Source organism: Grus americana, chromosome 1 (genome assembly GCF_028858705.1).
Source record: "Grus americana isolate bGruAme1 chromosome 1, bGruAme1.mat, whole genome shotgun sequence".
In the NCBI taxonomy this organism is placed as follows: Eukaryota; Metazoa; Chordata; class Aves; order Gruiformes; family Gruidae; genus Grus; species Grus americana.
The window spans coordinates 35,252,271-35,324,359 of record NC_072852.1 but is presented as its reverse complement, the minus strand read 5'-3'; the positions used below and the strand labels follow the sequence as shown (position 1 = coordinate 35,324,359).

Below are 72,089 nucleotides of genomic sequence, written 5' to 3'. Positions count from 1 at the left end.
TGATCATGCTGCATCAAATACTGATTTATCTGTGGGCTCAGAGAAGGACTACAGTCTCCTTAAGAGCTATAGGCTGCTTCCCAGAAGTGAAAACAGCTAAAATGCCACTCCAATGGTTACATCTCACCATTCCTTCTCCTGAGCTTTATCTTTTGTGTCATATTTCCAGAGCTCTCCATGACAGAGAAGAACATGGACATGCCACGCTGTTGAAAATTGAGTTTTGAAAAGAAAAAAATAAAAAGCCTACCAAACCAATAATGAAATTGGGCTATTATCTTATATTCCTTACGGATTGCAGTTCAGGCAGAACTGGCCAGTCCCAGCCCCCACTGACATCAGGCTGTCCAGTACTTCCCACTATTGACCTGTGATGTAAGTGCCTTAGAACCTCGTCCACTTTTATTTGGGCTGGATTTTTCCATGATGGATAGATAACAAGCTACGGCAAACACTTTATATGCCTTTACATAATTCTCATGCTTCAACTGCTAACAAGTGATCAATATTAAGAGAAAATATGACTTCTGGTAAATCTCTTCAGGTTTTGAAGTAAAATCTTGAGCTTTGGTCATGGGCTTCTTGAGGTGGAGGAACTACCTTCCAGAGCTGTCCAAACAAAAACCTCTGAAAAAATCTTAGTGGGCACAGCAACAGAGAAGAGGGAAAGATCATTAAAGATTATGTATACTTGTAAAAAGGACATGACCTGAGAATTCATTGGCAGTCTTGATTCTTGCTTTTCTATATCCTTTGAGTGCTTGAACTCACAGTCTTAAAGTTCTGTTAAGGGAGGCCTGTATGTGTAGGTTGGCATGTGTATTTCAGTATTAACTAGAAAATCATCTTTAAAGAGAAATAAAGAATATAAGGCTGCAACATCAACTCAGGAAATACCACCAGAAACTGGATTATATAAAAGTGATATAAGCAAAACAAGCAAAATGGTTCTGCTCATTTAATCACCTTAGTTTCAGAGAGGCTTAACTGTGAAACAAGTTGTGTAACACAAGATTCTCTCTTCGTCTTGCAACTTTTTCATGAGAAATTACTATTAAACATTTACAAAATAATATAGCTTATGTAAAATATGGTGCATCGAGTCCTTTCCTGAAAAAAATCAACTTATGCTGAATACAGCCATTAATTAGCCCAATTATATATAAAGCATGACAAATAATTTCATTTTTAATCATGAAGTCCTGCTGACACTCTATTTTACTTTGTGAAGAAACACTTTTAACCTGAAGTGTTTTGTACTGCATTTACCCTAAGTATAAGTCAACTTAAACTTAGTTCTTGCTTAGACTTTGTAGTACTCTTTGACTTAGAGTTAACTTATTAACAGTTAAAACATGAACTAAAGCAATATTACTACTGGCATTTGAAATTTTAGAATAACATAGGTTTTAGGTTAGTAGGTAGGTAGGTAAGTAGGTAGATAGACAGGTGATAGATGATAGATGAAGAAGGATAATGCTGTGATAATGCTCTGAACATCCTGCAGCTCATTCTGATTCTTCTCTATTCAGTGCCAGTGTGCTGGTGTTGCAGTGAATCTTCATTTAACCTGAAACAGGAATGTTACAGTCTTGATCTTACTTCAGGATTTCTTTCTGGGTTTTTACTTTTTTTCAAAGTCTAATTAAAAATATATATATATTACATATATATATGTAATAAGGCACTGTAGATAGCAAGGTAAGTAGCTGAGGCAGATGAGAAAAGTAAACATACCCTGTTATGTCTTCAGTACTCAATTCTTGACAGAGCATTTGCTATTTATTTGAAATTTCTGCATAATTTTTAGGGGTCTGGGCTGGGGTGGAGGCTAGGTGGTTGAGTTTGGGTTTTTGATCATTATGAAATGTTTGCCACCAGAATTTGATTTTTTTTTTTTACATAACATTCCCTAATTTTCCTCTAACTTATTTCCCATATTCATAAAGTCAGTCAGAATTATTCACTCTCTTTAGATTGATATTTTCTAGAAGGTCACTATAATGGCCCTCCCTTGACTTATAACACCAATAACTTTGTCATTTGTCTTATGATTTTTCCACCTTCTATTTCAAGCAAGTATTAGTGATAGAGTTAACAGAGGCGGAGTAAACCTGCCTCCCCACACCACGGTCCCCCCACGAGCAGCTCGCTCACTGGCTAGCACCTCTCCCGTGAACACACTGGTGAATTGCAAAAACCACAAAACTTGTCTTTAAATGGTAAAAAAATCCTTGTCAGACCTCCAACTCAGACAACTTTAGGTTCTTGTCCCAGTCTTCTGGTAATATATGAAGGGGAGTTTGGTGGCTATGGACCCTTGGCGAGGGCTGCCTGAGACATTCAGGAGTCTGAGTGTTGACATAGGATGGTTTTTTGCTATCCTATTAGTATTTTATTTATTAGCATAACATTTTATATTACTTCTCAAATGAGTCTCAAGTTCAGGACAGGTCACATCTTGTTTAATACACACTGAAACTAGAATAATACAAATGCTTCTTACTCTCTTCTAGACTAAGATTAAGATCTCTTGCTTTTAAAATACAGTCGTCAGTCTTTTGATATGATATTGTTCCAGACCATTTAATCTGTATAGTTCCTTCAGAAAACAATATTTCTGAATGCTTAACAAAACATTCCTGGAACAAGAAGTCATTCCGCATTTCACCCTTCCAGCCTCAGAAATCAACTGTGCTTGTTGCGTGTGTGTTTTATTTTGTTTGGCTCATTATATCCCTCAGTTTAGAGATCAAAAAGTGAATCTGTACTGTAAAAATAAGCCCTTTGTGTTGAAAGGAAGAAAAGGGGAGACGATGGGGAACATTTAATCATATATGGGTTGTATCTAACAGCTTTATTAACAGTGTGCTTCAGATGCTTTGCATTAAAACTTAACATAAAGAATGCTGAATGAGTGCCAAAATCAACTGCATTGTTGGATAAATGGTATCACTGCACCCAAGTTGTGATTTATTCTGACATAAAATTGCTTGCCTGCAATTAAATGTTCATTATTCTACCCTAAGACATAAGTAAACACTGATCATAAGGATTTAAATTATCATAATGGTTTGTATAAATTCTATGATCAATTTTTATTCTTCTAGTTTTATGCTTCTAACAGCCATTACATAGTCATATTAATATTGGTAATTGCCACAGGCATACATTAAATAGTCTATTTTTGTCTCATCCCAATATCAGCCTGAATTTACTTACATACAGCCTGACTGTCTTCCACAATCTGCCCCACCATTTTCTTATTGCATGTTTTTTTCTTGTTGTATCTACCCATCTCTCTCCCTTTGTCCACTAAGTCATGCTACCCTCTCACTTGTCCCATAGCTAACATATATTTTTACAGAGCAAAACACAAGTGGGTTGGAAGGATGGGCTGAGGAAGGAAAGAAGAGGGAGCTAAGAGGCTCCTGAAAAAAAGGCATGATGATTTTCCAAGTGCAGGGGTGATGACGTAGGTGCTGGAACACATTGGCTCAGAACACTGCAACAATTTCTTATCTACTTCTGCTGTATTACCACACATCAGTAACCTCCAAAATTTTCCTCTTTCTAAAAATTTCCATTTGGGCTCTGACTGAAGGTGAAATGTACTGGAAAGTTTGAGCAAAAGTAGTAGCTGTTTATGTGGACTGAGCGTAAAGAAGCCATGCTGTCCCATAAAGAAATTAATTTTAAAGAGCCAGAAGACTGAAACTCATCCTGTTGACTTATTTTTCTGTGATTTTGCATTTTAAAGATAGAAATAAACAGAAAAGCAAACCTGGAAATACTACTTAATCAACTGAGCAAAGTGTAATAGATATTTACCCAATTAAGAAATCAAGCGACAGAAAATGCCAAAGGTTGCAAGCATAACCTTAATTCAATGAATCTTTATTCCAGTCATAGCTATTGGTTATTTGGTCAAAATAAACGATGCTGTTCCCTACCCCATGTTTACTGAGCTAACTGCGCAGCTCAAGCAGAAGCCACATGGGACAACTCTTCAGAGATGGTCCCCTCCCATTGCTCTGCCTGGAGCAACAGCCCAGCTTGATCCATGGGACAGGTTAACATTTTATGCACTAACATGCCAGTCTCTTACTGAAGCAACAGAACACAGGACTTTATGGAATTTTATATATATATATATACACACACACACATATATAAAATAGAATTGAATATAGAACTTTACCTACTCTTTGTTAGCCGTTAACCATCACAATTGGATTGTTAGTAGGGATTGTCACAACGTTCACACATGCATGTGCAATCCTTGCTAAAATTATTCTTCAGCGTGGAGAGATCACTCCACAAATCTCAGCATTTGTTCGATGCAGTTTTCTGTATGCAATATGTATTCATACTGGTTAAAAACACTTATCTCCTCTAGATTATTTATCCATGAAATAAAGAGCAATAATTGAGTGTATATTGCCTGTCTTCCCAAGGTACATTTCACCTGTGTGACGGACATAGTGTTTTAATTGCCGACTCAAGATCTAAGAAGTGCCATAATCGGTTTGTCCATGTGTCCTTTAATCTCTTGTTCTGCTTATTCTCAGGTATGTAATAGTATGATTATTTAATTAAATGAGCACATACTCATTTATCCTCAAGGAAAGTGTACATTTGCTAGTAATGCATGCAAAACATTTAATTCTTATGCAGAATCAAATTAATTTCTGAGTGCAACTTGTCTGCGTAGTTGTTTTTTTAAAGTTGGCCTAGTTAATTATGGTAATCCAGTAGTATTACTCTGTCTTCACTCTGCTAATAAAAGCAACGAAATCCTCATGTTAAAAGAAACTTCTTATTTTTATTTTGCTCCTCAGGAATGTATGTGGTTTGTGGTAGATCATAACTGGATATTTGTGAGTCTCAGTTAATTTGTCTTGTTGGTGGCCTTGAGGGGAAAAAAAGGGATTTAATCAAATGACTTAATGTTATCTAAGCAAGAACTAAGAAACCGTGTTCATATTATTCTTGTGAGCACTTCAGTGAACCCCAGTGAGATTACTCATCTGAATCAAATGAACAGGATTAAGCTTTCTGATCGCTAGCTTGTGTGATGTCAAAATGGATATCCGTGTAGTCTGAATATTAAAAACTGAGCTAAGGATGGACTTTTGATTCTGAGGATCACTCTTCTAATTTAAATGACTGACAACTCATAAAATGCAAAGGTCGCTTCTGATAATGTAATCTAGCAGTTCATCCAATTCAAAAAGACATTTGTCTGTTAACTAGTATGTGAATTTTGGCACTTTGACCCAAGATATGTCCTTTGATTACACTTGTACAGCACCTAACACAAGGGTCACTCAGTGGCAGTAGTTTTGCCATTAATCATAGAAAGAGATCATTTGCAGTTGTATCAACTAGAGCAGTAAAACCTGGGACTGAGACTCACAAATATCCAGTTATGATCTACTACAAACCACATATATTCCCGAGGAGAAAAATTTAAAAAAAAAACAAACAAAACCAAAAAACAAAACCTGGGACAGAAGAATTCACTAAACCATGAAAATTCAAAACTAAACTGAGACTTTGGCCTTTATTCATCAGATATCACAAGTTCTTGCAACAGATCTTACATAAGCTGCAGCAGATGCTGTAATACATAAACAAATTGTATTGAGCTAAGAGGAAAAAAGGGTTGATGTCTTAACTGTGAATTCCTTTACTTCTGTACATTTCGGTTTACTCCTAAAAAAGAATTACCTTTTTGGTTGTGTCTGGTGGGAAAGCAGAGTTTTACCAGAGTTCAGTGTCACAGATACATTTTCTACCACGTGCAGATGTTTACTCCTCAGGCAGAAACAAGTGTATGTTCAAATTGTTGTGATTATTAAAATGAAGTCTCAACCACATATTGGCAGAAGTACTCTACAAAATTGCATTTAAAAAAAAAAAAAACAGAACAAAAACAAAAAAACGAGAAACAAAAAAAGTGCATCATACCAGCCAAAGCAAGCACAAGACTTTCTTCTTCTAGAAGAAATTCTGCATAAATCTTTGGTTTGTTTGGAAGCTATTTTAATCTGCTTTTGTAATTATCTTCCTTTTCTCTTAGTCTACATGTCAGTGCATATCCAGTAGGCCAAATTACATATAAGATTAAAAATCAGGTTCCACTAAATTTCTGTTTCCTTAAACCCAAGGAGACAGTGCGGAGAATCACGTTTCACAGGGGATGCGTCAGCAGAAGGAGCTGTAAATGCCAGCACACATTGCCTGTGGCTCAGTGTTTCTTCTCCTGTTAAGTCTGGCCCGTTAGAAAGTGCAAATAATTGTTCATCTTTGTTTCTCAATGCTCATCAGGCTCTCCAGAAGGATTGCTGTGGCACCAGATGACGAGCTCAGTGTTCTCAGAGGGGCTGGTGGTACGTGGGCTCGCAGGGGACAGCCACCGGTATAGAGGAGGGCAGTGCTGGGCAGCTGACAATCCAGGCATGAGCAGCTCACCATCGGCTTTACGTGGTCCCTTTCCTGCCTTCTACACATTTCCCTAAGAACCAACAGAACCTTAGCCAAACATTTCCTAGAGTTTGAATTTGAGATTTTGTGGACCACAGCCTGAAAGAGCTCCAGGGGCAGCAGTCTTTGTTATGCATCATTACCTTTACTCCATCCTCTTTAATAAATGAGAAATAAAATATAGTGAATTACAGGATTAAGCAGCTGAAAGTGGGTTCTGCCAAGAGTGCTGAGACCCACTGCAGCCCGGGAAGGAGGTTTCACGTGTGCCTTTGGATACAATCCTGTCTTTGCCTGGCCTCACCTGTTACCCTTTTTCCTAAGAGAATAGCTCTCACCTGTCAAGTGCCCCAGTCCTCCTCGTTGGCAGCAGGAATAATTGCAGCTTCCAAACCCCCCCAAACAGTCCCTGTTTGCATCTTTTTTGACTGCTGTCAGGAACTGAGCCCTCTCTGCTCTGCCCCAGGTAAACTCGTGTCTTTGGCAAGGAGGGAGGCCTTCTCCCATGATGGGCTCCATGACAGGAGAGCGCTAGATCCCTACGTTTGTATGCATCTGGATGCCTGAGCCCCACAAGGATGCTTAGCATCCCAGAATTAAGTCTTCATGCTTTGTACCAAAGAATTGTATATCCATCAGAATCTCACTGCAAAGATATATTTGTCAACCATGATATGGAAGAGTGACTTCCAAAACCACAAATTTTGGAAGGTTTTATAGCTAAATGCAAAGAACTGGATAAATGTTCATCTTTGACCAGGATTGGGGAAAAATAACTAGGAAACTGCCTTCCCTAGATTTGATTTGATGTCCCACAAATACAGAAGCAGAAGGGTGAGCATATAGCTCAACTGTTTGCAGAGCTGTGTTGGGACCTGGCTCCAAAGAGGTGAGCCTGGGGACTTCCACAAAAAACCACTCCATCTGATGCACAGAGCAGCCTCAGTACCAACATAAGCATAGGGGTGCAAACAATTACAAGAAGGCAGAAAGACCGGAGTCCAGCACTGCCACCAGGAAAAAAGTCTGTGTGACCATCACAAGCACCTCAGCTTGACTGATCTACAAGCTGAGCTGGAAAGACCAAAGGGGAGAAGTGAAGGCAAGTTGCAGAGGAACATCAAGCAATGAGACATCCCACCCCAGCTCTGCTACAAGCATTTGTTTCAAACAACAGCTGTTTTCTATAAAGCTGACTTGAAAATTGGTATCTTCCTACTTCTGAGTTAATTTGTTCACTTCATCTTTTTACTGGCAAAAGTACTGTTATTGCTTTTCATTCCTGCCAGCCCTGCAGAGCCACCTCAGCACTGAGGAGGTGAACCGGAGTCTATTTTGGCATAAAGCAGAAAGAACACAGCTTGATCTCAGATCCCAGGATGAATTTTCAGTGCTGGTAGTCCAGAAAGTCATGGTTTTATTTGTAAATTAAAAGAGAGGTCAACAGAAAAGTCATTGGGGGGGGGGGAAGAAAAAAGCAAATATGGAACCCTACCATGCCATTTATAGTCTCTTTATAGATGAGAGCACAGTTTATGTAATGTAATTTCAGTTATAAAGAATGTTATTGTTTGTTTCAGCCAGAAAGCTGTAGCTCATTTAATTAAGAGAATGGATGTGTTTGTGTTGTGTTACTCATTACTTTATTGTAAAATATGTCTGTAATGATAATTATGGAAAAGTTACTGCAGTGGCACGGAAAAGGATAGGAAAAGAACTCTACACAAAGTATTTCCATTAAAAAAAAAAAAAATCCCCTGAGGATTATTTGATCTCTTTGTTCCTTTAAATCAATTAGCTGAAAAAGCCCAAATTTTAAAGAAAAAGAAGGGAAAAGATGTGAATTGGCAGATTTGACTTTGGAGTGCAATGTTAAAAAGGGACCATTTGTACCAATAAGTCTGGGAGAGGCTTACTCATTTGCTAAATCTGTTCAACACTCAGGGTGTCCCATTCCCTTGGATAGTGTGTGGTGCATACTCAGCAGTAAGCCATAAAATATTTTATCAATCTTTAATGCTCACTTATTTCAAGCACCATTGATCAGGAATTACTATGTGATGTCAAACAGAAATGTTCACTGCAAAAGAGAAAGAAGCATTCCTTTTCAAATATTGTAAATGAAAACACCACACCAAAACACAGATATAGCAAAAAATATTTCACGCTGTCCAGAAATTTGAGATGGCAACAGTGGAAGATTTGTGGTACTTCTCTGAGCCACGTAAATGCTGACATTTAATTTTTACAAAGCTGATGTGAGCTCTTCTTTTTTTCCAGAAAGAAAATAATAAATGAGGTTTTAAGAAAAATAAAACATTAAGCACTATAAAACAATAATTATAACATCAGGTTGCAATATGTGGAAAAGATCATTTTCATCAGGAGTAAGGCAAGTGGAGGAAAAATAAAGAATGCATTTTTGTGAAGCAAGGTTAATGAGGCAAGGGGATGTGATTTGATTTTTAATGAATGGATCCACCCAGTGAATATCTACAGCAACACGTATAGCAGGATGTCATGAGCGATTTCCATGGCTCCCTAGCGTGGCTGCTGTTTTGTGTGGGGAAGAGGCAGAGGTGGGAGACTGACAGGGCTCTCCCCCTCAGATCCAGAGACCAGCGTCCAAGCTCTGGTCTGCACTGGTGCCAAAGGCCATTTTCAATAAATCCAGTTATAAATAGAAACTCATCTGTTGAAGCCAGGGACTCAAAGGCAGCTGAATGTGATGCTGGCCACATCACACCCCTGGCAGTCACTAGTTACAAAAAATGGTATACTTCAGTCATGCTTGTTTGGAGAGCCACATATGCAGACCTTTGACTCATTTTGATGCAGGTTGTGGAGGGTTTAGTGGCCTGGATTTACATTAGCAGGGATGACTGATGTTACAGATATATCCCTGTGATAGTTAATCACAAGGGTCTGAAGCTAATATAAGAAAATCAAAGCCAAGGTGACTAGGTTACTTCCATCACTTAAACCAAAGTAAATGTGTAAACCTATGTCTAAATCTTGAAAGTAATCAAGATTGTTATTATTTTATAATAAGTTTTGGCCACATTATTATTTCAGTCATCTGAAAACCACAACCAGCAATTCCTAGTTTTGGGAGCTGGCAAACTTGTGGTGGATGTACGTTGGATCAATCAGCCAGGCTAAAACCAAGTCCAACTAGTACCAAAAATAAGAAGAAAACAAAGGGCACCCTCTCCACAAAAAACAGAACTACAGAGATATTGCTTGGGAAGGAGGGCTAGAGATGTCAAGAAGCCACAGCACAGCTCACATACCCTATGACAAACTGTGCCACCACAGGGTCACAATTTACATTATCCCTACGCTGAGCAAAGGGGCAGTCAAAACTGAGCCCAGTGAGTAGCTTACAGAAACTTTTGAATGGTAATGAAGGTGTAAATTGTCACACAACTTCTGAGGTAGGCACTCTTCAGCACGGTTTCACCAGTACCAGCTGAACCATCCCTTCTCACCTGAGCAGCAGCACGTTTTGTACTGATGGACAGTCATGGCAAGGGAGTAAAAATCAGAGATTAAATACAGCTCCTAGCGCAGCATGTCTGGGATGGATGCCACCCATCCTGGTGGGGGTCTGGGTTGGAGCCCGCTGGCGCCTGCAGCATTTGGCCTCAGCCCCTGTCAGGGAGAGGGCACCCATCCTGGGGGGCATGGAGCCAAGGTGGGGGCTTCACCCAGCAGCACCACGGCAGAGGAAAGGTGTGCCCATGAGCCCCACCGCAGCCGGGCTTACCTGGAAGCAGGGCATGTCACCAATGCACGGCAACGCTGAGGACCAAATCTTAACTCGCTGTGCCTCATCCCTTACCCCAAATGTAAATAACCCTCCATGAAAGCAAGGAAATAGAAAACCAGTGGGGAAATAGTGCTGTAATAAAAATAAATTACAGCTTAGGTGGATGTGCTTCATGAGTAGATTTCTACATCAGATTTTTAAACATCTTCAGTGAAGAAACGTACGTAAGAAAAAACCCACTTCCTTCTGATGGAATGGGATGTGCTGATTGACAATGAGGCCTTTGGGCTTATTAAAATACTTCGAGGCTTTAACTGAATCTCTTTCTCCGCTACCATAAATATTCACAATATACTTGAGGTTTTTGCATTTCTGTACCACAGAGAGAAGACCTTCTTGAACCATCTAATTTTGGAATAGCATGAATTCTCAGGACCAATGAAGGGAGCATGCCAAGGTAATAAATCATTCACTGCTTAGCAAAGAGGAAGAATTTCGGGCCTCCAGCATGGCAGCAGAGACTTCATAGAATACAGCAGGAGTTTTAACCTTTTAATTTGACTGGAGTTGGCAATTTCTGAGAGCCTGTGAGAGGTGCCTAAGAAAAATAAGGCTTTTGTCAGTAGGATCAAACTCACTGCAGAGAATCCTTACTTATTCAGAATTCATCAGAAGTCTGTAAATTTAAATAGTTGAAAGTTGGTTTTATAATAAGACAGTAATTAGGTAAAGCAGAAGAAATAAAACTCATACCTAATCAGGTAAAGCAGAAGAAAAAAACCCATTAATGTAACTTCCAGAAGAAATAATGCAGTTTAAAATAAGTAAAATTAAAGCATAACAGAAAGATTGCAACAGTAATAGCGATGGTCAACACATATGTATTTTTATTCTAAACGTTGCTGATTATTTCTACTACAGCTGCATGCTAAACCTCACTTGTCCTGAATGATGGCTGTAAAAATGGTGCATATGATATTGCTGTGGTCTGTGCTAACTGATCTTTTGTACTCAGCATCCCACTAGCTTAGATTTCCACAGTCATTCTAAACATAAACTTCTATATTTTTGACAGTCTACAGGGTCTATATACACATTTTTAAAACAGCTAGTTCAGCGAAATTGCTATGAAAACAAATTAGAACAGTAAAATATACCCACAGATTGATCTGTTTAAGGCTGAAGAAGACCTGTAAGGTATATCATTAATCAAACAAGTTTAGATCTTTAGTGAATGAATGTGCTGAACAACACTGAATACATTCAAGTGATCATATGTTTGGAGAGGTGTCATGGTTTAGGCTCAGACAGCAGCTGAGCCCCACGCAGCCACTCGCTCACTCCCCGCCCCGGCGGGACGGGGGAGAGAATCAGAAGAGTGAAAGTGAGAAAACTCATGGGTTGAGATAAAGACAGTTTAATAAGCAAAGCAAAAGCCACACGCACAAGCAAGGCAAAACAAGGAATTCATTCACCACTTCCCATGGGCAGGCAGGTGTTCAGCCATCCCCAGGAAAGCAGGGCTCCATCACATGTAATGGTGACTTGGGAAGACAAACGCCATCACTCCAAACGCCACCGCCCCCCCTTCCTCTTCCCCCAAGCTCCATATATGCTGAGCATGACATCATATGGTATGGGATATCCCTTTGGTCAGTTGGGGTCAGCTGTCCCGGCTGTGTCCCCTCCCAACTCCTTGTGCACCCCCAGCCATCCCACCGGCAGGGTGGTGTGAGGAGCAGAAAAGGCCTTGGCTCTGTGTCAGCACCGCTCAACAACGACAGGTCTGTATAACAAAAACATCTCTAGGTTATCAACACTGTTTCCAGCACAAATCCAAAACATAGCCCCATACTAGCTACTATGAAGAAAATTAACTCTCTCTCACCTGAAACCGGGACAAGAGGTATATTGTGTTTATAGTGTAAGAATACCCTTTGAAAAATGTACACCCAAATCCTGTTGGTTGAGTGGAGCTGCTCTAACATTTCAAGGCAGGGAAGGCAGCAGATGGCCTGAAACAGTGCAGCAGAATGGGGTTCACTCTTTGCAGGTCAAAAAACAACAAACTTTTGGTACTAACTGCAGACTATACAACACGTATTTATCAAAAGATGAGTGATAACAGTTTGGGTCCTGTTAAAGCCACAAAGTGAATGGGATTGCTACCCCAACAGCAGGTGAGACAAGTTTGGAGAAAGAGGGAAAAGGGAAAGGAAGTGATGGAATCTGCTCAGGGCTTTGGTACGTTGGCATTCCCCATCAGCAAGGTGAAAATAAGTTTTAGGCGTGCAGAAGTTATCGAAACTATATTTCTTGACATTACGCTTTTTTGTTCTCCAAATTCAGCCATGTACATCTGAAAATTCACACAAGTCTGTGAGTTTTCGGAGTTGAAAGAACATCACTTTTTGTGTATCAAAGGAGAAAATGCATTATTTGAGCATGAAAAACAATGTACATTCAAAGATAGAATTTTCAGCAATTTGATGACAGTACCATTTTAATCCTCATCTGTGTCTGTTGGCATGTATTTCTCAGTAAAAGTGAGGACAGTGTAACCAGGGACATATTGCTAGTCTTACTCCTGCTAATTCGCTCCAACTCACCTTTGACAAACCAGAAGCCCTACAGGATAATTCGAGCCTGTTCCAAATAAATCTTTTCATGTCTTCTCTATTTATGAAGACCCTGATTTCTTTAAAGCACATCCATATATTTTGAAGATATTACAAAAAAATAGGTTATACTCATTACTAGGACTCATTTTAATAATTATTATAGAACATAGAATTTTTGCATTTTAATAACTGTATTAATTCTTCTGAAATTTCTTTAGATGTATGGCACTGGAGCAGGTTTTGAGCACTACAACAGTTGCTTGATTTCACACTCTTTTTCTGGCAAAAACACAGGCATTTTCGTAGTTCTCAGTTGACATTTTAGCATATTAATTTGTTTTCATATAGCTCAAGATTTTTCACTCTTCATACCTGAGACATGGATAATATTTCTAACTCATAATTCAGAATACTGAATGGAAGGATACCAATCTAGAATATATCTGAACAATAACTGTCAGATCTTATAATTTCTCCTGCTCAGCTGGATTTCAGCATTACAAAGAAATTTCATGTATTGAAGATACATTAATATTTTACAGTAACATCTTTTCTGTCCTTATTAATCCCAAGAACATGTATTTCATTCTACCAAGTGCTGCTCATGTTTTCTGAAAAGTGCAAGCTTTATGCTGAGAAGTGTAGAAAGTAATTGCTGTTGATGATTACACTGGATAACACTTCAGAGGTTTAGCAGGCAGCTGATTCTGTGGTGATCACATAAAGATATGAAGTTTTGTTATTTTTGTGATATTCTGTATAAGAAATCTGTAGGTGTAAAGCCTCACTGTTTCCATAGACAGTGGGCATCCAAGTGCATTACGGTTCATCTCAGTGTACTGGCTCTAGACAATCACAAACGTATATATCAGTTTGCATCCAGGTGAACTGCTATTTTGAACAACACCCAGTGTAATCTCTTCCTTTCTTCAGAAAATAGTAGAGATCTTAAAACATCCAGTTCACTGACAAATCAGGTAGTTGCTCAATCCAAGTAGGCTAAAGTAGACTTAGGAGAAGGAGCAAGACAAGACAACCATATTGCATACTAGTAATTTAGTAGAACTAGCAGCCTTCTCTCCATCTCTTCCTCCTCCAGGTGGTCCCAATGGACTAGATATGGAGAGGAGGGAAACTTGTAGCCCTGGAGCTGTGCACAGTTCCTGAATTGCTCACATGATGCTCCTGTGTTTGAGCTACAGCACATAACCAACAGATTAAAAACTTTGGCACGTGTCACCCAAGAAAGTTGGCCAGCAGTGATGAAAGAACCCACAGAGACTATGTGGCAAAACAGAAAACTTGTTGTTTTCTTTATCAGTGTTCTCAGGTAACATGATAAAATGGGTGCTTCCCCCCTCTACAAGTGAGATCTGAGAAGAGATCTTCTTGCTTAATATCAAGAAAAGACCAATGCAGATGTGATCACTTAGTTCTGCTTCCAGGAGTAAATTCTGCCAAGAACTGTTGGGTAAAACATAAGAAAGATCCAGCACCAAAAGCTGGATTGCAGAAGACACAGTAACCCACTGGATATTATCAGGAACTTGCTTTAGGCACTACATAAGTGATTTAAAGTTGATGCATATGAAGCCTGCCAAGGATTTTGGTCAAGTTGGAGTCAATGGTACATCAACTCAAAAGGTTTTTATTAAGATATAAGTAATAGTGGATATGTTAAGGATCAGGTCTCCAAAGGAAAAATGCTAAAATTAAATTCAACACAGAAAATGTTTATATGAATCATCAGAGATGGACTGAAAGGACGAAAACACTTAAGCAAAAAAAAAGTGGTAACATTGTAAATATAACATTTTGTTCATGCAAAAGAAGGAAAGCCAACCTGAATAAAGATAAATTGAAGGGACATATATTAGCTGATAATATTCAAGATGAAAACTAAGAGCAGAGGGATAATGGAAATAGTCATATGCCTAAGAGTGAGCTACAAGACTGTTCAGAAGAAAATCTACTTCCAACCTTAACTGTATTCACATAATTCTACTGAATACCTTATGGTGAACAGTATTACTTTTGCAAGATCTCAGGCCATCAGTAGGAGGCGGCCAAAAAAAGACAGGTGAGCATCCTGGAGTAGTAGGGAGTGTAAGGATTCACAGTGATATTTTGGAGGAGCTCAATAATGTGTTTGTCACTATTTTTGCCATAGCGAGTTGGGGAGTTATCTGAACTTACATTTTGAGGCAATAATTATGAGACGATGAAAATAACATCCAGTAATAAATTAATAATTTACATAGCATCAAGTTATGCTGCTTTTTGTTATACTGAATGGCAAAGTATTTTTGAAACACAATTTGGAATTGATAGATGTTTACCTAATATTCATGTCTATTCCTTCAGAAACGTTTGCCGTATCTTAGAAGCAGCATATCTGCAATGTGATGCAGGGGTTGCTATGGTGAGTTCACATCTCTCATTTAATGCTGTACCTGAGTAAATACACATTGTAACAATCTCTGTTAGAGGTGCTATTAGTAAAGTTATGTCAGCATTTCTATAATAAATACTTGGTTTTGTGTTGCAACTTAGCCAAAAGACAAAGGAAACTATTCCTAGACCAAATCCACAGAAGCCTTTGCACTCTTCTATTGTATTTTTTTCACAGCTTCAATCACTTGCTGAAATTCTCTGTCACAAAAATCAAATAAAAAATCAGTGAGTTTGTTTCTATTCTTTGGTAGCTAGTGATTTTGATGACAGTTATGGGACTTTTCATTTAAAAAAATCTTTAGAAAAATCTGAGGGTTAGTTTTCATTTCATTGTTCCAGTCTGTGCCAGTGGGCATTCGGTCAGGCATTAATTGCATTACTTGTTTTACAGCCTTTCTGTACTGCCAGAGTGGCATAAAGACGCTTTTGTGCAAAGGAGAACCACGTCTTTAGTTCTTGTATTTAATGATTCAGTTTAACTAAATGGCATCAGAAATTTAACTTTTAGACTCCGGCACATTCTTTTTGAGCAATTATTTGAGTCACTCCCCAGGATAACACATAAGAAAGCAGTGCATTGCTGGAAGTAATCAAATATGTTTATCTTCCTGGCACCTATTTATTTTTCTAATCACTTACTTTGAAAAAGAGTAGGTAACTTTCTGAGAATATTTTTCTCTATGAGCCCCCTTGTCTATGTCAGGATAACTCTTGTATTACGCATTTGTATAAATTTGTAGGTTGGCCTGATGAAATGTTTTCTTTTTGTGAGTTGGTGGTTTGGGTTTTTTTTAATTAAAACAACTTATGTAGAAAATGTCTATATTAGACAAAATCCCTTATACTAAATAATAATATTTTTGAAACAAAACTGCTACAAAAGTATTCCTAAATACACATATTTTTGCTCAAAATTGTGGGTTTTAAGGACCTAGGTGGAAAAGTCAAAATGTACATCAAAAAAACAACCAACCTTTTTTAACTTGCCCATAAGGTCTGATTATTATACTGGAACGTGCATATGTGCTTTTGTGTTGACCTTATGAAGACTATACATTTAAGTGGAACAGTTTCTTCTCTGCTTCATGTCAGCCAGTAAGAGTGGATACTCATTACTGAATTGGCTGAACAGTGAGGCTGAACAAACACATCTTTCCCGTAAGTCAGGAAGAACATGCTTGGATGGAGAAACTCAAACAGAACATAAATGTACATCATTAGCTGGTAATGAGAAGGGAAGGCTATTTTTTGAGAATTTACTCCCATAGTCAGAAAGAGAGAGATGCGATGTGTTTCAGATGTTGCCCTGACATAAACTATAGAAGCTGGGTTTTTACACAGCATACATCAAAGCCCTTCATGTTAAATCAAGTCATAGAGATCCTTGAAATAATTTTGATAGTGGTTTTGGGGGTGACTTTTTTGAAGTGCTACAGTATTTGGATGTTACTGCCTAACTTGTTGCTCAGTTTCTGCAGCACCATATAGTAGGATAGATCTTAAGCTCCACAAAATCAAGTATTACAGCACTAGAAGAGAAGAAATAGATCATGCACTCTCAACCTTCTATGTAAGGCCTTCTTTCCAAATATAAGCCAGTATCTAACATTGCAGTATTCAGGACCAAAAGCTGCAACAACTAAAAAATTTATAAAATACTGTCCACTAATATAAATAGAATCATAGAATCACAGAATCTTAAGGTTGGAAAAGACCTCTAAGATCATCATGTCCAACCGCCAACCCAACACTACCATGTCTACTAAACCATGTCCCGAAGTGCCATGTCTACATGTTTTTTGAACACCTCCAGGGATGGTGACTCCACCACCTCTCTGGGCAGCCTGTTCCAATGCTTGACCACTCTTTCGGTGAAGAATTTTTTCTTAATATCTAATCTAATAAAGAAATAATAGAACATAATGAATTCTACGGGGCTTATGGCACCTACCTATGAGCAGAATATGACTAAAACAACAGCCTATCCACTTTTCAAAAGAATTATCACCATGAAGCACTAGCAATTCATCTTTTTTTGCCATGAAGATCCTGTATTCATATTTTGCATAGCAGTTATCTTCAGTCTTATTCATCAAAGTGCAAAGAAATCCTTCTAAGACAGCAAATCAGCATATCCTTTCTTTGTCTTTCTATCTCTTTCCTTCATTTGTGCATATAAAACTGGGGCAAGGAGGATTGGAAGAAGGGAGTTAAGTTCTACATTTAAGGGTCTTCATCGGAAAATAGTTTTCAGACCTCAAGGGTGATTACCCATATAATATCAGCAGGGTAAACCATGGCAGCTCTGTCGATCTTAGGCGTGATAAGACACAAGGGAGCTTTTCAAATAAGTGGATCCCAGAAAGTAGCATTTGAGCTATCTTGAAAAAAAAAGCAGAAAACAGTGTGATGCATCAGGGCAATGTGCTAAGAGCAACCTCCAACCATCCCTCAGGAGCTCAGTGCCTACATGTTGAAACAGTTGACACTTCTCTGGTTTCCTTATGGAGAGTATCAAGCAGAATGCATTCAAAGGATAACCTTGAGATGACAAAGGTATGGATTAAAAGACCTACAAAAGATGGAAAAAATCTTGGTCCGTGTTTAAAAAGTTGTACCAGTGTTATGGTATGTACCATTTTTCTGAGGCACTATGGATTGTTTTGAAGTTAACTATACAGTTTCATTGCTTTCATTTTGTGATAAACCTTACTTCTTAGCGAAACCCATTGATTGCTAAGACTTCTTGTTGTAACTTTCTCTGTTCTTATGTGTGTTGGGTTTGCGTGGCAAGGTCTTGGTAGCGGGGGGGCTACAGGGGTGGCTTCTGTAAGAAGCTGCTAGAAGCTTCCCCTGTGTCTGATAGAGCCAATGCCAGCCGGCTCCAAGATGGACCCGCCGCTGGCCAAGGCCAAGCCAATCAGCACCTCTGTGATAACATATTTAAGAAGGGAAAAAAACCCAAGCTAGATAGAGCTTTTGCAGCCGGAGAGAGGAGTGAGAAGATGTAAGAAACTCTGCAGACACCCATGTCAGTGCAGAAGGAGGGGGAGGAGGAGCTCCAGGCGCCGGAGCAGAGATCCCCCTGCAGCCCATGGTGAAGACCATGGTGAAGCAGGCTGTCCCCCTGCAGCCCATGGAGGAAGGATAAGGGGGTGTAGAGATTCCACCTGCAGCCCATGGAGGACCCCACGCCGGAGCAGGTGGAGGCACCTGAAGGAGGCTGTGGCCCGTGGGAAGCCCATGCTGGAGCAAGTTCCTGGCCAGACCGGTGGACCCGTGCAGAGGGGAGCCCACGCCAGGGCAGGTTTGCTGGCAGGACTTGTGACCCTGTGGGGGATCCCATGCTGGAGCAGTTTGCTCCTGAAAGTCTGTACCCCATGAGAGGGACTCCATGCTGGAGCAGGGGAACGATGAGAGGAGTCCTCCCCCTGAGGATGAAGAAGCGGCAGAAACAACGTGTGATGAACTGACCGTAACCCCCATTCCCCGTCCCCCTGTGCCGCTGAGGGGGGGAAGGTTGAAGCCGGGAGTGAAGTTGAGCCCGGGAAGATGGGAGGGGTGGGGGGAGGTGTTTTAAGATTTGATTTTATTTCTCATTCCTCTACTCTGTTTTGCCTAGTAATGAATTAGATGAATTCCCTCTCTAAGTTCAGTCTGTTTTGCTCATGACGATAATTAGTGAGCGATCTCTCCCTGTCCTTATCTCGACCTACAAGTTTTTCGTTATGCCTTTTCTCCCCGGTCTAGTGAATGAGGGGAGTGAGAGAGCGGCTCTGGTGGGCACCTGGCCTCCAGCCTGGGTCAACCCACCACATTATGATAGAAAATTTATCAGGTTAATCTGGAAATACAACCTCATGTGTTACATCTCACCAAAAGCCTAAGGACCACCAATGAGCCACAGACTCTAAATCTTGAAAGTCATGTGACAGACACCCTTGATACATAATTTGACATGATTTTAGTCTTTTGCTGTAATCTGTTAGCACCAGAAAGCAAAAATTCAGAATCACAATGTGATAATTTTCATCACTAAAAAAATTCAATAATATTATCCAAGTGCGTAAAGTTCAGAGAAGGGGAAGATTCATCATCTTGCCAATATTTTGAATTTCACTTTCAAATCATACAAGGCACAGCCTTGTGTAAGATATGAACTCCTAGACCATATCAAAGATAAAGAGTTCAGAGTTTGAAGGAAGGAATAAAAAAAAATTATGTTATTAAGAAATACCTTACAAATGTTTAAGAATATTACATTAAGGTCAGATGTCCAATTAAAAGATGAGTTTCGTGCACCATTTTAGGCAATCAAAAAATTCTACGAGCACTAATTGGTTTAACAAAATCATTGTGAAATAGGAAGGAAATTATTATCACATCTTCCCTCTCATTAGAACTGAATATTAGGATTTGAAAAATGTGTCATATGTCACTACCACTGATGAGTTTTGCAAGTTGTAGTAAACAAGATTACCATCTAGTCGTGATGATTCATTTCATGATTTGGATTTCATAACAACCATGGACAGTTTCTCTATAGACTATTAAAAATGGTAGTTAGCCCATTTTGCTTCAAAGTAAGGTCAAGTTTGCTTCAAAGTAAAAAGAAAATTTGATAACATTGCAACAAAAATATAACATCTTCCTGTTTTTCTAGCAGTTTATGGCCTTAATTTACAAAACACTTTTGATTCCTAATATAGCTCATTTTCTCCTTTTTTTTTTTAATTTATTCAGCAATTAAATTTAAAGGTCATATTTCAGAAATTAATGTTAAAGACATTGCAGAAGAAACAAGGTAAGTTAACAAGAATCAGAAAATTCCACTATGAAACCAAAGTCTGAAATTTAAGGAACACACCTTTGCTTCTCAAGCCTACCACAAGTCCTGTTAGAAGACATGGTTTTACCCTTCTTGTTTTTAAACCAGATTAGTTGGTGATGTTCTGATGATTAAAACAGAGGAGTGAAACTGCTGTATGCTGCAGGAATATGATTTTTTTTTTTTAGTATTTTTCCTTTTTACAGTGAAAAAATTAGGGGATGATAAGGTTACTCAGATCTTCCTTTGCCAGTAATAAGAGTTTAGCCTGAATGAGTATTTCAGGATTCAGTCCATGTTTCCACTTTATGGTTTATTACCTACAGACACCAATGCAGGTGAAGGCATAAAGCAAATGAAAGAGTAAGTGGCTGATGGACACTTCTAGTTCTGTTTGAAATAGGTATCACAGAACTCTCACACATGTTAAAAGCATGACTCATCTTGTACTTTTTATTTCTATTTTACCATGGAAAACATCACTCCTGCTCTGAGAAAGTTTGCTTTTGTGGTACTTAGTGTACTGTTAAATTAGCTCAGATCTATCTTCATGCGAGAGTGAAGTTGGTCACATGCATAAATGCTGCCCACAGGAGTAGAAGGGACATTATATCAAGCCCTTTCTGACAATTTACATCGTTGGCCAACAGTGGAGAAGAGAAGTGACATCACCTCAGCCATGGTCCACCGATGACTTGCCTTTTGTGTCTCTTGATTCCTTTTTTTTTTTTTTTTTTTGGAAGCTAGAATGGTTCCAGAAAGCAGCAGCTCCAAGAGAGAAGGAGCACTTTAAGAAATTTCTTCGGCTAATTAAAGTAAGGTGTTGACAGGCTGAAGGGATTCCCATCCAGACATTGGCAGAAGAAAGGCTAAAACAGAGCCCAGAAAGGAAGTGTAAAATGTGACTGATGTGACTGGCTCAGGAAACACAAACTGTCCCTTCTAGGTCAAAGCATTGAACTTAGCCCGGAACAGGGGCGATATTGAAAAATCTGTTATCGCTGTTGCTGTTCAGGATGCTGTGTGAAATTTACTGATAGCTAATCCAGCTGCACACATCATAAAACCCTTGTTATCATTGTCAGTTGTTTACAGTTTAACATAAATCAGAAGCAGATCTGAAACAAGTCATATATCTTGAATTAGACTGATATTCTCTGTGCAGTAATGCTTGTTTCCCTCTTGCCAAAGTGGTGAAGTTAGAGTAGCCAGATATTTAATATCAAGCCAAATATGGACAAGAAGGAGCTCTACACACAAACACTTCTAGAAATAGAAGTATATTCATTTTCAAATAGAAATGTCACTGAGCAGTACACACAGACATTGCATCTGTACAGGAACATGGAAGTTTCCCACCTTCATATTTAAATAGGACTATAGAAAGTAAATTTCTCACTTACCACATAGCACTACTTGCACTAACAAAACAAATTTTATCTTCTGAGTCTCCTTATTTTGCTGGAATGGAGGTGGGGAGAAATCCAGCTCAGTTCATTAACATGTTTAAATAGTGCCTTTGAGAAAGGATTCAGAAGCAAATATGTACCATTGCACTGGGCAGCTGCTCTTGTGGATTTCCAGTTAAACAAACATCTATTGCAAGGTATGTCGCGTAATGAGGTTGTTTTCTCTAGACTTTTTCTAGGGTCATGGTCATCACCTGGGAATTGTGGTTTTCAGATTTACGAAATTACTAATCGATATTTGTGCAAAATTACACAACAGTATAATAAGCAATAGTGGTGTATGAATGTGCAGCACGTAAAAATAAAAATTTAATTTCCTGTGAGAATTGTTGATTTCCAGATTTTACTTCAAACTGTATTTAACTGACTCAAGTAGATTAAGCGATAAAACTTATGTTAAATAATTTTTAGAGTTTTGAGAAAAAGACATGAAAGGTAATGGTGACTAAATATAAATATACATATAAATACAGCTCTGTTTTAGCAATACTTGTATTTGTAATTTTCAATTACTTTCCACAGGCAAGAATGAAGTAAAGAAGCGTGAGTCTTTACAGGAATGGTGACTGCTTACTGCAGTGTGCTCACAGTCTTCCCTGGCATGTTCATTCAGTTTGCTGAGCCAGAAGAAAGCTTTTACTAATAGGATTTGATTAAAAGAAATACTAATTGCCTATTGGAAGTCAAGAACCACTTTTTCCTTTAATACTTAAAAAAAAAAAAAAATTAAAAGCCAATATACTAACAGATTTTGCTCATTAAGTACCATTTTAACCAGCATGGTAAATACATTTGTTTTTAGCTTCAGAAAGACAAAACTCTCCAATTTGGACTTCTTTTCTGAGTGCTTTTACAACTGTATGGAGTTACAACAGAGTCTCAGTTACTGCCAAGACTCTGCACTCACATCTAAGTTAGGTGCTCAAACTGCGGTGAAGTGCCTGGCTTCATTTGTCTGATTTTTAGCAGCTGTGTTTGAATTGAGAGCTTGATTGACAATTACCTCACCTTGACAGAAGCTTGATTACTTGGGCTATGAAAAGATTCTTTACGCTATTTTGTGATAAACAGTTACCTTTTTATCACACTTTTTGATATTAACTCTTGCTTGTCCCTGAACAGCCACAGCTACAATTTTTAAAATCAAGCCAAAACCATTAGGTGCTTGTGGCTGGCATGAAGCTTCAGTGTCTAGTAATGTTACTTCTTGGATTTGCCTATGTCGATGAAGTTTTAGCACTGATAAAATTGGAAATCAATTTTTCTCCAAGAGTTCTACTGAGCAAGGATTGTGATAAACTCTGTTAATTTAGGTTTAAAGACAGAATGAAAAGCCAGCAATAAAGGCCCTTTGGTAGCAGTGGGGGATGAGTAATGGAAAATGTTCTTGCTGAGGACTAATCAGAGTGTAATTGCTAAAGGAGCCAATCTTTCATTAATTGGGAACGCAGTAAACTCAATCAGTCACAGTGCCAAAATATTGCAGTTCAGTTGGAGAATTTTATTGAACTAATTGATTTAATTGTTTTAAGTAATGCTGTTATAAGAGTCATTATTAAGAAACATTATTCTCAGTATAATTTTCTGAAACATAAAAACTTTTTATGAGGCAAGTGATTTTCATTTCAAAAAAAAGATGAGACAATGGGTTTGATTTAAAAAAGCTTCTTGACTAGGTTATGTTTCATTAGAAATTATCAGTACTTGATTTTGGATGTCATCATGGATAATGTGAAGCACTTTGTTAATGAAGGGTACTTTAGCTATGTTTAGACTAGCTTAAACATTTCTGACGGCATTTTCTCAGAGTCAGAAAATTGGTTTCATCTTATCTGCCTAATCTGGATATAATGGACCAGGGAAGTCTGCTTCCTGCTTTTGCACACCCACCCTCCACTCTTTGCTAGCCCTCAGGGCATGTTGTACAAGTGCTCTAGGTTACTCACCAGCTCCACAATCAGTTTAAACTGGAATAAGCAATCCTGGCTTACCTTCCAGTCCTCTGCCTGCTTATTGCCATTTGCATTTCTCTCTTCCTTCTGCCAGATGTTCGTGCAGCCACGTGGTGAGTGGGAACAGGACAACGCTCTGGCTTAAAACTAGCTTCCTCTTTTTCTTTTTTTTTTTTTTTTTGCTCCCATATGTATTTATGACTATTTGCAGTCACTGGGGAAGCAAGGAGAGTAAAAACAGTGATTGGGTCAGTGGGAAGTTGGCACTGCCTCTTTTAACATCAGCATTTGCTTATGTTGACTTAAGGGAGTTGCGGGACTATAGTGTTAGCATCGCTCCTCTGGGGTTCAAACCCAGCCGGGCTCTGTGGAGCAAGAAGCAGGAACCCAGATACGTCAGTCACTGGTTCCCTTCCTTTCCCAACAGTGTTTGGAATGATTGAAAAACCCGTCTCATTGGCACCAGTTCTGATGCAATATCGCTTACATTCAAAAGCAGAGGGAAAGTGCTGTATGTAACCCTATATGAACTGCAAGCGCAGCGTCCTGGCCATGTCTGTGTAATCTTTCTGGGTCTGTGACAGTGACAATAAATATTGACATCACTGCAAAGCCGAGCAAACTCTTTCAGAGGTTTTCATGCCACAATGAACCTTTAGTGCATTTCTAGCGACATCCTATTGGTTATGGAATGACTGACAATCCTGACAGCACAAGATTTGTAGGGGAAGGTAATGTAATACATTAGATCCAATGGCAGAATTCAGGAGGGAGCATTCACATTTCCAGACGCCGGGTCCAAAAGGCAGAGCTTGTTAGTCTTTCAGATAAGGTCCACAGTCAAGGAGATATCAATGGTGACTGAGTTCCCATAAAGCGATTTTCTTTGATTGCTATTTGTGTTCAGAAGGTCGTTGGCAGACTTCTTTCCATCAAGCTGTGGAGTCGGTGTGGCTCAGGGGTCCAAAACACTCGGTTAAGTGCCTGGAAAGCCTCTCGCTAAAGGTTCTGCACAAATTCATTGCAGCTGCAATATGTAAATAGGGTTGTCATTACTGTTGCTTTATCACTGTTATTTTTAGCTATTACATATGTCTCCTGCGGCTTCTTCTCTTGATCAAGTGCCATTATACTAACAACTATACAGACAGGCAGTACATGACTGTTTCTAACTCACATTTTTTTAGGAAAGAATAGAGCTTAAAACTCAGGAAATCTCAAGAATTAGGACTAGAATTCATGAAGGCATCTTCCCCATGGAGTGCTTCCCAGGACTGGGTGTGGTATTGAGAGGTGGAAGACAATCTGCTGGGTCAGATACTGGCTACCATCACGTGAGGCTGTTGAACTCGGTGGATCAATGGCTTGATCAGAGAGGGCAAAACCTTGCAGAATTTTCAGTTTGGTCAGAGCTAAAGCATGTTTTGCACAAGGTAGCAGGAGGGATATAAAAACATGACAGTGTAATAAACATGTTTCAGCTAGTATAATAAACAGAATTTGGAGCCTTCAGAGCTGAGCCAGATTTCTCTTTTAAAAGAGAAAAAATGCACAGCCAGGCATTGTTTCATATGACAAATGATAATAATGAGCAATAACAATAACATGAATCATTGTTATAAGTCATCTGGTTATTTTTTATTTTTTTTTTAGAAACTAATAAAGCATTACAAAAAGTCACTACCACAGGGTGAGGAACACTATCAAGAGAAGTATGTGGAACTGACAGAGACAAAGCTTTTCTAGATAGGAAGTTTCAACAGAGAAAAAAAGTAAGAACAAGAATGTTTCATGTAAAGCATGTTTTTGATCTTTTTTTAACCCTTTTTGCATCTTATCCTTTTTTATGTGGCTTTACTATACCATTAATTCATTAACTAGCTGATAAATGGCAGACAATTTTCCTTGAGGGTCTGGATGCTCCTTTGCTGCTTAGCCTTGAATATACTTATCATTGTAATGTCCAAGTGAAATGGGGATGTACTACATTCCCAGTTTTGCAGATGGGGAGCAGAGAGTGGATTAGATCCATTAAGGACATTGAGACATCATATTCTGAGCTGCTGTGAGTTTGTCTACAAGGTGTAATTTGGGCAGACATGCACTGACACTGCCCATGCTCAAAGTCAGTCCAATCCCTGGAACCCTCAGGGGTGCAGCAGAGGAGAACTGAAGCTTTGTTAGGCTGCCACGTCTCATACCAGTAGGTGTGTTTGGTGTATTTCAAACAGATCAGGCAGATTGAGCAGTGAAGAAACTTCGACTTTTTAGAGGCCAAGTTGCCCAGGTCCTGAGCCGCTCAGCCCTGCCCAGGTGGTGGCTGCACCAGACAGGGCTCTGTGACCTTGAGAACCTTCCCAGGGAAAGCGTCAGTGCCTAACACATTGGTGTGAGCTCTGACTGCCACTCTGATGCTTAAGTTCTTCATGAATGTTGCCTTAGAGGTCTGTTCAAGATGGCAGAAAAAGTCTGCAGCAGAACCAGGAATTCAGTTTTATGCCCTGGACTAAGTGCAGGGCACCTGGGGAGGTCAGGACTAGGTGTACAGCATCTCCCTCTCAGTGCCAGAAGAGAGTAAGGAGCTAACACTCTACTGGACCAGGAATGTATTGGTTTCACCTCTCATTCATTCATTTTAATAAATGGGAAATCCTTATAAACTGTCAACACCCACAGGTCTCTGAAGGCATGCTTTTCCACTCATGTAAATATAAACCTTTTTAAGAGTGGTACCTCATCCTGATTCCTTCTAAAGAGCTGACTGCTCTCAGGGTCTAAGTAATGTTGTTAAGTGCTGCTCAGACTGCACAAATAACAGTATTGCTCTCCCGCAGAGTCTGCTAATGAAAGGGAAATCTGATTGTTTTCATGGGCTGATTTTAATCGCATCTAGTTTATATGAACACATTGTTATTTTTATAAACAGAAATGTAGTCACGGAACTCTGAAGATTACTGGTGAAACTAAGCTATCAGTGGCTTTTTTCACGTTTTATAAAAACTTGTTGACTCCTATGTAACTACCGAAATACAAATGGCCAAATTCTGGTTAACACAAATATGGTCAAAGACAGACTAGACAAATGGCTGTTAGGAAGAGCTTTCCCACTTTTTCCAGCTAGGTCAGTCACCCAGTAAAAGTGGTTCCCTATCCCCTTGCCCACCTCTTTTGCTTAGCTCACCATGGGAGCTACAACTATGCCTGTGGTCTCAGTCAGGAAGGACGCACGTGTTGCTAACCCTGCTGTGGGTCAACTGTGTTCAGTGCCTCTCTGCCTAAAGGAGACCCTGGCTCTCTCTTCTCCATATCCCCATTAGAATCTTAGAATCATAGAATGGTTTGGGTTAGAAGGGACCTTAAAGATCATTTAGTTCCAACCCCCCTGCCATGCGTGGGGACACCCTCCACTACACCAGGTTGTTCAAAGCCCCATCCAACCTGGCCTTGAAGACAGCAATAATATCTCTCCTTAGCCGCCTTTTCTGTGGGCTGACCAAGCCCAGCTCCCTAAACCTCTCCTTGTATGCCTTGCACTCCACCACCATCTTGCTGCAACTCCTTCTTGAGGGTGGGGGGACAGACACAAGAGAGAGGAATTCAAAAGTGCCTGATGGAGGGGAATAATTTCTTCCCTGCCCTTCACCTGCTGGCTGCACTCTAGCTAGAATAATCTAGATGGTTTCATAAGAGCTCTGTGACCCTGAGGTGAGGAATAGTGGTGGCCAGCTCTTCCATCCCAGCACATCATGCCAGCACACATGGAGGCATTTGAGAGCTGTGCCCTACTAAACAAATACAGGCTTCTCTGGCTGACTAGACGTGAACAAAAATGTATATACATATTCCCTATTAAATGATAAATGGTGAGCTCTCCCCAACCTGTGTGACTGGAAGTGTATTATCTCATGGTAGATAACTGTGGACACATGTCATGGTGGACACACATCTGGTCCCCAGGGGAGCCCCCAGGCATTGGGCCCCAGGGGAGAGGAAGCCACAAGCAGGCTAGCCTAGTGAGTAAACCTGCTGGAAACCTTTCCTTATTCACATCTGAAAGGCCACCATGAGAGGTGGCAGAAGAGATGGAGACCACCTGGATGAAATCTTCTGGCAGGTTGGATCCGAGCTGAGCTGCTTCTGATGAATTGCTCAGGATGCAGGGGTCACTGCAGCTGCTGCAAAAATTGGCCACCTCAAATGAGCATGGAGAGTAAAATATCAAATGAGGTTTAACTCCTTTTCACCCAGCCTGCAAGTTTTCCAGCTCTTAAAAGAAGCAGAAGTCCCAAAGACATGCCCAATGTGCAGTTCTGGATGCTCCCAGGGCCCCTGAGTCTCTGCACGACTCACTGCCCAGGTCACAGTTGTCAAACTAGTGGTATGTTCAAGAGCCTGAAATCACTCGCTCACATTTGGGCAGAACATGGAAGCAGCTATGAGAAAGCACAGGCACTCTGTCAGTCACCTGAAAGGGCAGTTCTCTACACTTAGCGAAGGCCACAGTGGAAAGAGATTGGATAAATTGCAATACATAGCTCCAGGCAATCAGGGATGTTAAGACTTCTTATATATGTCAGTATAGAAAGGGGCTAGGCTAAAGTGATCTACCACCTCAATATTCCTCAGTGAGCGATTCTATTTAAAAACATGCAAAACCATGATATTATACTGCATGTTATCCAGCAGTGGCTATTCACTACCTAGTGAATTCATCATTCCTCTGCCCTGCAGCTTTGTTTGCTCAGTCTTGTTCCATGTAGAGCATGGACAATATGTTCTTTCTAGCACACGTGGGCACTTTCAGAGCAAACAATAGACACAGGCTTGCAGTGAAAATCTCCAGGTAGCCCCTGCCTTTGCTCAGGCATGGCTTGAAGCCAGGAATAATTGTTCTGACAGTGCAAGATGTTCCCAAATGTGTTCTGAAAATAATGGAGGGGGGATTGGCACCACCGAAGTAATCTTTTTTATATGAGGGTGTGGAACAACAGAAGACCTGGGGTAAAAATCTAGAGAGGATGTTTTTGTCCATTCCTGACACCATTCAAATAGAAAGAAGTCAAAACAAATCTTGCATGGTAAGTCCTTCTTCTAAATAGTATAAATAACACATATACCCTTCCCAAAGCTCGGATTCATACCATCAACCTTTAAGCACCTAACTGAAGTGTATTAAAGAAGCTGGCTGGTGACCATAAGCCCCTTCTAGGTGGGCTGAATTGTTTTCTGAGATGTTCTTGTCACCCTCCATTGAGATTATACAGACCCTAAGACAAATTGTCTCTCTCCTTAGCCATTGCTGTGAAGTGCATTTTGTTAGGTGTTATGAAGCTGAAACTCTCTGTCTTTCCGTTCTTCTTCAAAATATTGGGCAACAATAAATACTTACACTCTGCACTGGCAGGAATCATTACAATAAAGAGATGTGGTCATGGCACAAAGAAAATATCCTGTGCCATCTGTAGTCATACTTCATGTTATAAGCACACTACATCAAAAAGCATAGTAGTAAAGCAATTACTATCTTGTAAATTATAGCCATGATTCTGAAACTTGTGTTTATTATAAAGAATCCTAGTTCTTAAAATGAATCACTTGAGTTTTATTTATATTCTATTTTAGCTCTTCTTCAGTTCGCTGTAGCCAATTGCAAATGCAGCTTTTCATACTTGCCCTGTGAAGCTCATTATTGCCAGAGAGACTGGAATAAACTTGGGGATAAGAAGAAATTATGGGTTTGGAAAGGAAAAACAGGATGTTGCAGTCTTTATTCAGAACATACCAGTTATTCTGTACAAAGAATTTAATACATTTACCAACTATCCTTAGTTTTGTTTTGCAAAATTTGTGAACATTATATTAAAAGAGCACTTTGAGCTCTTTTGTGGGTAGTTATGTATTTACAGTGTATGTGTGAAGATCAAAAGATTTCTTAAGCCAAAGCCTGCTGCTCTTTCTCCAGCAAATCTCCTTAAGAAATCAATGGACTATTGAATTTCTCACTAAGTTTTTTATTTTTTTAACTTGCTTCTGATGCATGGAATGTTGTTTGCCTAACATCTGGCCATGTCTCACCTAATCACATTCCTGCCATCAGTAGTTTTAAGGGCATCTTTAATATCTTTGAGTTGCTACTTGCAGCACTAAGCAGTCTCACAGACTCATCAGAACACTGGTTGGAAGGGACCTGCGGAGGACAACTGGTCCAGCTGCCTCCACAAAGCGGGGCTGCCACAAACACAGTCAGCTCAGACATGGCTTTGCCTCACAAAGTCTTGAAAACCTTCAAGAACAGTGACTCTGCAGCCTCCCTGAGCAACATGTTCCCGAGTTGTGCTGCCGTTCTCCTAATGTCCAACCTGAACCTCCCACGCTCTGGTGGAGTCTCCTCTGGAGATATTCAAAAACTGCCTGGACACGATCCTGAGCAACCTGCTGTAGGTGATCCTGCTTTAGCAGGGGGGTTGGACTCAATGATCTCCAGAGGTCCCTTCCAACCCCTACCGTTCTGTGATTCTGTGAATCCGTGATTCTGCATGTGGCTCCTGCCCCATGTCTGGGCTGTCTGGCATTACTGAGAAGAATCTGACTCTGGTGTCTTTATAACTACACTTCAAATAGCTATAGCTTGTTCTCATGCCCCCCCACCCTGCCCTTAGCTTCCCCTCTGACAGCTTAAACAAGCCCTGCTTTCCCAACCTTTTCTATTCTGAAAAATCCAAATGTTTCAGTCCAGCTGAAGTCATGTGCCTCCTTGGATTTGCAGGATCTGGGGAGAATTCAGGATGTTTGAGATGCAGGAGGTGAAATTACCCCTCTTGGACTTAAACTTTAAAAAACAGTGAAATAAAACCTATTTTTGTGTGTATGTGTGTATTTCTAAGGATAAAACACAGCAAGATTCAGCTAATACTCAAATGATCCCTGCAAAAAACCTTCTAACCCTTTTAAAGTGTGGGGTTGGACCTGTGTGTAGATGTGTGTATATGGTCAGGTGCTTTGAATGCAACTGGGTTATCATAACCAGGATTACTTTGACTTCTAGCGTACTGGTGAAGAGCAGACAGCCACAAAAAAATACACAGTACACTTTGCTTTCCCCTACAGACTGGCTGCCTCAATGACTCTGAGTACAGAGTGAAAACTAAACTCAGAGCTCCAACAAAATTTCCTGCAACTTCGGAAGACAGCATTTGAGCAAGAAGCAAGCACAGACAGACATAAGGCTCTTGTACCAACAGGAAGGTAGTATGAGTCAGAGAGCAGAAGTTACTTCAAAACAGGCATATTACCCTTATTTTTTGTCATTTATAAGTGAAAGCAGGATTTCCTGTTTGTAGAAAATAGGAAAATGTTAATGAAACATTTAACACAACCCCACATTCTAAAAAACAAGGTCAAACTGCAGAAAAAACTGTGCTTAGTATTTTGGTAAAAGCATCTCATGCACCTTCAGTACCAACCTTATTTCACCCTATAAAGCCTTTTTTTGCCAACCTAGGCTCCAGGCACAGCAAAGCAAGCAGCTGCAGGGACAGCAGCACAGCCCTGACCTGCTTTGCCTAAGCCCAAATCCTAGAAGCTGACCGCTGCAGCCCGAGCGTGTGGGAGAGCAGCTGGGGCAGAGGCAGGCAGCAGAGCACACTGGACTTCCCCCATCAGTGCGCCGGTGCTCCCCATGTTTGGGGAACCTGAAGTACCCAAGCTCTGGGCCAGCACCTCCAGTTCACGCAGCCAGACCTGCTCTTGATTGCTCTTTGCCTCAGACAAGAGGTTTGAGCAATGGCTGGTAGGTAGGTTTTCCTCCCTAAAGAGCATCATAGTGTTCAGAAAACAGGACCTGCTGACGTGGCGAATTTGGGAGGTAGTGCCTGGAGCACAGGGACCACTGAGCCCTTTCTAATGGCACTGCCACCACCACGAGCTCCAGTCCCTGCCGAAAACCTCTGCTCTTGAAACACCCTTCTAGCTATAGAAGATTGTTTAGGGAACGCCTTCTCTGTGCAGGAAATACACCCTCAGTCCTTGGACCTGCCATGTCTGGAAATTTCCCCTGTAAATGATGGCAGGTATTACTTTATCATGTGTTGTTTCTATGAGGTGGTAACAAACCAAAAGACACCAAAAGAGGAAAGTATAATATAACATCTACAAAATATCATAGTTCTAGCTGCAGTTTACCTGGCTTCCTCAGAGAGAGGGTAAAGAGGGGTCTGGGCACTGCGGGGGAATCACTCCCCGGTGAGCTGCAGGATGCTCCATAGGCACTGAGGTGACTACTGGGGCTTGTAGTATGATCCCACAAAATAATAGAGAAAGAAGAAATTTATTTAGCAGCTTCTTTTTTGGGGAGTGTTGCTCAAAAGGACTACACTTGGCCCTTCTTTGCATGTAAGAGAAGCTACTCTGGCTGCAGAGTATGCTGAGTATCTGTGGCAGAGACATATCTCACAGAAAGCTAGTGCCAGCTACAAACAGGCATGGGTGTGATGAATATCACAAGGTTGTGCTTTCTTTTGTTCACTTTTTCCAACATTGTAATCAAGAATTTAATCCTATTCTTCTCCAGAAAACAAGAATATATATTTTCTTCTTTAAACTCTTCCATGATCTCAAGTAATCCTAGCAAATACAAAGTTTTCTTTAGAAATAATGAAATCAAATACAGCCATGCTGAAGACAAGATAGAAAGGGTTACAATGTGTCTCCCTACAATCTGAAGACTGGACACAGACATTTGCTCTGCCGAGAGGTGAAAATTAAGCAGTGCTTTTCTAGTTAGGGATAGGCGGAAAGAACGGGCAGCGTCAAGAAACCCCATGCTAATACAGCTGGCTCCTCCTCTGCAGGCAAAATTGCCTACAAGCACGTGGATGGGTTCTGCCAGCCCCACCTGCCCATGGACCTTATGCTGCCTGGCATCTTTGGGGCATCACGTGCTGGGGCAGGGGCACTGCTCAGCACCATCAGTCCTGACAACTCCATCCCTCCATGCGCCGAGGGCAGACCCACCCAAGCACCCTGACGTGGCTGCAGAGGGAGTTGTGCCATGCTGCTTGGGCTCAATGGGTATCAGACATAGACATCGATATCTGTGGTATTTGAAAAGGAAATGAACTCTAATCTTGCTTATTATTTTTTTTAATCAAGTTCAAAAAATGTATCAGAAGTAATTTTCACAGCTGTTGCTGATTTGTTAGTACATCTGTCCCCAGATCTCCCTGCTGCTTGCTTTATGGTTTACAATCTTATTTTCATTTGTTTAAAGAAATGTTTTTCTCTCCCCTGTCGTTACATGAGACATCCACATGAACAACAGCGCAACTAGGAAATTGCCTATACCCACAGTCCTGTCAAGTGTGGAAAGCAAACAGGCGCAAACAGAGCAGAACTGCCTTCCCAGCCCCTCCTGCAGCTCTCCTCCTCTCACCCCAGAATGGCGCAGAACAGTTCGGTGCCAAACCGCAGCTGAGAACTGCTTTAATTCACTCAGGACACCTATTCTTTGTCATATGCTTTAGAGGGAGACCCTGTTTCCCTCGTTACACCAGTTGATGCAATGGAAAATATGGGCAGCTTTCAGACTCAAAGTCCCTTCAACTAATCTAAGCCCAAAAATTTGTTCATTTTTCCAACTATGTGATAGGTTTAAAGCAAGATAGGACATCTAGTGCCGAACCTTGCACCTCTTAATCTTTGGACTGTACTACTTTTGGCATCATATGGCATGACAGGCCTTACGATAAGTCGCATTTTCATGGGAATGCAGAACTGAGGGAGACAGAGCTTATTTTTATTAAACTATTTGTCTGAGTCTATATTGGAACTAGGCCTTTTTTGGAGGGAGGGAACCATGAAACGGCACACCACAGCCGGTGGCGACAGCAAGGAGGCAGAAGCCCTGGCTCATGGCAGAGCGGAGTTGGGTTCCCGCAGGTTGTCACCCAGCCTGAGCTAAAGCAGTCTGAAGTGCTCCGCAGGAAGCTCTAAGAATTAAAACTTACATCCCTTCACTTGTTCCTGCCTTCACAGTCAGGCCAGTCTGCGGGCTTTAATCACAAAGCCTACAAGGCAGGGAGGAATGGAGGGTCATTTGGGGTTTTTAATTATGGTCATTATGTAACTGGATAAAAGATTGTAAATTCTACAGTGTTACAGGCACATCAGAGGTAATGAAATACTTCTCCACAGGTCTATATTGCTGTTAAATGAATAACATCTGTCACTTGACATATACCTCCACATCTGCAGTTGCAGTAAATATTTCAACTGGGAAACTAAGGCACAGGTCAACCAGCCTGTTTGAAAGGACACGCTTCCGACCAGGTCCTGCCGCGCACACCTCACTGCCATCGCACGATGTAGCTCTGTAGTCACAGAGGTAAGAGCAGTGTGGGAGCCCTTAGTTACTTCTCCCAGGTCCCATCTTCCAGGCTTATTACTACTGTGCTACTGCAAGTTTAGTGCACATGCATCATTCAAAAATCAAGACTGTCAAGTGAAAGCATGATCCAGCCTGGGTGAAGCATTCTGTGGATACGCATTTTGTAACAGGGCTAAGCTTAGAGAGCAAATAGCTCCGGTAACTGAGATGTTTGCCCTCAGTGTGCTCCAATAAACTGATTTACCTTTCTTCTTCCCCCCCCCCCCTTTTTTTTTTTTAAAAAGAGCTGACGCAGGTTTGTCAAAGGGAGTTGTTGGGGTGTAGCAGCTGTTGATTGGCTCATCTGATACACTCCCATTTGTCTTTAAATCACTGTCCAACTGCTCTAGGTTGCACAGGAGCAAACTTTTCATTACAGGTGCAATTCCTAAAAGATATTTACCTGCTTAGCAAGGGAGGAAGAAAACCTGCTTGGCTCAGAGGTAAACCTAAAACTTTTTTTTCTTTACAATGTTTGATCAATGTATTTTAGATACCGGCCACATCTTTAAAAAATGAGAATTAGAAATTTAATTAATCTGTAAATATAAGTGCAATGTGAAGGATGGGCTCCTTAAGATTTACTGACATGGTAACTTATATTGGCAAATATCTTTGGTATTTCTTCAGGAATGAAATTTAGTCTTTTTTTTTTTTTTCTTTCATACAGCAAATTAAAACCTAAGCAACCAAAGCAGCAAAAGGTGTTCAAAATTGACCAGGCAATTAAGAAATGAATGCTTGCTTTCCTGTGCAGCCCTTGGCTAGCCTCTGAGAATTTTCAAGGGTCTTGATTTACTTGGCTAAAATTCCTATAAATGAACGAACTTGTGAAAGAAGGCTTTGCATTTTAATTGTTTATTTCACAGTGACAACACTTATTTCATTTTGAAATAGCTGTGCAGACAATAATATTATAAACTTACCATCGTGAAGATGAAGAATCTGGCAAAATCTGCTAAATCAGATACCATGGCGGAGCTTACGAATCTTGATACTGAAAAATCCATGAAAAAGTTAGTCACATCTGTGACCTGGCATTATTTGCCCAAGGGTTGTCTATTCTCTTAGTGTCCGAACTGCAGACTGGATAGAAATCAATAACGTTGTGAAATCAGATGCCAAAAATTTCATCATTTTCTGAGTCATTTCTGAAAACTGTTATTTAATAAATGATGCAGAACAGTATCCTATACTTGAAAAGAAAAATAGTTTTATAGGGATAAATATCTTCCCTCTAATAATAGATGAATCTCTTTTGCAACCAGTATTTCCATTTTAATGCCATACTTTAAAAGAAATCTTTTCTGTTCAGCCAAATGCTGTGGGAGGCAGCAAAACCATCACCGTATTGAAGCCAAGTTTAAGGAACTTTGTAGACCTAAGAGATTTTTCTCGTATGTAAACTTGTATGTAAACTTATTGATTTTAACTGAAGGGAAGGAAAAAGAAGTGGAGAGCTTTTTGTTTACTTCCAAACTTACAAAATTCCTCTGTAGGGAGAGGAAGCTGGGCAGGTCACGATGGGTTTGGATGTTTGAACAGGGCTTAGGTACCAAATTCAGAACTCCGCAGCAGAAAGCGTTAAATCCCAGGGAAGCTAAAGCAGATGAACTTTGGTGTTTCTCCTCCAATATCATGAGCTAAGCTTCTGGCAGGGCCCTGTCATGCCATCACTGCCCTGGTGCCTGGCCATCACCCAGGAGCAGAGGTCCAGCCAGCACGAACCCCTGCAGGGGCGAATCCAAGCACCCACCTACCAGCCCTGGCAGTGGGCTTGGCCACGGTACAGCGTGCGGCTGTAGCCAGCACTCAGTTTAAAACAGAGCCAGCTAGCGCATCCCCCTTTCTCTAAATGATACCTCGCAGGTTGAGCACCGACCCAAGAGGCGCAGGTCTACCCCATTTCCTCCTCGGGTGAAGGGGTGGCAGCTCTGCCCCTTCTACGTTAGTCGTGGGGAGCGCGCACCGCCGGTACCTCAATATCCTCCCAAACCCTTCGGTACCTGCAGCGTTAGGAACCTGAAGAAATGGATTTCCACCAACTAAGGACCATCTCTGCCAATTTCTGCTGAAGTTCAAAGCCACTATTGGTTGCAACTACGGTTATTAGTGCTTGCAGGATTCAAATCTAATGCTGACCTGTTTCATAGGTCTCATCCTGCCCACATTTATGCCATGGGCTTTCAACTCATGGTCTGCAGACGCCTTGAACTCTACCAACTGCTTACTAAAATGTGCCAGCTGCAAGAAACCAGGTTCTCAACAGACTTAATTTTGCCTTCTGAGGCTTTCACCTTCAGCAGAAGACATTTAGGAATTCACAAATTAAAATAAAATAAAATAAAATAAAATAAAATAAAATAAAATAAAATAAAATAAAATAAAATAAAATAAAATAAAATAAAATCACTGCTTCATGCAGTAATTCTACAGCCTCTTGAGATGACACCCATAAATCAGATTACTTGTGTAAATATTTGACAGGACAATGTCCAGATGATTCTTATGCTGTAACATGCGTTTCCAGTCAATTTTTGCTCCCCTTTCCAAAGTGTGTTTGCTGTGCTGCACAGACTTTTCTCCTCAGCCTAATCTCTGTGTAACTTAACTCCTGGCAACTTTTTTGCTTACTTTTCCTCTGTTTCCCAACTCTTTGAAGATCTGTATTTTTTGGACTGCCACTTCTGGAAAAGATGTTTCTCCGACAAGCGCTAGGCACTGCGCACAGTGGAGATTTTACCCTTTACCAGAACAGGGCTACGAGCAGTCAGATTCGTCTGCCTAAGTTTTACACCACAGATTAAAAATAAGCATCAGGAATTGGAAGGACTCTGTTCCTCAGACACGTCTGCATATGAAGACGGTTCTGTGAATGAAACCACAGTTGGGAGGGCTCTGCTAGGGTTTTTTTTATTATTTTTTTGTCTCCCGGAGTTATTCATATCCCGAGAGGGCAGAACCCCCCGGTCGCTGGAATGCGAGTGCCGGCGGCTCTGCCCTGATGCCCGAGTCACTCGTCCCCTCACACGCACTCCCTGCGCAGCAGCTGAAAGGAGTAAACACAGCCGCGCTCTCTGGTAGGAAATCTCCTAATGCACTGTGATATTGCTTTTCCTTTTCAGTTGTCTGGTCTGGGTGAATGTTTTTAGTGAGAAGCAAGGAAGCTGACTTTCATTTCTGGCCCAGGGTCAGTTTTAGCCTCCAGGATTGGTAGTTAAAGTTTACATTTTAAGCACACACACTCTAACATTTTGCCACTACAAATACGTTTGTAGATGTTCTTAAGAACAGCATGTGATCAGTAGCAGAGGATAGTAAAGGTCTGGTCATCGAGCAAGGACCTACATCTATAAATGCAAAACCAGGAAAAAGGCTATTAAATAATTGCACGTTTAGTGTTACAGAGAGCCGGACATAGAAATTATTTGTTGCGGTGTTTTCTGATATTGTTATTACGCTGTGCTGGGCTGCATGTAGCATCGGATATTTATCAAAAATGTAATGGATCCGGCCAGTGTGCAAGGTAGCAGGTAGAGTGCCAGGGGTCTGCGATTACAGCCCCAGGTGTGCCAGCAATGGGCGTCTGGTCTGTGCTCGCTCCCTTCACCGGTGTGCCCCTTTGTCTCCTCAGCTGTGAAATGGAAATACAAAATGCATCAAGGAATATCTTTGGGAAGGGGAACGTATTGTAAAACTGCGAAGTTTCTTGCACAGTGTTTTCCTCTTGAATCTGGGAATGAGCAAATCAATGTAAATGTGTATCTGCAGATGAGACTGTAACATAAAGCTGCTGAAATCCCGGAGGTGAAGTCCTCCTTGTAAATTTGGTTTGTACAGTTTCCTTTGGTCCATATAGAAATAGCGAGGAATTTTTCTAACAAGGGTAAACATAGTCTTATATCTGTGTAATAATCCTGTGTGAGACAGAGCTTCTAGTCACGGGACAAGTAAGAGTTAAACACAGATATACTGAATACTAGAAACTGCTGTATCAGAATTGCACCTCCGAATTATCCAAGTGATCGTACGGAGATGCTCACCTCTGTCAGATCTCAGTGAAAGGGACAAATCTTCAAAACATTTAAATCTGTGACAACATTAATCTTATGATTCAAAACACTGAGTATTTGCCTTAACAGTATGTGTGTTTTGAGGCAGTGGTAGAAAAAGCCCCGATATGCTCCCTTCCTTTCTAACAGCAAGCACTTCTGCATCACCATGCCTTAGAAGTACAAAAGCTGCAGTTCAAGCAATTATTTTCTTCTGGCTTTGTAATTTTTCCAGATGCTGGACATCCATTGTGCATCCAGTGGTCCCTGCACTCTTTACCATTTGAAGGGAGGCAGAAGGGCCGAGTGCTGACATATAAAGGGACATTATGCTTGCCCAGAATTTTCCCAGTCTGCAACAGTTTCCCCTCTTAATGCTATTACAAAGAACAAACACAAACCCAATGATTCACACTGGTTTATCTAATTTGAGGAAAACTCTAATGAGTTTTGTTGTGTTTTGTTTGCAGAACAGAGTGTTCTGGCAGTCCCCGCATGGTAGAGAGGACCCGCAGGCAGACGGTGCGGTGCTGTTTACCCTGAAGAAGCGAGCGTGTGTGCTGGAAAGCGCTGACCACTCTAATGGATCGCATGGAGCTGCAAAAAGTCAACATCGAACTTGATGATCAGAGCAACAGCGGGGAAAGCCTCGAAGATAACTACACGGAGCTGGTTGATTCGGAAAAGGCTGCAATTAGGAGGTAAGCGTTTAAATGGGAAGGCTGTTCTGTTAAAACTAGAAAGCAGTAATCAAAAAACAAGTTTCTCTAATGCCATCTGGGACTGAAAACATTTCCTAGCTAATACGTTGAAATGAGTGTGATTGCTTAGCTAGCGTTTTCCCGCCGCACGCACCCTCCCCGCTCGGCTCCCTGGAGGACAGCGTGCCCAGCGCAGCAGGGGCAGCCCGGGTCCCACCTTGCCAGCTACCGCCTGGACTGACCTCTCCAGGCTTCCAGCCCCGAGCGCCCGCTTGGCAGTTTCCAACCACTCCACTCAGATAGTACACATGTAAATTAATATGTTCTCAGGGTAGTGCAACCTGAGCACGATGAGAGGGGGGAACACTTTCCAGGGCAAGGCATGGAGGGCAGCAGCTCAGTGCTCCTCCAGGGACAGCCCACCCTCAGGCATCTCCATCAGGACCCACCATTGCACCAGCACCTGGGTGGCCTGAGAAAGTCATCTCAAAACCAGCCATCAGCCTCCAGTTCTTGGTTTGCTGAACCCCCCCCGGGGACATATCTCCAACAGGGCAGTTGCAAGGCGCTTTGTTCCTCGGATGTGAAGTACGTGCTCAGCTTTAGTACACTGCTGGCAGTAAGGAATTGTTACTTTCCAACATCTGCAATCAGATATAATTTGAAGATTACTGGTTTTAAAACTAAATTCCAAGGCAAAGCAGAGGTCTATTAAACACGCCATTGGACATGAGAATCTTACTGGAGAAAAGGGGGGGGGGTTTCTGAAGGATTTTTAAATGTTCATTGCAATGTCAAAGGAAAGTTTCCACTAATGACAAAAGGAACTGCTTGAACATAATATGTGTCATAAGCCTTATCTAATATTTTCTTATTTTTCTTTGTGTTCAGTCCATTTGCTAGTGATGATGCAGAAAGTCAGAAGTTCCTTACAAATGTGTATCTGGGTAAAAAGAAATTGGAAGAATATAATGAAGAATATGTAAGTTTTATTCATTTTTAAGGGTAATTATAAAGTAAATCTTACTGATCTGAATCTTTTTCCAAAAGTTTCAGTAAACAAAGTTACTCTGGAGCTTGATCAGCATAATCTTGGCTTTGGAATAGTAAACACATTTTCTAACAGTGCAGCAAACCCTTTCTGTTGCCTTGCAAGTAAAACTGGGTCTTTCCTTCACAAGTAATCGGAAAAATTCCTCAGATCATACTTGGACTTCAGTAGCACCCTTGTCATCTCACTCAAGACATTCAGCCAGGGGTGGGTCTGCACCCATATTTCAGACAGGAGATTTGTTTCAGAGAAACTTTGTTGCTCCTATATCGATGTAAAGCTGGGCCTTGGTGCGTGTGTGCTCGTGTTGTTTCCAGCACCAGTGTAAATGAATCCACATCCCTTTAAAGAAGGGACATTCATGCTTGCCTTCACAGTGCTGAACACTACACGCTCAGCATGACTTTTAGGCAACTCCGTGTGCAAATGGAAGCACAGCACCGGTTCCTGGTGTGTGTGGGGGGGGGTATTTCCCTGCTCATGATTTAACTTTATTCAAAGTTTTCCTGAATTCGATGCAAAGAAAGGCATTGTTTTATTGGTCATGTTACAGGTTTTATTGGGATTGTTCAAACAAAATTAAAAAAACCCCATTATTTGTGATTAATTTGTGTAAAATTAAAAGCCATATAGCCCCCCCCCCTTCCCTTTCCATTTTGTGGCAGACGGGACTCCCTCACACGCCATCACCCCTCTCCTAGTTTTTTGTCCTCTCCCACTCTCCTGCCTCCAGCCCGAGCCACATGGCGCTTCCTTCTTTTCTCCCCCAGACCCACCTTTAGCTCCCCAAAGAAAGAAGCATGTCCTACTTGGAGGGAAAAAAAATAAATAAATCTGTTGGATTAATTTTAAAAATCATCATCTGAATTTGTTAATTCGATAATTGGGAAATCTATTAGATAACAGCAGGTATTCCTGTTGAGCCTAGCCAACACAGCCGGTTGTGGCCATGTCACCTCAGCCGCCTGTCGGGGGTGCAGCCCTCCTCCCCGACGAGACCAGGGGAGAGTGGGAAGAGGCAAACACCTACCAGCGCAGCTGGTTGGGGGGTAAAAGAGAGTTCTTATGGTGGCAAGCGCCTGTGGGCTCAGGAACCTTGACAAGGCTCCAGCTCTAAGGATTGAGGGAGCAATACAGGGAAAACCAGCAATGATGGTAATTAGCGTGGCGTGCTCAGTAAAATGCAAATTAATTGCCATTTTCTGTTCTTGCTCCCAACAGCACCGGGGCAGAGCTTCTTTTGGAATGTCCTCGTTCAACCTCAGCAATGCCATTATGGGCAGCGGCATCTTAGGGCTCTCCTATGCCATGGCCAACACTGGAATTATCCTTTTTGTGTAAGTACGTAGAAAGAAATGCAAATAAAATATAAGCAGTGAGCTGGAGCTCAAGTTTTTGTGGTTAGAGAAGTATGTTAAGCTTGTTTTGTTAGCTGAAAAGTTTTGTAAGATCATCTGTAATGAAAACATACTAGCTGCACGGCAAGGAACCATCCACTGCTGACAAACCTTTTTTTTTTTACTTTAGCTCTGTTTTGTGTCAGGAACACAACTGTGAATTGATACTGTGCAGTCAAAAACCAGAGAGGAAGAACAGTGTACTGGTCCTAAAATAACAGCAATCTTGCTGGTTCAGTATGGCAATTCAACAAGTGAAATAAATCACCCATAAAGTATATGTTTACATCATCCCAACTATCTAATCGCTATGTAGAAATGGAAGAAGAATATTCAATATGTCTGAAATAGCAGTATGCTTTGAATGCAAAGGCATTCACAGATTTATTCAAATTTAATGTTGCTCCCTCAAGTCTGTTTGTACTCAATGTGCACAGATGACAGCAATGGTACGTGGCTGACATATGGTACCTATACAAAATGGGGTTTGATAGACAGTAACAGAGCCATGTGAAGTTTTTTAATCTATGGCTAACTTTGTCAAATTAGAGAGACTGTACCAAAAAAAAAAAAAAATATTTTTTAATAACTAGTTTTAATTTTAACTGAAGCCTTAATCTTAATTCTCCCATTAGGCTGGAATAAAGCATGACAGTACTGTATGACAATAGGCCATTGTTTTATATTACTGAAATCTAACAAGCCTTTAAATGAGGTTGCATGGCTATCTCTATACAGCTTCTTTCTTCTGGAGGAAAGAAACAGCATTTGAAATGCTACATGTAGCTTCTAGTTGCTAAGAAACACCTGCTGTTTTGCCAGTAGAATTTTTAACTGCAAATTAATTGTTGATGCAAATGCTGTCCTGGATAAGTACTTCCCAGCACTTGCACTCAAACACTTTAGATATAGAATTTGCAGATACAAAAATGGAACCCAGATCTAAAATTGACTGCATTAGGGTCTGAAAAAATGTAGGATTTTTTTTTTCCAACTTTCTCTGAGCATTTGTACTAACTAATTAGTATGGCCATAAACTATTGCTGGAAAGAAAACTCTGATACATGAAACCTCACTGGGGAAAGCAATGTTACCTTTGTAATATCTTTATTTTTCAGGCTCTGTTTTTTCACACGGGTGGCTAAAAAAATCTGATATGAGTGTAATGACATTAGCTCTGTTAGCAGTGCTAAAGTAGGGAGTGATGCTAAAGCAACCTTGTGGAGTCTTAACCAGCAAAACCAAAGGACGTCTCCACCTCGCAGCTCATTTTCTTTTCTTTTCTACTTCCATACTTTCTGCATGAGAACATTCTCCCTTCTGGTAGAGGAAGGAGTTTTATTTAAAAGTACAAAACTGTGTGGGGATATTGTTACCCCCATGGCATGCAGCCACTTGCCAGAGGTTCTTCTGTTTTCACAGATCATGACGTTTGCGTTAGTGGGACAGAAAAACTCCATCTACTAAATGGAAATTCCTCGGCATTCATTTTAATTTAGATGATGTTGGTAGCATCGTCTAAATCTTTGTAATTTACTGTTCTCATGTTGCCCAAGTGCTCTTGTGGTGGAAGATGTCCTACAGGGAGAAGGCAAAAGGAGAGCTCCTAAAACTCAGCAGCTCTCCAGAAGTTCCCATTACATCCTCCTCTCCCGTGGGGGAGGTTTGCAATGGCATGGAGCATGCACCGGAGCATCACTTCTGCTGCCTGGCATGACTTAGGAAGTGCAATCAGGATGGCTTTGGTTCACCACACCTCATGTGTCAGGACATAGAGACCATGTCTCTGAATAGCAACTGCATGGGTGCCCCTGATCAAGACAGATGCCATCTTTGCTGCATACAATGCAACCTCAGACAGGATCCCCCTTTACCATATTGCATGAGCCCAAAGCATGAAAGACAACCCTGCTTACATGAAGTCTGTAGTTGTCTGTCTCTCTTGGAGAAATAAACTTGAGAGAAAATTGTGATGGTCTGGTGCCCATCACCTGGCCCCTGGGCCTATGTCTCCTCTTAGACTGTAACTCATTTACGAACTTGACTGTCAATGTCTCCCATATCTATACCAAACTATGTGTTCAGTGTAGCGGAAGGTGTGGGCACAACCTCCTGTTCATCCATGGAGTAAGGCACATCAGTATTTCCTAGCTCTGTCATGTTATCATCACATGCCCTTCCGCACCAGCACTTGTGCAGGCTGATGACAAGACAGTTATGGTAATAAGATATGCTGCCTGTGGTGTTGTGCCCTGAAAATGTCATACAAAGCTACATTTTTCACCAGCAGTTTGAAAGAGGCAGATAGCTGAAATCATAGGATGCAAAAGTTGTGTGGAAAGAACATAGCAGTAATCAGAATTAATGAATTCAGGCACCGGTACCTTCAAGCAGACTAGGCTTGAAGTGCAAGTGCTCCAAGGTTTTCCAGTGTCATGCCACACTTTAGCATTATGCAAGATTTCTAATCTACTTTGCAAAGTGGGCATCTCAAGCTAAACACCACAACTTCACAATGACGTTGCAGAACTCAAAAGCAGTGACTAGCCAGGAGCTGGCAGTGAAGCTGTCAGAATTGTGGTTTGGGTTGGAGTTTTTTTGACATCTCTGTGTAAGGAGACAGACTAAAATGAGACGTTAGTGAATAGGTAAGAGACCAAAGACCTGACTCTTGCATTTAAATCTGTTTACTTTAGTAGGGTCTTTTTAACATGTAAAATTCTGTCCTTGAGGAATAATACAGGATTGACACTTACCTGGTCTTAAACAAGCATTGAGAGCCTTCTGGAGCATATAGGGTGCAACTGCACTCATGAGTAAGCTACAGCTGACACTTAGCTTTTTGCAGTAGGAGTCCAAAACACAAACTTGCTGAAAACTGTTTACGCATTGAATTTCATGAAAATGAGCAAGTGTACATTCAAATTAAGTGAGTGTCTCTGATGTCCTGCTTGGGATTCTGATTTCTACTTTGCCTTGCAGAGTTCTGCTGCTCAGCGTAGCGATACTGTCACTCTACTCGGTCCACCTCTTACTGAAGATATCGAAAGAAGGAGGTATGAGGATCAGGCTGTGACTGACTAAGAGTCCCTACTGCATGCATGTATTTTACCTTGGAATGCAACTCATCAAGTGTGTCCAATGCAGTGGCCCATGTTTCTTTTTTGTTTTGTCTTGGGGTTTTTTTCAGGATCACTAATATATGAAAAACTGGGAGAAAAGGCATTTGGCTGGCCTGGGAAGTGTGGTGTTTTCATTTCAGTTACAATGCAGAATATTGGAGGTAAGGGGCAAAAGTTTTTAGAAAAACGTTTTCTAATTTCTCATGCTTTTGTACAGAACATAAGTGCTTTCTCTCCTCTGTTGGACTAAAAGGCATCAGAGGTTAAGGCAGGTACAGTATACACAATATTGTGATAAGGAAGGGCAGGAGAAATTCATCTTGCCTTGTTTCAGCTATCTGACACTTCAGTGTCTGGTGAAAGCTACTTGCCTGGAATGTCTCCATGACCAGTGAAGAGCCTTCAGTGATGGCTAAAATTGCTTGGGTGACTGTCCTCAAGGAGTTGGACATTTCTCTTCATTGAGTACAGCTTAGACTAGACATCGTCTGCTTCAACTTAGAAAAGATGAATCCCACCTAAAAGGAAAAGCACATGGTTCTGACTTCTCCATAAAGGCTCTTCAGTAGTTCATTTTCCAGCTGAATTCTCTCCTTGAAATGACAGTTGGGTTGTGATCTCTCTAAGATGTTGACTGTTTAAGAGCAATTATTGAAAGTATTGATCCACACAGATACTTCCTGTGAAATATCTATCCAGAAACCTCTATCCGCTCAGAACAGGAGACTGTTTACTTACTGATGTAAGCAGTAGGGGTAGGAGTGCACTTTATGCAACAAAGATTATTTCCTTTTACTATTCTGGAAGAAGCCTTTTAGGAGACTGGAGAACACCATATGTGAAAGCTCAGGGGACATTGTAATATTTTCCATATTTCTTAAGGAGAGGTAGCTGAAATACAAATGAAATGCATCATTGGTCAATTAAATGTATGTAGATTTTTCGTCATGTCTCTCTTGGAACTTGGTATGTTTTGCAAATCTCCATTGACAACTTTGCTACCCATCCAGAGGTGGTTCACATCTCTCTACTGCAAGAGACTTTTTGATTATGTTCATAAAAGTTCCTATTCCATCATCTTCCTTTCCTTCCTCAAGCCTGGATATCAAATGTGGTTGAATACAAGAAGGAAGTATGCTTCCCTGTTAGAGAGGAACAGTTGTTCCTCTAGTCCAGTGGTTTTCAACCTTCTGTCTAGATTGATCCATAGGTCCCCAGAGACCTCTCTGTGGCCAGCGTAAAATAACTGAAGAAATCATGCCTTCTGGCAGTACATTTAAATGAGATGTATAGAAGTCTACCCTTCCATCGGGAATCTTGATAACCTGATATCTTGATATCTTTTTTTTGTATACAGGGTAGTGTATTGGAAGAAAAAAGCTGAAAATAGAAGGGATAAGGTAGATTAAGAGATTTAGAAGCAGTAACAACTAAAGTTACTACAGCGTGTGGATGCACAGTGTCCATTGGAAAACCAACATTACAACAGAAAAACAAAATTAAAAGTTAAGAGTGTAAATTTCATCAAAACGGTGATTTGAGCATGCTGTTAATTCAGTAATAACCGTATTGTATTCTAATACTGAATGCTAGATGTCGTTCAGGACATGCTCATAACAACGTCAAGGGAACATACCATCTATTTAGTGACACTGTTATTTGAACAAAACTCATTTTTCTATTTAGCAATTTCCCCAAATAATATGTTTCTCATGCAGCATTAATTTTTTTAAAACAAATTATTTTTTGTGGAACTACATTGTTTTCTCTGAAGGTGGTTGTTTGGTTGTTTGTTTGTTTCAGCAATGTCAAGCTACCTCTTTATTATCAAATATGAACTTCCTGAAGTGATCAGAGCATTTATGAAACTTGAGGAGAGTTCTGGGTAGGTACCTTTGCCCAACCTCAACCTCAGATGAAATTTTTCCACTTTGATATCAATGATAATAATTGTTATTTTTTATTCCTCCTCTTTAGAGAATGGTACCTAAATGGGAACTACCTCGTCATACTCGTAACAGTTGGGATTATTCTTCCCCTCTCCCTTCTAAAGAGTTTAGGTAAGATTAATGCCCCACTTAACCTCATTTCTTATTTCTGTTATGATTGTGAATTTATATGTAACTGAACTGTATATTTTTTTTCTTGCTTCACAGGTTATCTTGGTTATACGAGTGGGTTTTCGCTGACCTGTATGGTTTTCTTTGTCAGTGTGGTAGGTGACTGTTTGAGTATTGTCTCTAAGCAAAGACAGAGCCTGTAAACTCTGCAACGCTGTTATATTTCTTACCATAACAATTTAATGTGGATGTTAGAATAGCAGCTGCAAGGGAATCAAATCAACAAGCCTATTTCTGAACAAAGCCAGAATAAAAATGATCAGCCTAAAAAAACAACGCTTGAGAATAAAAAACAAAGCAGGACAACAGCAGAGGCAGAGTAACAAGAAATACTTGCTGGAGAAGCATAAGTGATAGCACTTGATTTCTTGCTCCCACTCTTTCCCCTCTCTTGTCTGTGTGCCTGTTTATATTTCTGCTGGCATATCATGGGTGTAAGTGTAATCTCCTATGGTGGCACTCTACTGATGACATTGTCTACTCTTTTGTAGGTAATCTTCAAGAAATCCCAAATACCCTGTCCTCTCCCCATCATGGACCACAGCGTTGAAAACTGGACTGCCAACAACAACACAGTGCCAATGCACCTCGTCATGTTACCAAATGAGTCTCTCGGTTCTGGTGTGAATTTCATGATGGACAACACAGCTGGGCACTTGCCGGGCCTTGAGGAGCCAAAAGATACCTCCTCCAAAAGTGGTGTAGAATATGAAGCACACAGCGACAGTAGTGACCTGTGTCAGCCAAAATACTTTGTATTCAACTCACGGGTAAGGGAGATTCTGTAGAATTTGTCTTTAGCCATTTGTACCACAGCTAAACTGCTGCCTGCCAAAAGTCAGAGGTACAGCAGTGACCCTTCTTACTAATGGGAGCTTTATTTTACAGACTGCCTATGCAATACCCATCCTGGCATTTGCATTCGTATGCCACCCTGAGGTGCTACCAATATACAGTGAACTGAAAGAGTAAGGTTCTTAAATTTTGTCCCATACTTCCAGTTAACCATAGCTAGAGATCACTTTCTACGTGTTCTGCCTTGATTGCCAGTGTGTAGACACCCACTGGTTAATGATTTATTGCTTTCCATAGTAAGCAGATATTGGCTTTGCTTTGAGCTAATAGTCAGATACTGGTGACAAAGAACCACTGTTCAGATAGCTGCATTGATCAATATTTACTTAGGAAAGGAGGAATCTGGACAGTCCTTCGAATGATGTGAAATATACTGGGGAACTTGTTTGCACTGAAATGGATAATTCTGGTTTCTAAAAATATCTTAATGAGTTCTGTGTCTGGGTCAGCTGCTGCTTACTCTTAAAGTTTCTTGGGATGCCATTGGTTTGGGTGTCTTACATAGGCTCTTAACCCAGCCTATTTTGCTTATCAAATATCAAAAATCAAATACACTTGCTTAAATAAGCACAGAGTTGACTGTTGGGAAGGGCTAAGAAAATGCATTTGTTCAACAGCAAGAATTACAGGAGGTTGTGCTGCAAAACTCAAGGAGGCCAAGACCCATTACCTCCTATTTCAGCAGGTTTAACCTCAGGAGAGATAAAAATTCTCAGATGACTTGGGAACCTGCTTCCAGGTCCTATATGCTGAAGATTTTCTTACACCAAATCTTTAACAAAAGGATTTCTAAAGAAAGGATTTGACCTGCAGGAGGTTCTTGAACGTGCAGAACAGCCCAATGTAGTTATAAGGGTGTGTTCAAATAGAGATGACTGAAAGCTCTTGTCTATTATTATTACCAGCCCTGTAATTTTATCCACTCTGTTTTTTATTTAAAATACAACGTTTAGGATTGTTAGTATATAAATAATGATATACAAAATAACATGGCACATTTATATGTTGTCACTAAGCAAGCAGTAGAAATGGAGTTTCAACACACTTGTACAAGTCTGTGCTGTTCTTCACAGAGTTGCGAAGCTTCAAGTAAAGAGCTCCGTATAACTAATACAGTTGCTATGAACTTACTAGCCAGTGAGGGGACGTCAGTAGAGCTAAGACTCTTCAGGGTACTTCTTGTACAAGTAGAGGCTTTATAAGAATAGCACTGTTACTCTCTCTCTCTCCTACTTCAGTCGTTCCCGAAAGCGGATGCAAAATGTTTCAAATATCTCCATCACTGGCATGCTTATCATGTATCTTCTGGCTGCCCTCTTTGGATACCTTACCTTCTACGGTAGGTCAAAGCCCTGTTCTCTGCAGAATTTCCCCTCTCCTTTTAAAGCAGGTGAGATGGATCTATCACGCTGAGGCTCAAATGTTCATGTATTTTCTGTGGACTTGAATCCAGGTGTAAGCATTATTCAAACATAATACCTGAATAAGCAGTGGGACTTAATAAGCTGATAATTAATAAGGGACTGAATAAGCTGTGAGGCCACAAGTCCCTCACCTGTGAGAGACTTGGGGTCACCTACTCGGGGGACCAGTTGTGTATCTCCTGGTTTTGTGAAAGACTACAGCCTGCTGTAAACTTGGCTCTTGGCAAAGGCCAAGAGGGACCGTACTAAAAATACTCGAGTGCTCAACAGTTTTACATGACACTATTAAGCACTACCCATCCTGGCTCTGACGCCACTAATTCAGCTTCACCTATGCTGAAAAACAGGTGCAAATCATTCTGGTGTAAAAAAAATATGGATAAGCTAGACTAACCGGTAGGTAAACAGAGTACCCCCTGTATTAGCACACCGTTTTATGCAAACGCCACCTCTGTTTACCTCGTTAGTTCCTCTGTTACAGCAGAGAAGTGAATGACACAGCACAATCTGCTCTCTATCGCCCAGGCAAGAGGGCTCTGTCTGAGAGCTGGGACACCTGGGTAGAGGTTGAAGGGAGCTGTTCCCAGTTCAGTGAGTTGTTTCCCATTTCATATCAGAGAAATTATTTTTACCTCAGGTTCCACATCCACTTAATGACTTTGAGAAAGTCATTTGAGATACTGGAGTACAAAGCATCACCTCAGAGCTGTATTACCCTCATCGTCTCTGAATGATGGACTTGTATCGGTCATGCTGGGAAAATTCCTCCTTCGTGCCTAGCCCATAACATGTATCTGATGACAGCAGCTGGGCCAAAGCTAATCTTATCTGGCTGCAGTATAAAGATCCTTTTGCATGTGCAGATATTGCTTAAGTGATTTAACTCCTTTCTGTTTCCTTTTCATAGGAGAAGTTGAAGATGAGCTACTTCATACGTACACCAAAGTGTACACCTTCGACACGCTCTTGCTGTCAGTTCGCCTGGCAGTGCTGGTGGCTGTCACCCTGACCGTGCCCCTTGTCCTTTTCCCCGTAAGTAGCACAGCTGCTGAAGCTGAAATCAGGGTTAGCTCGTAAGCACCGACTGTATGTACTCAGCACAGACAAACATTGAAGAAAAGTAAGCCTGAGATTTTATTTGGGAGAGTCTGTTCTCTCATATGCAGTTTGATCAGAGCAAGGACCTTCGGTAGTTAGGGTTGCAAATTTTCAAAGACTGAAATAAATCAGTCTGTAGAAATAAATCAGAAATAAATCAGGAACAACTGCCCTGGCTCTCTCTCTGGCTCTCTCTGTACTATATTTATCAGAGCAGCAGTGTAAGGACTGAAGACTTGGGGATATACTGAAACCACTTACGAGATTTCCTAATACAGACATAGGCACCTACTATAGCATCCAAACTCAAGACAGACACGTGCAGCTCAGGCCACGCACCGTGCAGGACTGCCAGACCCCGCTGCCAAAGTAGAGGGGCAGAGGCCCTGTGCACACCTTACACGCTTGGGTCTATGGACAAGGCAGGAAGCTAAGTGCCAGAAAACAGAGGCAGTCAAGACTCAGACACAGTCAGATGTCTGAGCAAAGTTTGGAGCTTCTAGGTGCTGTTCACAGGATAAAATGCAATATCCACCGTAGCAGGGACAGAAAGGCACAGCTAAACAAACCCGAGGACTGACCTTCCTCAGGGATCGATCCTCACCTGCAGAGCAGACCTCCAGGCTCCTGAATGTACGGGACCGTCCCTCGTGCCTTCCCTGAGCTCCTACACAGCAGGGGATAAAATAGTCGATCCTGGTCATTAAGTTTTGGGAGGCTGATGTGCCATTTGTATGACACATACAAACCCAGCATCATGCTGCCGGCGGGCTCCCAGCAATCTGTGTCACACCGTAGTGTTCCCGTCTGATGAGAGCCGTAACCCTGGGGTCCTGTTGCTCCGTTGTCCTGGATGCAAACACGAGCTCTGCGTACATACTGTTTCCAGGCCGGCTGACAAATGCCTAAGAGCAGTGATCACCGTTCGAGGTTGTCTACCAAGAAAAAAAAAAAAGGTTCTGGTATAGAGCACCCAGAGCGATCAGTCCATCTAGCTTAGAGTGCTCCGGTGCTCTGCCTTAAATGTCGTGTTTAAACCAGTGCCTAAGTGCTTAAATCACTCTTAACTAACTGATCGCTCTTGATGGGAAAACAAGCTAAGGGCATTGCAAAAGCCTCTGTCTCTCAGAGGTAGCATTTTGCATTTTTTAGCTTTCTGTATAATCACTTTTATACCTGAATAGTGTGTAAAGGCTTAGCAGTTACATACCCCAGCACTAACTGCTCTATTAAAAGAACTCCCAAGTTCTCATAAGCCAGCATATCAAACAATTTTATACAGCCTATCAGGACAGCCAGCTCAGCAGATCTAATTACTCCAAATAAGCGTTACAGTTGTATCAACTACTTTTTTTTATGCACTACCACATTTGTATTTTCTTAAAGTAGTCAGAGTTTATTCTTTTCAAAAAAAAAAAAAAATTGCATTGCTAAAAAATAAAATTAAATATAGATATCACTGTAAAACTTCATTTTGATAGCTTCGTTTTAAGGACAATGTCACAGCAGGAATAATGCACAAGATGCTGACACTAAGTGAACAGGAATGCAGGAAGCAGTTCTTTGGTGGAATAAAGCTGTTTTACACCAACCCAGGGACTGGACAAAATTTTTGCAATCTGTCTCCCACTTCCTAATATTGGCTCACATCAACCTGAAAAACATAAAATGCAAAATTCATGCTATGTTTTCAAATGACGGGCTCCAAGTCTGACAACACTCCATACGTTTATTAAATTGCCAAACTTATCCAGAAACAGTTGTCTGCTATTTTAAAACAACCAAACAGAGGTGGGGTTAGAGCTTTTTGCAGTGTAAAAACATTTTTACTCAACTTCTACATTTCAAATCTTTTAAGTTAATCACAGTAGTTCAGAGTAACATTATCTCCTGCCACCAAAGGGATTTGCTGTTGACCTTTTTCCTACTTACCATCTTTGCTGATGAAAAAGTAAAAAAAACCCTCTCTCTGTGTTGCATGAGAAAGTCAGCAGAGCTAAAAGGATCCTCTGCAATAGCTTTTAGGATTATAATTTCCACGTAGAGTTGAAAAATATGCTTTTATTTTGGGGGAGATATATGTGTATATATTTAATGGAAGTAAAACAACAGCATGCTCTTTCTCTGACAAAACTACATGACAGAATTCCTGTGGGATTTTCAGAGGGATCAGGTTCAGGAATACAGCAACTCATATTTCACCTGTGCATTTTTTTGCCTGCAGATTAGTATTCGTAGTGGGGGTTTCCTGGGGGGGGGGGTTGCTGATATTAGCATCTTTCAGTTGAACAGATTTCATGTCCCTGATTTTACACCCTATTTACTTGACTTTCTTCTACATTGCAAATATTTGAGTGTCTGCATTAAACTGTGAACCCAGTTCTCAAAAACGTACATCAGAGTGAGATTACATTAAGGAAATCAAAGACTGAAAACACATTTCTTCAGTCAGAATTTCTTACAGCAAAAGTAACTAGCATAGATCATTTTAAAAGAGTGAAAAGCAAAGACAAATTAATTGCTGTTCTGCTTTCCCTTCTGGTTTTCATCTTACAGATCCGTTCATCTATCAGTGCGTTGCTGTTTCCCAAAAGGCCATTCAGCTGGATAAGACATTTCCTGATTGCAGCAGTAATTCTTGCTTTTAATAACCTGCTTGTAATTTTTGTCCCAACTATTAAAGACATCTTTGGATTTATTGGTAGGTTTTATAAATACTTTTTGTTTACTCTGCTAATCCTTTTCACAACATATTTACATTCATGGACTGAATTACAGTCTCAGTTTGGGTCTTAGAGTAGAGTAATATAAACACAGATTAAAGTTAAAAGAGAAATAAAAATTCCCAAACAGCTGACAAACAAAGCTAAACACTACCCAACTTCATTGCTACCCTGAATGAGGCAGAAGGAATCCAGTAATCCCAGTATAAAAGCTGGTAAGGAACTCCCATTTTGACAAAAAGGTCATTTAGTGCTTGTGGGGGAAAGGGAAATCACCTTTGGTTTTCAAGCATCCATAGCCTGGACAAAATGCATTGACTTCCAAACTGTGATGTTAGAAAAAGGAGAAAAGTGACACACTTCTTTTGACATTCACAGTTCTCTCCCTACCTCTTTCTTCTGTTGAGTTTTGGCCTCTGACCAAAGAGGTCCATGAGCAGCCTCCATGCTCTGAGCTGTTTGAGGACTCAAGGATGCAGATGCCCTTGAGAAAGATTCCTCTGTGGGGTTTCTGCCTTTTTTGTGCTGTATACTCCACACAAGGAGTTGGTTTGCACCTCCTGGCTTTTACACCTGGGCCACCGTTGGGCTCAAGGAGTAGGCACTTGCAGGGCACAGCTCACATGCCCTGTTTTCAACACCTGCTCTCCAGGGTCATCACACCCTGGGAGTGCCTGTTCGTCCCCACTTGATCAGCTCACATGCAGACGTCTGTATCACAGACAGCCGCACCAGTTCAAAAAAATCCTCTCGGCAATGAGTGTCTCTTCAGGCCTTGAGCACTCAAATAAGTGTTTGGACGTCCACAGCTCTGCATGGATGCTGTCCACAGAGAAAGCTGCCTCCCTACACGCTCTCTTTTGCAGGACCACCATGTTGCTTATGTGTCAGCACAGTACTCAGCTCCGCTTTCTCTTCCAGGTGCCTCTTCTGCTACAATGCTGATTTTCATCCTCCCTGCTGCCTTCTACCTGCGGCTCGTTGAGAAGGAGCCTCTGAGGTCTCCCCAGAAGATTGGGGTAAGGGATCTGGCAGCAACTCCAAAAGGAAGGATGGGAGGGTGTGTGCTTTCCGCTGGTCACAAATACTTGGCCCTTTGACTTGCAACGCCCAGCAGCGTGTCACAAATGGTAGTGTCGCACTCAAAATACAAGTCCGGCAGTTTCATTCACCTTAGCGTGGAGAGCCAGGCTTCACAAGCCAAAGCCTTTAGCGCCCTACTCCTATTCATACACAACAGTAAGCGTCTAGGGTAAAGTGTGTCTTAAATCACTAGAAAAAGGCATTTATTTAATCCAGTCTAAGCTCTAGTTAACACCTGCACTTGTAGAAATAACACCTAGACAGCGTATAAGGAGCTGTTGGTTCATGCTAGAAGGTCAGCTGTGGATTAACAGGAAGATGTGAGGTCAAGGTTAAGAAGGAAGTTGTACTGCAGAGATAATTAAGTAATAGTGACTTCCCCACTGAGATAGATCCATACACTTACAGGAGACATATATGAAGGTCCATCATTTATACGCAGCATGTGTTTACACATCATGCTGGACTGCTGCAGCAGTACCTTTCATCCTGAACATCAATAGCTATCTGCACTTTTAACAATATCACCAAGGAGATGTCCTTTGAAAATGTAATCAGAAAAGTACTGATGAAATATATATGTAAGCATGTAACGTAAACGGATGTACATATATATATATCTATATACATGCTCACAAAACACATGGAAGTGAAAGTTCAACCAATACATACTGCGAGTACAAAAGAAAAGGTTTGTTACCATAAAATGGTTTCTGAGGATGACTTTTGGAACTGTTAGTATAGAGAGACTGTGAATATTTGTTCATGTCTCTTTGTTCATTCTTCATGTTGCTGTGTGTTAGGCACATCTAGAATTTCACACCCTGCACTGAGATCACATACAATATTCATCTTTGTGTTGCGAGGCAGAATAGTGTTAAGTGTGGACAGATTACAGTAAACTAAAGCCCCGCTAAAGCAAAGTGGGAATGTAAGCATCTGAGTCACTTGAATATATACAGAAATGCCTTCAGAGAAGAGAGATGGGCTTACCTGTTTGTCTAATGAGGATGAAAAAGAATAACTCTGAAGCTGTTTTTGATATCAGAGACAATGATAATTCATTGAAAATTGGTCAGGTTTAAAGAAAAAAACTGTTCCTCTGTTAGATTTTGTATTATTGTTCATATTAACAAAGTGGGGTTTTTTTCAGACCTAGCCTTGTAAAGCCTGGCTCTCTTGGACTGAAATTCACACGAGACTAACTTTGATTCCTATAGCCCTGTATGACACTACTTGGGCCACAGAGAATGACCCACACTCAGGCCCTGGGTGTTGCAGAAATGCGGTTCCAGTGGGACAGTCTATGAACTGCAGTCTGCTGGGTCACTTGCTTTATTAATACCGTTTCATTTTCTAATTGCAGGCTCTAATTTTTCTCATAGTTGGCATAATCTTCATGATTGTGAGTATGACTCTTATTGTAATGGACTGGATCTACAATCCCCCAAGTTCCAGACATCACTAATTAATGTGGAGACAACTGAGTGCTTTTTATACCATAAATATTTGTATTGTGTGCTCCAAAGGACACCGAAATGGGACTGTTATTCCTAGCTAGTAACTGCAGTATTTTGAAGACAGTTTCTGGTAAGGTCACTAGAACCCAATGGAGTCTACGTCATCCTTTTCATTAAGGATTGTTATTTATGCATTAGGAACCTGAGCTTAGCATCTCTAGCCAGGTTAAATGAAATGTGTGGTATGGATGCTTTCTATTTTCAAAACCGAAATAACTGTGTACATACTCCTCAAAAATAGCTTGGTGTTACCCTTTTCAACCTCTCCTGTCATCCTAATAACCACAGTTCCTAGAGCTCTGGAAAGGTAGTGGCCAGAAAACCAATGAGTGCCTTGTTTTTTAGCTGAAGGTCATGGGAGTGGGTGCCCAGCTCCAAGAGAAAGGGTACAGTTTCTGTAGGGGATCTGCCCCCTACCAGTCTGTCTGTCAGAAAGGTGACGGCTTTGACTAGCCAGCGGATAAAGCTGAGCATCAGATTTGTTGCCCAAATTCGTCACCTTTGGCAGGTGACCGCTGTCATACAGAATAAAGCTCTCTGGCACAGACTCTGTGCCAGGGCGTGTGCTTGAAGAACAGTTGAGCATTCACATTTTGTTCTTAGAGATGCCTGTGCTGGAAATGTCAGGCATTTCTGCTGTGCGTTGGGTTTTGGGGGTTTTTTTTGTTGTTTTCTTTACTTTTTTAACTCTTGGGAGGGCTTGCATCACTGAACAAGTTGCATCCTCCATAGAAACTTGTCTTCCATTCTCACGGGAATTTAAGGAGACCACAAGGTGTGGCTAAGCACCCTATCCAGTATTGTTCAGTACTTGTGTATTTGATAAATGTTCAGCGCAGGAAATTGTAATTTGCTATATATAAAAATATATGTATTTATGTACATAATTTTTTGTTTTCCTCTAGTTATAAAAATGTTATCCTGTGGCAAATGATTTTTGAATTTTTTTTTATGTGTCACTCTGTTTTCATAGCCACACACTTAATATTGTTTTGAAGAAAACATATTGGATTGGTGGGTTTGTAAAAGGTTCATTTTTATTCAGCAGTGTTTGAAATACAGCTGTAGCAAGCCCTAACTGTTACCTGTGTAAAAACACATTCAGATGTTTACTACTTATGTTACAATAAATTGCAAGATGTTGAGAATTTTTAATATGTGCCTCAAAGTTCTGTATTACCATTGTAAACCACAAATTTGGGAAACTTGCTTTGTTGCTGTGCCTTAGCTTGTCTCTGCGTATGCTAGCATTCAACAACATACGTAATTAAGCTATGCAAAGGAAAAGACATTACTGACAATCTCAAGTGTATCATGCTGTGCAGCTGTGCAAGATAAAAAAAAAAAAAAAGGTTAAGTTCTGTGGTATAGGGATGCTTAATTAATGCTCAGTACCCTCCAGATTGTGGTTTTGTCTATGCTGTGGAGTACCCACTACATGTGCTCTCTGTACACCCCAGGGAAAGACAGTCAGAGAAGTCACGTTAACTCCATAGCAGAGAGAATGAGTGGGAAGGTGCGGCTGTTGGTTTTAACGCGCTTACACAAATCCGGGCTCATGCAATTGGAGTATTCATTTTCCAGGTTCGAAATCTGTTCAGTAGACACCTGTGAACTCAGAAAGCCATAAAGCACACAAAAGTTGACTCTGTTCATTCATCAGCTTCACATGAAATTTCGTGTGTGTGTATAAATGTGTGTCTACTTACAGGTTAACTGGAAAAGCATATCAAATATATATTCCAGGCCAACCGCTATATTTCTGAGCAATATTTTATGCTCACTTGAGTACTGTATCCTTAATACACTGGGGCACACTTCCTTGTGTATGCTACGTCTGGTTTGCATTTTTTTAAAGAAAAAGGTGCCAACTATCTTTTGCTCTATTTTAAGCAGACTAATACAAATAATACTGGAGAGACCTTTAACATGGACTAGAGTTAATAGTAACACACCCACACACCTCCCTTCCTGTTGCCATTACTGAGAGTTACATGTATGGAAGAACTAAACAGTAACTGCATCTTTGCTTCGGAGCAAAAGCACATACAGTGACTGCAGCTGCAGGTAGAGACTTAGGAATTCATGTAGCCCACCTAAAATATAGGCGACCTCAAGAAAAGTAACGGAAAAACTATGGAATGATGGCACAAGTCACTGCCTTTCATGGCACAAAACTATCAGTGTCCAAAATAGAGGTAGAGAGTCTGTAAAATGTCATTTTTTCCAGTTAAAATCTGTTGGTCACAGCGATACGCAGCTGCAGCACATCCTGGGAGTAAGGGTAGTATTCCACACTGACTTATTAGCACCGCTGGGAACGGTGGATGGTGGAGTTTTCTGTTCACTTTGTGATGTTGACAATAGGCCTTGTGAGTATTTTTATTACAAAACCATTCATTGGTGTACAATAAATGAATTTATTAGACCTCAGAACTTTTTTCTTCAGTTTTAGGCCAGCAGGAGAAGGACTTTTTTGAAAATCAAGCAGAGACAAACTGGTGGCCTTTAACAGGAGCATCACTAAAACTGCATTCCCTTTTAAGAGAGAAATTTGTATGTCCACGTATCTGCATATGAGCAAGACAGCAGGCGGGGCAGCCCCTTCATATAACCACCCTTTCACATACCCTGTTTTGTATCTATTCATGGAGCTGCATAGACATCACCGGGTAGAGAATGGCTGGCGTTAAAAGTGGGGCTATCTGCAAGATACTGGATGCCTCATTCTTTGGAGCGTGGGATTAGCCGGGATACACAGTATAGCAGCTAAGTATAGTCACTATTAGGAGCGCGCACCAGATGGTACGGCTCTGTATAAATACTTCCTATCATCGCAGCTGTAGGTTTTCCCACTGTTATATATTTGTCTGGTGTATAATCGTAGCCCAAAATATACTGGTCTATGTGCCGCTCCAGCACTGATGAGCTCATGTGAGAACCACGCTCACAGATCTGGCCAGCCAGCATTTGCAACCTGTCCGCTAATAAGGGAGGCACGGCAGACCCAGACGCTTGCTCAACACCTGTGACACAAACATCCTCCCCGATTTTCTCCTTCCCTTGAGGTTAGGTATCCTTAATTCCCTGCAGCATCTCCTTTGCTCTGTCTTGATGGTTCCTGAGGGAGGTTGTTTTAATTAAACAACTGAAATTGTGGCAAGTGAATGAGGAGAGTTAAAGAGAAGGAAAAGGCATGTCTTCAAGGACAAAAAAAGAAAGCAAAGAAATTTTAGTGGTCATAGAGGTGTGTCGTTAAATGCATGTGACAAGAATGTCAGAAGTGATATAGAAAAAAACACAATAGTACTCAATAAATATTTCAGCTCTGGATTTGGAAAGAGGCAGAACAAGGGACACTCATTAGAGGGCAAAGTCCTCTCTAGTCCATAAATAATCAAAGATGATGTTAAACAGCATCTATCTGAAAGAAAGGCAGCAGGCCTAGATAAGCCACAAAGCAGCTGGCTCTGGTGTTAATTTTCAGTGAAACCTGGCATGCTTGGCTAGTTCTCAATGGCTGACATAACAGTAATTAGAGCTAGTCAGCAATTACTCACTGAGAGGTCTAGTTGGTGCTATAGATGGAAAATTTCCATTCATTTGACTTTAAATTTCATTGGAAGTTTTACTGAAAATGTGCTATTGCAACTAAATTCTGGTGGAGCCCAGGCAGCCCCGAGTAGAAACAGCAGTGGTTTTCCATTAACCCACCTGGCAAGATGCTGGGGGTCACAACTCCTGGCCCCCACCTCCCCAGGCAGCTGAGTCCCCCTGTGCTGGGGACCTGCTATAGGGCCACCCTGCTGACACCCAGCCCGGGCAGCCCAGGCGCTTTGCCTGGAGGTCCAAGGGGAGCTCAAGGCTGCAGAGTTTCCTCTCGTGGAGCTTGTCCTCGGTGCTGTGGTGACAATCCCATCAACGTTTCCATGGCATATTGTGCTGTCCAGTAGCATCCTGAAAAAAATAACGAAAAACCTACCTGGAGAATGTTTTGAGTTAATTAAATCATCACTTACTGCAAACACTTAAAAGCTTGTGCTGAACCTGGGTGATAAAGACTGTTTTCCTAAGAGCATGGGAGATATGAAGCTGGAAGAGGTCTCAAGTAACATCCCATTCCACGCCTGGGTTAGAAAACAGTCTTAAGTTAGTTTTGCAGGCAACAACATTGACTCCATTCAGACATTGCTCATTTCAGACATTTAGTAGACTATCTGGAAAAAAAAAAGAAAAAAAAGAGACTGCTGTGCTAACTGGTGTCACAACCACGAATGCCTGTGAAGGGCTGCTGTTTCCAGCTACACGGGAGACACTGCTGACACCCCAGTACCCTCTGGATGCTGAGGTGCTGGGGGACCCCCAAGCTCTCCTGCAGCTGGGACGGCCTGGTGGCACTCGTGGTGTTGCAGAGCTGCTGCCTGCATCAGCAGAGCATAATGCTGAAAGGAGTCATGTCATGTGGAGCCTGTGTACCCCAGCCCACCTGGTAAGCCAAGTTCTAAACCCAATGCATCATATAATAATAAATAGCTTTGGAAATCAATATGCTGCCCTAATTTTGCTAGATAAAATGAGATGGAGACCTTGTTCTGTTACTAACAATAAAACAGAAGGTGTTTATCTCCCAGCAGAAGCAAAACTAAATATAAAAGGACGCTTGCTTGGCCACAGCTCTCTGGGACACTTTGAAGTGGATGTTTCAAGTTCCACGTGCTAAAATGGAAAGTGTTCATAGCATTCATTCATCTTTACATGCAGCACGTGCCTCTCCTGGCGCGTTTATCTTAAGGCTTGGGAAAGTTACCCTGTCTTAAGTAACAGATTGTCTACACATAATTTATTACCTAGTTGTTTATTCCCAAAAGTAGGGTCCATACCTCCTCTAAGGGGAAGCTTGCTGATGCAAGAAGCAACAGCTGCATGCCATCAGCATCAGCCTCCTTTCCCCTCTCTGATCGAGGTGAAACTTCTGCCCCTTCCAGCACAGAGCACCCGACTCATCCCACCCTTCCTTTCTGAGATCACTGGGTTTAATTTTCACACAAGCAGCTCAAACAATCGACCCAGTTTCCAGATTGCCATGGTCAAACTAACCCAACATCTTCACCGGCATGAGTTAACACAAGTGCTCACACTTAGACTGACACTTCTCCTTTGAATCCCCACCTTTAACTTGGTCATCCTGAGCAAACTTAGCACAAAACATTTCTGAACTTCCCCAGGAAGAAGCAGCTGCTGAGGCAGACACCTTTTCACATACTCCCCATTATTTACTGTTTCCTACAGGTCACTTGATGTTCTCCTTTTGGCTTGCAACAACACCTCCCCACCATTCAGAGGCACTTCAGCCTAATATATCACTAGTGGACAGAAATAGGTACCCTACGTACGTCCTCAAAGCCCTTTTGCGGGGGTTAGGAGCCACCTGTTTCCCTCCTTCAGCTACAGAGTGATATAGGTTACGTATATCTGGAACCTGCAATGAACTGATGTAAATCTTTCCATGGGGCCTGGGCTGTCTTAATACACCCCTTTGGTCTTAATAACGCTTTTTCACTCTACAGTTAATCTTATAAACCTTCTGCAAAATGCAATGCAGACCTTTTTAATCCAGCCTCAAAGAGAACAAACATTTGAATTACCCCTGCTTTTACACCTGTGAGTAACTGGGCAGACACAGGCTCAGTAGAAAATTATATTCCCCGTTATTTTCTCCAGGAAATCTTACAACAAACCCTAGGCTGTCACAGAGAATGTGGTTCTTTATATTGCTCATTAAGACTCTGTGAGACACCGAATCCTGCTACTAACCTCACCCATAGCGAGCAGTGCAAACATCCGCACAACGTGCAACTAAAGCAACAGTGGGCAATTAAAGCAACTATGCTCCTAGAAGCTATTGGGAAATCAAAGATTACTCAGAAAGCAAGCTTCCCTGAAATTGTCTCCAATGTCTGAGATCTCATACTACTATGTGAAATACATCAAATTACATTCAGTCTGACAGCATGCATGGGGGGGCTAGTCCGGCAACCTCATCAGGGATAACTCATTTTCTTATATATACGCATACACACTACCAGAGCCATGAACAGACATTTTAGTTAAATGGCAATATCCTACCTGTCTCTTGTACAGAAGAAAGAGAAGGACAAGCTCAATATGTCTGTAAAAAAAGAGGGTATCACTGGCATCTTCCGGATGGACCATTTCCCTCCCCATAGACACTGTGCCACCAGCAGCAAAGGGATCACATCTTTAACTTCTGAAGTTGGGAGCATGCAGTTAACACCAGCTCAATCTGTGCTCCAGCCACTTTTAAGCACAACAGCTACGATGAGGGCCAGGTTACTTATTCAGTAGAGGGTAAGTTTTGCTAAAACACTGGAGTCAACTAAGTGTCAAAGTCCTTAGCCAGCATCTTCCAGATTTAATGTCAAATCAGAGAAAGACCTCACAGCTGTCTGCACATATGAAAAAGTTTTTTACAATACTTACTACAGGCTGCTGGAATATTTTGATTGGTTATCATGGTAAACACCAGGAAGCAAACTACTAGAATAAGAAAAGTCTCCTACACTCAAACTGGATTGTCTCCTTGCCAAAGGAGAAATTTTTTTTCAGTTTCACTGAGTCAGACACAGCATTTTCTCTTCTTTAATCAGCAACCAGTGAGACAGGAAACTTTTTTGCAAAAACCAATGAGTAGCACAAGCAAGCATTTGAAACGAGTAGCAGGTCACCCCAAACGTCCAAGCCCACGCTGCCTGTCAGAGAAGGCTGTGCCACACGCTCCAGCCTCAGCAGCAGCTCCCAGGAACAGCTTTCTCTCTCTGGGATCTCCAACTAGAAATTGCTTGTTGAAGTCCAGATTCCCCTCCCAAAAGCTAAAACAGCTTTCCTGCAAACCTGCTTGGGGAGAAAAATAACAAAGGACAGTGAAATGGAGAGAACTTCAGACTTTTTATACATTATTACTGAGTGACTGGGGAGGAGAGGGTAGGCAGGCACTTTTAGCCTCTGCAACACAACGTTCAGCAGATGTGAAGATGACCTGTGTTGTTTGTGCTCCCAGTTTCCATGCGCTAAGATTTCATCCAAGCACTAGAAACTACTCCATCATCTTCTTTGATTCTTATGTTCTGTCTATCTTTATTCTTTCATATTTGCTGGTGTCCACATTGGGGGTCTATGCTGGTTACCACAGCTATCTAAACATCATATTTTAGCATGTACTGTAAAAATCACCAGGGATTAAAGAATCACTAGTTACATCTTTCCCCTTGAGGAACAATGAAGAAAAACTTTTTTATTTGCTTTGTAAATTTACCAGTACATTCGTGTTGGTATATAGCCATATTGAAGGTGGTGAGCAGAAGACAAGGGACAAACATTTACCAGAATAACAGGTTCCATCATCTGACCCTCACTTCAGATGGGAGGTATGAAAACCTCTCTCTTTCTGTTGGAGTGCAGAAGGTGTGGAACAAGGAAAATACTAAATATTCTCCAACATCTGCTTAAATATCACCTGTGCGCTCTGTTCTTCTCATTCCTGAACGCAAAAATACTTCGGTCGTGGCAATTCTCGTGCAAGGAGATGACCTGGAAAGCGCCGATGTGCAAATGAATTCACCAGAATGATTGCTGCCGCTTTGGGGAGATACGCAATCTGTGATGGATAATACACAAACACATGTTACTATAGCAACACTCACACTAATATGTGTTTGAACAAAGGTCTAAGCCCCAAGGGACTCGTTCGAGCCTTCATGAAAAGTTTCAGCTCACCAATGAGAGAGCAGGCGCAATCCCATGAGATGGAGACAGCCAACGCATCATATATTGCATGAATTACTGGTCACTTGGGGCTGAAGCAAGTGATGGGAAATAGTTTGTGAGAAATCCAGCATCTGACTAAAACCATCCAGAACTAACTAAATAATGAACGTATTCGTAAAAATCCAGGAAGACCTGGTTTTAGTCAGATGCACAGGAATCAGTAAATATGGAGTTAACTGCTTGCCCTGAAGAGTTAAATCATGTCTGCTAAGGTATGCAGACTTCATACACCATATATTTAGTACTGAATGGCATGAAGTTACTCCAGTAAAAGCAAGTAGAAAAATTCACATGCACCCAAAGACAAGTGGCAACCAAATCAAAAGAAGGAACATATTAAACATGTTCCTGACATAATTTCCCTTCTTCTGTTTTAAAGATCCCCATATATTATCTTTTAATGGAAGAAAATCATGCAAGCACTAATACAGGTTAACTCTAAGCATGTGCTTTATTCCATCACATCTGTAACCCCTGTATAAAATATCAGTTACAGCATAATCCTCTGGGTTTTTTTTCTGGGGTGTCATTGTTCTTTGATAGTCATTGAAATCAGGAACATAAAACATGATGTGTCAAGCACCTGACGTACTGAACAAAATGTGCAATATTTCTAAATTCTAAGTTAAAAATCACCTTATATTTACATGTATCCTGCACACAGAGAATTGAGTTGAATGTCAAATGATACAATTGGATTCAGTTTCCAGTGATCTACTGGTAATATTAATGTGTCCTTACAAAGCATTCTGCTCAGTTATATCCAAAGTTCAAATAGATTTTAACCTTAGTGAGGTAAAATCCCAATCAGAAACCAAAAATGTAAAGAAGTAGTAGTAGTAGTAGTAGTAGTAGTAGTACAGATTTTGTCCCATCTTTAGAAAGCATGTTTGGCAGCTGCCTTCTGTCATATCTCTCCATAGTTATATCCTTATCAAAGGATAGGCAGAAGGAAGGCAGAGTGCAACCTGACAGCAGAAAGCTCATTAATCTGGTCCTGAGATTTATGCAATATAAGGAATTGTATTTTGCATTTTCTTTTTCAGTGTCTCTCATCATACTGATGAGCCTCAGCCTAGAACAATGTAATTTTTAAGACAACCAGCCTATGTGGGTGGCTATTTTAAACACTGTTGGACAAAGCTACATATCACAGAGGTCGCCGGGTTGGAGGAAGCTGTCGCCATGTGCACAGTGTATTGTTGACACAAGGCAAGATGTCTTTGTTTATTAGTCACTGATTAGATCTTTTTTTGTGCTAAATGCCCTTTCCTAATTGGCACTGCTCACCGGCACGCCTCCATGTGAACTGTTAGCCCCAGCAACAGCTTCTAGCCAAAGGAATCAGAAACAGCCAGACATTGCCCCGACCGGTGCCTGTGGACAATCCCACCGGCACTTCTGCCTGGAGAAAGCATCCAGCCGCATATCTCTGACAAGAGTTTTCATCATTAGCAATAAAATATAAACCGCTAACGGTCAGACATTAATTCTTTCCGCAAGAGGGGAGAGAAGTGAACCTAGCCACAGCAGGCACAGCCAGCCAGCGGCAGCACCCACCCCGGTGTGTCGCCCATCAGTGGCTCTGCGGTGGGGACTACATTTCCAACAAAGGGCAGTAACAAGCTGCAGAGGGCAAGTGATACTTCAAATGCTGAAGCCCTTTCTTCAGTGAATGCATGCCTGTCCATCATCATACATAGAGTCACTGAAAGCAGCTGCCTAATACCCTTTAACTTTCAGGTTATGAGTAAAGTCAATGCTGAAACAAATCGGCTGATACTTGTCCTGTGAGCTAATCTGTTTATTGTCACTGACAAAACTTCTTCCACTTGCATTTGATTGTATGAGGAAAGAAAATTTCTCTTTGACATTTCTGGCAAGGTCAAACAGCTCTGCACTCAGTAACATACAATGTGCACATGAGAAATGAGCATTTTGGAATAATCCCCACATTGCTGTTTCCTGATTGCTCACGTCTGTGTAAAGAGTGTAACGAGTTCTTGAGTTCCTGCAGAGCATGACATACTAATCCTCAAAACTACCACAAACAAGCTGAGGAGGAATTTCTGCCATACCCACTCCTATCCTTTAAAGCATCACCTACAGACTGATTGAATAAGAGCCTGGTATGGTGACAAATCATACACAGTCACTGCTGCTCTGTGCCACCTTGCAGAGAGCAGCGGGTGCTGTCTGTCCAACCCTTTGACTCATGTTTCGAGGAAGACACCATGAGCTGCTGCATCCAGGACAATTTCACATAGTTCCTGAGGCATCAGGCAGTCAGCACAGGTGGGGTAGCAGAAATAAAGTTGACTTTAAGATGACAAATTTCCCACAATAGATGTTAGAAGGAAAAAAATTGGGTTTCCCCAACTATAATTGAGGAAATGCCAGGCCAGTCCCTGCGTTACTATACCATTGAACTGGGAGGGAGCAGATGCCTCCATCTTGACTCTGTAGGGAGAAGACAGCTTTCGTCTGACTGTTTTCAGTAAGAAAAAAAAAAAAACAACACAACAAAACACAACCCTTAGCTGGGATTTATGGGTAGAAAATAAACGGATGTGATGGTCCATAAGTTCAAAATTTCTATCATTATAGTTTTAATTACTGCTGCCATGAGTAGCAAGAGACATAACAGAGCATGAAGCAATCACATTGAAGTGCACTAAAACCCTATCTTTGCCTTCAGTGGGAAAATGGCAGCACTGAATTGGCTGGGGCGGGGGGGGAAAGCATTGCAAACGGCGCTGAATTGCTAAGGAACCGAGGCTAAGTTCGTCACAGGAATCATAATACTGGGAGAAACTATTCAAAACCAAAGCAGGATCATATTCTTTGTCCCACAGGAGAGAGGATTCACTCAGGCACTGCTGACACCATCCATAAGCTGCATCCTAGGGTAAATTTGGAGGGGACACTAATAGCCATGCAGATGGGGCAGCAGAAGAAGGGATCCCTGGGCAGTTCACCCCCTGAATGCTTACCCAGGGCTCCAGGCAACTGCTGCAGCCCGTGCTGCTGATGCTCACGCTGATACCAGCACCTGGAAAGGTGAAGCCACATACGGTGCAGTCATGCTGCAGAGCAGAGTGACTCTGTGACCAGGCTTACCCTCAGCAACGCCATCCATTCAGTCTGCTTTCCATTACCAACCAGCAGATTACCTTCTCCGCAGATAACACCTCCCAGGACAGAAATATTAAAGGTGGCTTTACTCAGGGCAGCATGGCTATGGCTATGCTAGAAAATGTGTCTGAGCAGTACCATATAGCTCATATCCACATGGACAAATTTGCTTCTGTCCCCAAGGGAGATGGCCATGCCTTCAGCCCATGCTCTACAAACTGTCCACCTTGGTCTGCAAGAGAGTTAATTAGCACCAGGAAAAATCATACCAAGGATTATATGAACAATTAAGGGCCACTGTCCAAGTCGGTACTCTGTCTCTAATATTTTTACTCCAGCCAAGGTACCTGAATGAGGTTTATTTGGGTCAGGCATGGCTCTGCTCCTGCTGAGCCAGCTGAAAGCAGCACATCCGCAGCCCCGGAGCGCAGCACCAGGAGCTGGTAAACCCGAGCTGGCTCCGTACCTCTTCACCCAGCTCCCTCCTGCTCCCTGCCCCAGGAGCTCAGGACCGATGCCTCTAATCCTGCCTGAGCTGGCTTCCAGCACCCACGCGACAGCACACGCGAGCTGGGAAGCACTCCCTGAACGAGTGCACCTGGCAGCGCAATGCAGAAATTCAAGCTGGCTTTCCATGGAGCCACCTTGGGAAGCCGTAGTACCTGTCTTCCAGCCCCACTTTTCCTCGGCTAACAGAAAGCTGACAGGATATAAGAGCAGCAAGGAAACAAGCAAAAGCTTAGGCTACAGTCTGTCATCCAGGAAAGCACTTACAATTGCACAAATAAAACTTTAATTTGCACTTTCAGCTTCCATGGCAAGGCTTCTGTTTGGTACAGTTTCTTTGTCCTTCACATGCATATTAAGTGATGTAGGGCCTGATCCTGAAGCTTTTATGCGTTCACTTACTTTGAGTGTCTGCTCCTGCAGGAAGGTATGGCATACATCTACCTGCAGGACTAAGGTCTAAGTGACCATTTCCATCTCCTTGTTTGTATAATATTGATCATCTCTTTGTATTTTTGCCTTATTTCCCTGGCAAAACCTTTCAAAGCCAAAGGAAATGAAACAATACTTCCCTCTACTGGAAGACCCAGGAATTCTGGAAATTAATGCGAAGTGTTAAATTTTTCTGAGCTACTTTTGCTAGATGGAGATGACAGACCACAGCAGCAGGGGACCAAGAGGAAGACAGGGGAGTTAGAAATTTTTTGTTTGGTTTTTAGGCCTGGATTAAAGCATTGGAAACTCCTATATAAGTCACTCTTTTTCTGCCAAGTTTTAGTCAATGATGTGCCATGTCTATTATTTTAATTATCAATGCACCTCTGAAAACTCTCATGCCACTCAGGCTATATGCTGAGTTTTTTAAGTCTCACTGTGCGTGAAATTTTCTGAATCTGTTGCATGGATATTAGGTAGGTTTTTCTCAAGCTGCAATTACATGGCTTATTCAAAGACTCCAATGAGAAGTTTGGAAAAAAAATCAACCACCACCAACGAACATCTTTGAAACTCCCATTGGGGGTGTGAATCAATGGCTAGCCAGGGGAAGGCTCCAGGGGACATGGAAAATTTCACTTGTGGCTTACAGATCTTGTGGAGAAGGCTGTTCCACAGGGCTGGAAAGGGTGATTCCCACTGGAGTCATGGGAGCCCTGAGATTTCCAGCGTTTTTTATAAATCAGGATCATGTAAAGCAAGGTCAAGCACCAGCTGTCCCATTCCTGATTTCCAGGCATCATCTACTGGCAGCTGTCCATAAGCTTTTCTATAGATAGAGAGATTTCTACTGGTTGTGGAGGCCAACAGGGAAATTTGATAATAGGGGAAATTTATACTGCGTAATTCCCAGATACCTCTGTTCCCAGTTTTGTCTCCGTCAGGTTGCATCCCAGTCTCTCATGGGGTTCTGCGCAATTACATTACCTTCCATACCTTCCGATCATGCATAACTTACTTCTATAATCAAATCAGGCCCACAAAAGTAAAATTGATCAACAGGCTTAACATCTACAAATATATATTCATATGAAATCCAAAGTGTCCTGAATTGTTCTTTAACTGACAAAGTATCATTATGTAACACCTCTTTAACTGATGAGGTAATAGATGAGGTATTTCAGCAGCTAATAAATGTTACCATTTCTGGGCTGATCACAGAACTACATAACAGCAAAACTACAGGCAGGAAAACAGCCATGAAAGAGATTTTTCATCTGAAAACAAAAAGAATTATAGGTAAGATCTCCATGATCAGATACTAAGACCATCTTTGGTATGCATCCAGCTTATACTGAAGGAAAACTTTTACCAATTCAGTAGTAGCTGCTCAAGGACAGCAGCTCTAATCCAGGGCTCACATTTTGCCAGGGCTCAGGAATTAACACCTGCTGCTTTGCAAATAGTGCCATTGCATCCCTCGGAGGCTAAAAGAGGTCAGACTGCCCTCCCCTGCCTCTGAAGATCTGCTTGAATCACCAGGTTAGCAAGCTGGCTAAAAGAAAACTAAAAGGTAATAACACGACTTGATTCATGGGTTTGACATGCTTGGCTGAGGACTCCTCCCCCACTTTTTGTTCGGTTAGTCAGTTCCTCCGTTTCACAAGGGACCTCAGATACTGCGTTTCTTTCCTGCGTCCAGGAACATACTTGTCCCAAGTCTGAAAAGGAAGGAAAATGTTCTGTTGCTAAAAATGACCATATCGTCACTTTAGGCCGGTCATGAGCTCTTTACACCAGCAGCAAAGCAGTCATGCTCAGCTAGCTCCATTCAATGAAATCAGGTTGCATGTATGAGTAACTACTTATTCAGCCTCATATAGAATTCAAAATCTGGTAATTTGAAATCAGAATCAGAAATGAGAAGACCATAACAGATCACAAGACCTAAGTCACATTGTAGGAAAGGACTTTGTGTTCTTAATTATTCAGAGCAGTGGGACCTCAAGACTTGGCATCTTGCACTGACAGAAAAAAAGGGACTTCTTTGCAGGAAAACAGCACACCAACCTCCCAGAAACAACATAGCTGGAAAGAATAGAGCTGAAGAGATCTCCTTTTAGGGCAAATCTCTCAGCCATTCACTGATTTATTATTAACATTCATATTGCTGCTGTGCTAAAAGGCTCCGGCTAGCTTGGGCTCCACTAGGCTAAGTGCCACACAAATGACTTTATCTGCACCTCGGGGCTCAAGTTCAGCCTGTAGCCCAAAGCCCTAGATCACTGATACTTTGCCCAGCTGAGAGGTGACCTGCTGGTCCTTTAAGCCAGGAAACTGGGGCAAGAAGGAGAGGTTCCCAGGTGCGGGCCATCCCTACAGGTAGCACGGTCACTGCTGGCTCAACACCTTTTGTTCTGAAATTGGGACCAAATTAGAGAAAAATAAGTGAAAGCCTCAGTCACTGCAGACTTAGTTCTGCAGACTGCAGTTCTGCTGCACCTTGGCAGCAGTCAGCCTAGCAGAAAGCCATCTGAGCGTGTGCTGTTCCCCACTGCATTTGTATTTGGCTGGGCAGCTGGGGATTATTCTTTCAGGCTGGAGAGCAGAGGAAACCATGGCTAACAGTAGCTGGGAACTGATAAAATAAGCTTTTTTTTCTGTTTGTGCACTTGAAAGCAAAGATGTAGGGTCCCAGGACTTCAAGGAGAGGCTGCAGCTCCTGGGGGTTAGTTAGCAGTATGTGTCAGGGGTGGCGATCTTCAGCCTTATGGGTGCTGCAGGGCAGCATGAAACAGTCTTGGAGAGTAATCCTAGATGGCTTCATTTTGTAGTTCTGCCTCTGGATAACTACGATTGATGAGTTCCCTGTAAGAACAGGATTTTGCAGATATATACAAACAATAGCTATGTTTAAAAAAGAGTCAAAGAAAGCAAAGATCAAGCGAATAGCATGTGGTATACTCATAACATCCATGAAATCATAAATTGAGAGCGTTAAGACCCGTTGCCCTTTAGTGCCACCCATTTTTTCTGTTTCCTGCTCCCAGGCCATGAAAGGTTGGCCGCTCCAGAACAGGCTATTGCTAAACAGTCTTCAAACAGCGTGTATTTGCCAAGACAAACCCTTTAGATTTTACATGTCCCTGTGAATTATTAGACTTCACTGCACAAAGAGAAGAGCCTTTGAAGATAATACCCCATGGGTTAGCCATGTCCTCTGTTTGCCAAGTCTAACAACACCGCCGCAGGAGGAACCCCTTGCCAAAGAGTCTCCATTTCCTGATGCACCAATATGGCACAACACTATGAAATCCACTTTTCTATTTCCTTGCCATGGGCCCTAGATCCCACATACCTGCCCTGCCCAACTCTGCCCAAGGTCTGAAACCCAGAACCCCACAGCAGCTCTCTGTGGGGTGACCAGACACAGGGGTCATGTCATCAACAGCAGCAGAGCTGTCCTCCTTCCAAGATTTTATTTCAAGGTGGTATGCCCTTCTGAAACACATGCCCTAGGCAGCCACATGACATCAAACATGGAGCAGGTTTTGCAACAAAAAATTCTGAGGCATGTGCTACCCAACCTGAATATTCAGCGTAGCTCATTAAAATGGCCACTCTCCATGTTACTTTTTTCTCTCTAAGTTGTCTTAAACAGAACATTCAGCCCAAAGACTCACATATTCTCCTCAGCCTTTTTCACAGGGACTGTTTTCTAAACCTTCAGGAGTTTCTCTTTTGCCCACCTCAGGTCTCCATCTAATTCGTCTGCATTTTCTATTCCAGATTTTGCTCATATGCTCCAGAATCATACGTGCAGCCTTTAAAATAGCAGAATAGGCTTTATACAGCAAGTCCACAGAATGGGAGAATAGGTAAGCAGTCTATCTCAATGCTCAAGTTAGTTTACAGCATGCAGAGAGGAAGGGCAATGCCTCCCTGTGCTTCCTACTCTGTATCTGCATATGGCTGACTGCTATTTGGTTTGTGCTCCATTGTAGCCCCCAGATCCCTTTTTTTGCTCTGCTGCTGCATAAACACTTGCACCTTATTGGTAATTCTGCATTTGATTTTGCCTCGCTAGAAACAGAACTTTGTACTTATCATTAAATCAATCAGATGAAGTTTAATAATGACATTTTCCCAATTGATTTCATTTGGAATTCTCCTGCTCTCCACAGTAATCCCCATCCCTCTTAGACTGCTTAGGCTTTGTGTTTCTCCTCATGATAAAGTTCATCAGCCCCTGTTAAGACAACTAATTTACCAAAATATTTGCTGTTCTAGCCCTGAGCCCCTCATGGGTAAAATTGTATGAGAACCAGAAGCCTGGAAAAGAACCCCAACATAACAAATATTTCAGCCTCTTCTTGACCTTTACAGACCGGTCTAGGAAAAAATTCAGGTGTTGTTCTGGCACATGGAAAGTGTTTCATCCTAATGCAAGGAAAATTTTTCAGACATGATCAAAAGATTTTAGATTTGGGGATTTTAAACCTGGATAATCTGGCCACATTAGTGCAGATAAACTAGCAGCACAGGTTTTCTGTTAGAGTTCATTAGTCTTCCCCATTAAGAAATTAATCTACATGTTTCTTTCTGTGCTTCAAATGTGTTACTAGAATTTTTATATCATCTGTAAACTGTCACCCATTTTCTCCTTAAGTTTTCTTCCCCCTCTTATTCCATCCTAACTGATATACTTTAAGGCTAGGGATGCTCTCTACCCTCGCCTCATGAGAGCGCAGACCAGAAGACTCCCTCAATTCTTGGGGGGGAAAAAAATCAAGCCCTGAGGTAAAGATTTCTAGTGGAGTATCTGCAGCTGCCATAAGCAAGCAATTCCAATGTCTGCCTTATGGCAGATAAGTAAATGGTGCCTTGACGTAAGTGTCCCACAATCCAACAACAGTATGGAGGAGAGCCTGGCCACCTCGTGGCCCCAGCATCTACCTCTCTGTTCAACACCACCACCTCTGAAAATCTAGTCCTTTCCACCATGCTTCTTTG

The 72,089-nt window shown here is 41.4% G+C and overlaps 1 protein-coding gene across 2 annotated transcripts; it reads left to right on the top strand.

Annotated features, from left to right (window-relative positions):
* The first annotated feature begins 34,324 nt into the window (after window positions 1-34,324).
* SLC38A4 (solute carrier family 38 member 4) lies at window positions 34,325-56,309 on the top strand. Of its 2 annotated transcripts, none has more exons than XM_054845201.1 (16): window positions 34,325-34,451; window positions 38,531-38,761; window positions 39,653-39,743; window positions 41,034-41,149; window positions 44,192-44,265; window positions 44,400-44,492; window positions 46,135-46,216; window positions 46,309-46,391; window positions 46,488-46,546; window positions 46,943-47,221; window positions 47,340-47,419; window positions 48,545-48,645; window positions 49,638-49,762; window positions 52,385-52,529; window positions 53,473-53,570; window positions 55,001-56,309. In XM_054845201.1, exons 2-16 carry the CDS (start codon window positions 38,643-38,645, stop codon window positions 55,100-55,102), a joined length of 1,647 nt encoding a protein of 548 aa, XP_054701176.1. In that variant the 5' UTR covers window positions 34,325-34,451; window positions 38,531-38,642; the 3' UTR covers window positions 55,103-56,309. The 2 variants fall into 2 exon arrangements, with proteins under 2 accessions (XP_054701176.1, XP_054701186.1); XM_054845211.1 differs by lacking the exon at window positions 34,325-34,451 and adding an exon at window positions 36,942-37,088.
* Window positions 56,310-72,089: the final 15,780 nt, after the last annotated feature.

What these genes read in the sequence shown, in the direction of transcription:
- SLC38A4 (XM_054845201.1), top strand. Translation starts at nt 38,643, where the DNA reads ATGGATCGCATGGAGCTGCAAAAAGTCAACATCGAACTTGATGATCAG. An exon ending in AAACTTGAGGAGAGTTCTGG is followed by an intron (nt 46,217 to 46,308) that starts GTAGGTACCTTT and finishes CCTCCTCTTTAG; the next exon opens with AGAATGGTACCTAAATGGGA. An exon ending in CTCCCTTCTAAAGAGTTTAG is followed by an intron (nt 46,392 to 46,487) that starts GTAAGATTAATG and finishes CTTGCTTCACAG; the next exon opens with GTTATCTTGGTTATACGAGT.